Source organism: Arachis hypogaea, chromosome 4, assembly GCF_003086295.3.
Source record: "Arachis hypogaea cultivar Tifrunner chromosome 4, arahy.Tifrunner.gnm2.J5K5, whole genome shotgun sequence".
In the NCBI taxonomy this organism is placed as follows: Eukaryota; Viridiplantae; Streptophyta; class Magnoliopsida; order Fabales; family Fabaceae; genus Arachis; species Arachis hypogaea.
This window is the reverse complement of record NC_092039.1, coordinates 103050661-103122749: the sequence shown is the minus strand read 5'-3', so window position 1 is coordinate 103122749 and position 72089 is coordinate 103050661. Positions and strand designations below refer to the sequence as shown.

The 72089-nt window shown below is 36.2% G+C and overlaps 5 protein-coding genes across 6 annotated transcripts; 1 reads left to right on the top strand and 4 right to left on the bottom strand.

Moving 5' to 3' along the window:
* Positions 1 to 13170: 13170 nt before the first annotated feature.
* Positions 13171 to 16741, top strand: LOC112797103 (uncharacterized). The gene is made up of 10 exons (XM_025839865.2): positions 13171 to 13374; positions 13547 to 13621; positions 13703 to 13756; positions 13912 to 13990; positions 14078 to 14205; positions 14419 to 14502; positions 14849 to 14932; positions 15188 to 15339; positions 15666 to 15816; positions 15922 to 16741. The coding sequence occupies exons 1-10, from the start codon at positions 13249 to 13251 to the stop codon at positions 16243 to 16245; spliced, it is 1257 nt and encodes a 418-aa protein (XP_025695650.2). The 5' UTR covers positions 13171 to 13248; the 3' UTR covers positions 16246 to 16741.
* An 11646-nt stretch (positions 16742 to 28387) lies between these two features.
* Positions 28388 to 32849, bottom strand: LOC112797101 (nucleolar GTP-binding protein 1). Of its 2 annotated transcripts, none has more exons than XM_025839864.3 (3): positions 32225 to 32849; positions 28954 to 31003; positions 28388 to 28660 (listed from the first exon to the last, which is right to left on the bottom strand). In XM_025839864.3, the coding sequence occupies exon 2, from the start codon at positions 30987 to 30989 to the stop codon at positions 28959 to 28961; it is 2031 nt and encodes a 676-aa protein (XP_025695649.1). In that variant the 5' UTR covers positions 30990 to 31003; positions 32225 to 32849; the 3' UTR covers positions 28388 to 28660; positions 28954 to 28958. The 2 variants fall into 2 exon arrangements, with proteins under 2 accessions (XP_025695649.1, XP_025695648.1); XM_025839863.3 differs by having other exon boundaries at positions 28388 to 28657.
* A 2642-nt stretch (positions 32850 to 35491) lies between these two features.
* LOC112795105 (uncharacterized) lies at positions 35492 to 46165 on the bottom strand. The gene is made up of 18 exons (XM_072235777.1): positions 46017 to 46165; positions 45843 to 45899; positions 45657 to 45759; positions 45482 to 45559; positions 45354 to 45401; positions 45198 to 45245; positions 43787 to 43840; positions 43619 to 43702; positions 42379 to 42467; positions 39892 to 42194; positions 39498 to 39809; positions 39308 to 39413; positions 38521 to 39224; positions 38173 to 38254; positions 37170 to 37262; positions 36932 to 37033; positions 36477 to 36827; positions 35492 to 35785 (listed from the first exon to the last, which is right to left on the bottom strand). The coding sequence occupies exons 10-13, from the start codon at positions 41331 to 41333 to the stop codon at positions 38544 to 38546; spliced, it is 2541 nt and encodes an 846-aa protein (XP_072091878.1). The 5' UTR covers positions 41334 to 42194; positions 42379 to 42467; positions 43619 to 43702; positions 43787 to 43840; positions 45198 to 45245; positions 45354 to 45401; positions 45482 to 45559; positions 45657 to 45759; positions 45843 to 45899; positions 46017 to 46165; the 3' UTR covers positions 35492 to 35785; positions 36477 to 36827; positions 36932 to 37033; positions 37170 to 37262; positions 38173 to 38254; positions 38521 to 38543.
* Positions 46166 to 46918: 753 nt separating this feature from the next.
* Positions 46919 to 50927, bottom strand: LOC112794365 (mitochondrial pyruvate carrier 1-like). The gene is made up of 4 exons (XM_025836410.2): positions 50805 to 50927; positions 49713 to 49767; positions 49446 to 49581; positions 46919 to 47146 (listed from the first exon to the last, which is right to left on the bottom strand). The coding sequence occupies exons 1-4, from the start codon at positions 50898 to 50900 to the stop codon at positions 47107 to 47109; spliced, it is 327 nt and encodes a 108-aa protein (XP_025692195.1). The 5' UTR covers positions 50901 to 50927; the 3' UTR covers positions 46919 to 47106.
* A 3301-nt stretch (positions 50928 to 54228) lies between these two features.
* LOC112794363 (PRA1 family protein B3-like) lies at positions 54229 to 55241 on the bottom strand. Its single transcript, XM_025836409.3, has one exon. It carries the CDS (start codon positions 55203 to 55205, stop codon positions 54531 to 54533), a length of 675 nt encoding a protein of 224 aa, XP_025692194.1. The 5' UTR covers positions 55206 to 55241; the 3' UTR covers positions 54229 to 54530.
* Between the last annotated feature and the right edge of the window lie 16848 nt (positions 55242 to 72089).

The window sequence follows — 72089 nt, the reverse complement described above, 5'->3', positions numbered from 1 at the left end:
AATTCTCAAACCAGATGTTTCCAAACCCACTTTTCCCCACACTTAATTCATGAGCACTCTCACTAGTCTAAGCTAACCAAGGATTCAAATTAAGGACATCATTGTCTTCCGCATAGAGTTAATGATGTGCTAAAGTAAAGAATAAAAGGGGTAAAATAGGCTCAAATTGGTTTGCAAGGGATAATGAAGGGTTAAGGCCATATGGGTATGTAAGCTCAGCGAAACAAAGGTCTCAATCATATAAGTGTATGCATACATTAAATAATGGAAATATAGAATCAAGCAAGACAAATATCACAATTTTAGAGAGAAAAACACACACCAAAATTAAAATATTGGTTGATAAAATGCAACCAATCAAATAGGCTCAAAATCTCACTGGTTTTTGTGTGTTCAAGTTTTAAACCATGTTCCAAAATAAATTTTCTTCATACAAGTTATTCAAAAAGTTTTTAATTTAAATTAGTGAAATACTATAAAAAGTTTCTTAAAAAAGAAAATATTACTTCAACCAAGTGGTAAAATATGCAAAAATCAAATAAACATGCAAATGCAACAACTAATCTACAAAGAAAATTTAAACATTGGTGTTGAGACAAGAAAGTACTAACCCATGGAGATCGGTATCGACCTCCCCACACTTAAATATTGCACCGTCCTCGGTGCATACTGAGATGTGCAGGTGGAGGGGTTGTTCCAACTAATGCCTTTCTTCAAGGATTGTGCAGATGGACTTGTTTGTCTCCCCATGTAAACATCTTCCGGTTCTCCTCCGGGTGGCCATCCTGAAAGAAAAAGGGGAGAAAAGTAACCCAGAAATAAAGAGAAGAAAAATAAATAAAGTATGGGTAGGCTAATGCCAAATGATAAGGTTCTCTTTTACATGGAAGCTTCAACATGTACGTGAGAAAATAATAGAAGCCATGGCATACCAGTGGTATAAAATTTGTAACATAGGGGAGGAGAGTGAGTAATGGAAGTATCAATACAAGTTCATGCCAATGCAAATGGAGTGCAAGTATCATGAAAGATTGGCATTGGCAGATAATTAATATCATCCCACAGTGTAAAACAAGTTACCAAAATAATTTCAAGAAAAGATGCAACAGTAGAATAAATTTTTTTTTACACCAATGGAAAAATAAAAAATTCAGAAAAGAAAATAAAAACAATATGCACAAAATTAAGATGCGATGAATGAGATATGCAAATAAATTAAGTAAAATAAAATAAAAGATAAGAAGAATGAGAAGGGAAAGAAGTAAAGTAAGAAAGAAAGAAGAAAGAAGAAAAGATAGAAGAAATTAGGATTGGGGAAGAAAAGATAAGATATTTGGCAAATTAGGATAAGCTGTGCAGCGCAAGCGACGCGGACGCGTACGGCACGCGGTCGCACGACTTGCGCTGTAAGTTAATCGATGCGGTCGCGTCGGTCACGCGGTTGCGTGACTCAATTTATGCTACTGGCGCGAGGGCAGCTTCGCGCTCGCACAACTCTCTGTTCAAAATCTTATTTTGCCAAATTTTGGGTGACGCGATTGCGTGGGTGACGCGATCGCGCGAGTGGGCTTTAGAAGAACGTGACGCAGCCGCGTAAAGCACGTGGTCGCGTGAGATGGACTGCGCGTCCTGCGCCACTCCAGCACAACTTTCGGCTGTGCACCATTATTACGTCGAAATCCAGGGCACGCGGTCGCGTGGGAGGCCATTTTTCCCATATGACGCGGTCGCGTGGGACGATTTGTGACATTGGCACGCCTCCAGCCACGTTCTCGCGTGACTCTCTGTTCATTTTTTTTATTTTCTCCCCTCTCCTCGCGACGCGGATGCGTCGCTAATGCGGTCGCGTCGCGTGGCCCCTTTTTTTTATATATATATGCAAGTATGCAGTATGCAATGCTAATATGAATGCTATGAAAAATTCCAGGTTCAATACAATAAAATAAAATAAAACTTGAAAACAAATAAAACTGAATAAAAATAAAAAAGGAATGATCATACCATGGTGGGTTGTCTCCCGCCTAGCACTTTTAGTTAAAGTCCTTAAGTTGGACATTTGATGAGCTTCCTGTCATGGTGGCTTATGTTTGTACTGATCCAGGAATCCTCACCAATGTTTGTATCTCCAGTAACCTCCGGGGTCCCAGACTAAGCACGTAAAGCCCTTACGAAGCTTCAAACAGATTCTTAGGCTCCCGGGGTGACAAATGTCAGAACAGATTCCAGGATCCCAAACCTTACCTTTACACCCGTTTTTGCCTTGATCTGCATTTTTCCAGCCGGGTGAAAGGTGATCTGAATTCTCACTGCAGCGATCGAACAGCTTCCTAGACCCATTCAGTTGAGCTCTATACCAACCTTTGCGTTTAAACTTAAAGCTTCCAACCATAATGAACCTTGCAGGATAATTCTTACCACTGGCCATCTTCTGCTTACTCTTAATGTCACAAAGAGCTCTAAGTTAACCATCCGTCTCCAGTAGCCCATATTCAAGTGAAATTAGAAAGCTAAGGGATATGAATTTTACCCACTTGAATGTTGTGAAGGATGATGGCGACTTAGGGGGAGGTATTTTTAATGAGATTGCAAGCTCCACTCCCTTGTGCTCTTTTTGGATAACTACCACCTCTTTGCAAGCTTTTTCAATTTCAACCTATTCCTCTTGGTAGCTCTCTTCCAATTCAATCTTCTCTTCATTGCTTTCCAAGGGCATGGGAGGTTGTGCTTCTTCTTCTTGAATCTCCATCACTTGATCAACCTCTTCTAAGTCTTCAACTGTGATATACCTTGGAGGTTGTACACCCTCCTCAACATCAAATGCAACTGTCTTGGACGGAGGCTCTATGTGTTGATTTTCCCATGGAGGTTCAGCATCTCCTAAGTCTTCAACCACTTCTTCCTCTGCAACTATTATGGCTTCCTCTACTTGTTCCAATACAAAGCCATGTTCCTCGTTGTCCTCTGGAGTTTCTAGTATCTCCTTCATACTACGTTCTTCATTAGATTGCCCACATGAAGCCATGGGGGTTCCTTGAGTATCCAAACGTCGGGAAGCTAATTGCTTTAACTTCTCCATCATTGCTTGTTCCAGTTGATGAAGGATTGCAGTACATTATTTCATTGATTTTTCGAGGCTAACCTGTGATTCTGACTTTGATGGATATGGGTAATGTGTATGGAGGAGTGGTGGTTTATGGAGTAATTGGATTGGTATTGGGGTGGTTCTATATATGGTTCATATGGCTCATAAGGTGGTTGGTATGGTGGTTGAGGGTTAGGGTCATATGGAGGTGAATGGCGGAAAGGGGCTTGTGAGTATAGTGGTTCAAAATTATATTGAGGAGGAGGGGGTTCATAAGCATATGGTGGGTCTTGCTGGTAACTACAAGGGGGTCCACCATATCTATCATCTTGGTATGCATTGTAGAATGGTTGTTGATAGTCCATTGGAGGTGGTTGTTGCCACGATGGTTGTTCAAATCCTTGTGGCTCCTCCCATCTTTGATTCTTCCAACCATGGTGCATGTTGTCATTATAATCTCCTCTTCCTGCAACATAATTATAACCAGACTCATAGCCAAAGGGGTGAGAGTTCATGGTAGTAAGAGAAAATAAAAACAAAAATTAATAAAAAGAAAATATTTTGAAAAAGATATAATATTTGAAAAAGATAATAAGAAATTTTTAAAAAAAAAATTTTTGAAAAATATTTACAATAACCAATAATAAGGCACACGTTTGCAATTCCCCGGCAACGGCGCCATTTTGACGTTGGGATTTTTGCTAGTAAAGAATTTATAAAAATAGTCACGTTGTAGATATAGATTCTAAACCAACAGAAATCCCTTCATGCAAACGTTTTGGTTGTCACAAGTAACAAACCCCTAAATAAATTGATAACCGACTATTTAAACCTCGGGTCGTCTTCTCAAGGAATTGCAGGGAGGTATGTTCTTATTACTGGTTATGAAAAAGTGTGTTTGGGGTTTTTGGATTAAGGTAAAAGGTTAGTTGGACAATGGGCACAGTTATATTTTCAAAGTAATAAAAGTAAATGAATGACTGTAAGTTAAGTGATCCTTATCAATTGTGATGAGAATTGGATTTTTCTCCCACTTTGTTAACCTCTAACTATGAAGGTAAGTTAAGTGGATAAATTAATTCTGATTCCTCAAGTCCTAGTCTTTCCTTGGGAAAGGCCAGAGTTATTGGAATATGAATTAATGAAATGAAGAAATCCAATTTTCAATCAACAATGAGTTTGATAACTCTAGAGTCACCAATTATTCAACCAAAGCCAAAAGGGAAACAGGAAAATCCAAATTATTTATATAAATAAAAGATAGCAATCATCAATCTGAAATATCTCAAATAACATTAATTAAGGAGATCAATCTAAACATGGAACATTGAAAAATAAATAAATACAAAGAACCTGGGATTGAGAGTCACTCCTAAAACTAAGAGAAGTCATAAATCCTAATCCTAAGAGAGAGAGGAGAGAACCTCTCTCACTAAAAACTACATCTAAAAATATGAAAAGTGAATTATGAGAGCATTCTGAAGTCTCTCCTCATTCCTTCACTTTGCAGCCTTTAATCTGTATTTTCTGGGCTTGAAATTGGGCCGGAAATAGCCCAGGATTCGCTGTTTGCGAAATCTGCCACGCTGATTTTCGCAGATGCGACGCGTCCGCGTGGATGACATGTTTGCGTCACTTATCTGTACGGTCACTATGGTAAATTATATATCAAATCGAAGCCCCGAAAGTTAGCTTTCCAACGCAAGTGAAACCGCGTCATTTGGACCTCTGTAGCTAAAGTTATAGCCATTTGAGTGTGAAGAGGTCAGGCTAGATAGCTTAGCAGTTTCTCCAACTTCTTGTATTCCTTCCACTTTTGCATGCTTCCTTTCCATCCTCTGAGTCATTCCTGCCTTGTAATCTCTGAAATCACTTAACACACATATCAAGGCATCTAATGGTAATAAGAGAGGATTAAACATAGGGAACTTAAGGCCAAAGAAGCATGTTTTCAATCAAAGCACATAATTAGGAAGGCAAATGTAAAACCATGCAAATAGTATGAATAAGTGGGTAAAGAGTTGATAAAAACCACTCAATCGAGCACAAGATAAATCATGAAATATGGGTTTATCAGTGACACCAAACTTAAATTCATAAATTGAGAAAAAAAACAATTGAGCAAAAATTCAAGAATTAAAGCTAAAATTTAAATAAAACTAATAAAATAGAAAATTAAAAATAAACGAAATTAAAGAAGGAAAACGAAAATGAAATAAAAACAAAATAACGAAAGACAATTTAAACAAATTCAAAGTTGAAGTTAAAGGGATAAAATGAAAAGAAGACAGGGGGAGCAGGAACGAAACGAAATAAAAAAAAAAGAAAAAGAAAAAAAAGATGAAATTAAAATTTATTAATAAAAAAATTAATTGAAAAAAATTATCTGATCTAGACAATCAAATAACTGGTGGTTGTCAATTACAGTCAATCTTCGGCAACGGCACCAAAAATTTGGTGCAGAATTTATGACCTACAAACTAACCGGTAAGTACACCGGGTCGTACCAAGTAATACCTCAGGTGAGTGAGGGTCAATCCCACGAGGATTGATGGACTAAGCGACAATGATTAAGTGATTTACTTAGTTAGACAAGTATAAAAGAGTGTTTAGGTCTCAATTGCATTAAATAGTAGATTCAGAAAATTAGAAAGCAATGAGTAAACGGGATGTGAAATATATGAGTAAAACAGTTAAGGTTTCAGAGATGTTTATTTTCCGGATTTCTATTTCTTACCAACTATTTTAATCATGCAAGATTCAATTCATGGCAAACTATATATGACTAAACCCTAATTCCTTAGACCTTTTTAGTCTCCTCTAACTTTCAACAACTGCCAATTCCTTGGTCACTTAATTCCGATTAGAGGGTTAAGTTCAAAACTAGTTTATGTGCCACAAAAATCCTAATTATCCAAATATAAGAGGATTATATATTAAGTCCAGATAATTAGTGATTTAGGAGAATTTGTTTTCAAGCTGTTGTTCAGGTAAATTGCTTTTCCAAGTTTGCAAGAACTCAATTAGAATAAGGGTGATACTTCCATTCCACACAGATTCATAAGATGAAGAACGAAAACAAATTCTTGAAATTGAAATCAATACATGAATTAAAATAAAATAGTAATAGTATCAATCCATTCAATAGACAAAGCTCCTAACCTTAACAGTAGATGTTTAGTTGCTCATGGTTCAGAGAGAAAACAAGAATTTTGAAAAACTGTAAATTGCGGAATGAGGTCCGTCAAACAGAAGAGTGAGCCCGAAGGGCTGAATCATTTCCTTTTATATCTAATCCTAATTAATATAAAATATATTTCATAAAACTAAATAATATATTTTCTTATTTGTAATTAAAATAAAAATTTTAATCAAAATCTAAAATAATCTTCGAATACTTCTTATCTTGCGTGGGGACCATGGTTTCTATTTGAACTGGCACCTAACTTCAGGAAAATAAAGTTAGGTGCTGCCTTGGCCTAATGGGACTCTCAGCTTCTTCTTTCATATGGTGCTTAACTTGGGAAATTCCAAGTTCGGTGCCGCCTTAGCAGCATGCATTGTGGAAGGCTTTGTGATCCTGGCGTCTAATTTGGAAAATTCCAAGTTAGGCACCATATTGACCGTACAGAATGGAGAGAAAGGGCATACTATTATATATTGTTGGAAAGCTCTAGAAGTTAGCTTTCCAATACCATTAGAAATGCGTCAATTGGACCTCCATAGTTCAATTTATGTTCGTTAGAGTGCAAGAAGGTCAGGGTTGACAGCATCATCCACTTTCTTTCTCTTCTTCTATAAAACTCCGTCAAATCCATCCGAATGCTACCTGAAATAAATAGAATTGCACACAATTCAAAGTTACATTCATAGTGGCTAAAAAGTATTTAAATCTTGATTAAACTTAACAATCAAATGCAAATTCACTAGAAAAAGATAGGAAAGATGCTCATGCATCACCTGCTTAAAGCCCTTGCTAACTTAAGCATCGGAATCTCCTGTAGGTACCACCCACTACCTCATCACGAGGAACTCGGACGGCGGCACCTAGGCACAAGAACAAGTCAAACGCTGCCTCGTCAGGAGTCTAGACCTCACGTCCAGGCCAAAATCATCGTTTCAGGTAACCCTCGGGAGACAATCTATATATATGCAGAAATCTATAATTGATTTTCTATCATCTAAGTCTCCATGCCAATCAGCATCTGAAAATGCAATCAATATAAAGTCAGTGAATTTCAAAAAAAAATATTCTATAGTTCATTGTCCCTTTAAGATATCTTAAGATCCCATTTACATTCTTCCAATGATGTAGACTTGGTCTATGCACGAATTGAGAGACTTTATTTGTAACACCTTACCACACAGAACTTTACGTTTAAGTTCGAAAATCAGAGGTAGTGAAGTATTACGACCTCTAAAAGTAAAATACATACATAGGCATATAGGAAAAGAAATTTAACTAGGAGCCTTGAAGGAAAGTTGGATAAAACAAGGTTCGAAAGACGTATCACACTCAAAATGGATAAGCATTAAGTGATAGATAACAACACACAGAAAGGAAAGTATACATATGATATAGAGTGCCAAAGATTCAAATAGCGAGCTCCAGACTAAATCTGTAAAGCGAAGGCTGGGTATAGTATACAAGTGGAGAACAAAATAAGTCCTGTTTTCCCAAGTCAACCTTTAGGAATGACAAAATATAATATATATACAAGGAAAACACAGAAATCTCTCAGAAGCAAGCACAGGCAAAACAGACAAAAAAAACACAGGAGTAGATAGCAGTTATAGCAAATAAATCAGATAGCAAGTAATAACAGTTAAGCAACTAGGCAAACCAAACAATTGCAAACTCAATCAAAACATACAAATGCCTATGATGTATGCCTGCCCTATGGCCGATGAGTCTTATCTATCGGTTATATAGTCAACCCGACATGTCCGATAGTGAACACTAGACATGACACCATAACACGGAGCAAGTAGGACAAAACCGCAACCATTGCATCTTACCCGCGTAACCCAGAGCAAGTGGGACAATCTCACCCCTTGCCTCTTACCTAGGCGGTGTTACAATTCTAAATACGGAGCAAGAATGACAAAACTCAACCCTTGCATCTTACCCGGCGTCTCGAATCTTTATCCGGAGTAAGTGGACAACACTACTGCCTCTTACCTAGTGTCTCAACTTTTATCCAGAGCAACTGGACAACGCCACTACATCTTACCCGGTCACATATATCTTAATCAGATTCAATTTTATTTTCAAGTCCATCATCCACCTTACTCCACTTCCTTCATAGTCAATAACATCATTAATCATCATCACCTCTTAATATCATAATCATCCTCAATGCACCTCAATCATAATTAATCATCATCTCAATTTATCATCACTCATCATTATTCCTCTTATTACATTTAATACATCTCACCTCAATATCAAACTAACTTCCTTACTGGGTGTGCTCTTCTTCTACAACCTAACACTAGCTATCAAACCTTAAATAGGAGTTACGGATGTTCACAAACTTGCCAGAAAGGTCAAATAGTTAAAATCAGGGTTTTAGTGTAAAAATAAGACATCGTGCATACGCATCATACTGTGCGTACGCACACACCAAACAACTTTCCCAGCATGTGCATACGCATCATAATGTGTGTACGCACAACTTGTAAAACTTCCAGGGTGTGCGTGCATAAGCACGAGTCTCAAGACATGCTCTGGTATGTGTGTACGCACAATAGTGTGCGTGGGCACACATACCAGAATTTCTGGTTTTTCAACAACTTCTGAGAAATTCTATTTTTAAACCTAAATTTCAAACGCACATAGCTTTTTCATTAAAAATTATTTTTCGTCTGTTCTTCGAGCGTTGTAAACTTTTCAGACCCAACTTTCATGTAAAATAAGTTTCACAAGTTTTAGAAGTACGGAAGCCAAGTTATGGCCCGTCGAAGTTGGCCAAAAATTCAATTTTTGCCAAGGATTCAAAACCTCAAGTTTTCCAAAATTCCAAATACAATACCAACCAAAACATAACCAATTCGACACCAAATATTCTTGCACACTATCACATACCCATTTATCCAATTCACAATTTTTATAAAACATAATTCCATAAATTCTTTCAAACCATTTTCACACACAATTCCGCCAACTTTACCGATCAATATCAATATCACATTTCTACATATTTAATTCAATATATCATAATTCAGAGCATTTAAGCCTATCCTATGATAACTAGCCTAAGTTTTTACATAACATTACAGATTAGCGATAGAAAATCAAAACCATACCTTACCGATTTTCTCCCAAGCCACAAAACATCACAAAACCTTGTTTTCAAAAATTTTCAAGCCTCCAAAATCCACTTGACCAGCTTCCAAGGTTCCAAATCAATTCAACAAGCTCCAATCACCACAACTTTGTTCCAATTCACCAATTTGACATCAATTTCACATATATTCAACCTAATTTCACTAAGGGTTCACTAATTCACTAATTAACAAAGGTTTAGTGGTTTCTTATCTTACCCACTTGAAAATTAGGGTGAAACTCACTTATAATCCATGTTAGAGTATCCCGACACAATTAAAATCACAATAATTCAACATCCCAAAAACCAAAAATGCGAATTTACAGGGAATGGAGATTTGGACACGAATTTCAAGATTCCTTACCAAATTAATCAGATAGAATTGAAGAGGACTCCAAGATGATGCTTCTCCCCTCTCTTCAACGTGAATTTTAGAAATGAATGGGGAAAATGATGAATTTCATCTTATATATGTTGGGCATTGGTCCCAGTATGGGCCTGATTCAACCAGTTCGATTTATTAGTTCAATTTTAGGCCAAATTTTTTTAAATTAGTATTTTAATTAGTATTTTAATTCGTATTTTAAATGTTTTTACTTCTTCAAACTATAAAATTTAATTTTCATCATTTCTTTGACTCATAATTAATTGTCTTAGTTGCAGTGTTGGACAAACTTAAGTCGGTACTACCGATTAAATTACCGGTACGTGTCTTTACGCATTTTTTGAAATAAATTACATTTCCTCGGTCAGAAAAATCTGTCAGTCCAAATATCACCATTAATTTTTCAAATTATAAAACCTAAATTTTTCAATCCTTTTAATCTATATTTAATTAATTACTTATTTAATTACCGTTTAACCGGATTTTATACTATTCCCTGCAAAAGTTAGACCAGGTCGAGTTAGTGTTAAATATTGTAGATCACCAACAATAGATCTATAGAGTTTGGGATCTATAAATAGTTCTCAGTCATCTACAAACAATTTAGTGCTAGACATTATTAGTGTACGCATAGGTTTTGATGTGTCCATAACTGATCTTTTTAATAATTCAATAGTATACTTGGATTGTGTAATGAGCAAATTGCCCTGAGGCATATATGTTGCCTCAAGTCCAAGAAAATAGCTAAACTGCCCCATATCCTTCAAAGAAAAAACTTTTTATTGAGTTGTTGAATAAGAATTTCAATATCTATCAAATTACTATCTGTGACAATTGTCATCAACATACACTATTAAATAGATCACATTAGCATCGTAGAACTTGACAAAGGGAGATATATCATATTTAGTTTCTTGAAAACTAAATTTTGTTAAAGTTTCTGTCAAAGTTTGATACCATGCTCTAGGTGCTTGTTTACGGCCATAAATGGCTTTATTAAGCTTACACACTAGAGTTTCATCACCTTGAACATAGCCTTGGAACTAGGACATGTATATAGTCTCATTGAGTTGGCCATTTAAAAGGCATTATCAAAATCAAACTGTCTTAATGTCCAACCTAATGAGAATGCAATGTTTAAGATTACCCTCATAGTAATTGGCCTTACCACAGGGCTATAGATTTGATCATAATCTACACCTTCAATTTGATGAAATCCTTGTCCAACCAACCTTATTTTATATATCAAAATTTCACCTCTTTGATTTCTTTTTATTTCAAAAGTCCACTACCTTCTTATATATGACAATTGCATTTAATGTAGGTTCTGCTAAGGTTCAAGTGTTACACTTCTCTAAAGCTTGTTATTCCTTATCCATAACCTCTCTCCAGTGATTAGATTGCAAGGCTTCTTTCACATTTCTTGGTACACTATGAACCAGATCATAAGTCTGTGCAATTAAAATATTTGGTTTAGCAGCACCAGACTTTGATCTGGTGGTCGTTGGGTGATCATTGGTTTTAGGTAGTGGTGGTAAACAAATCTCAATACCACTGATAGGTATTGGTTCATTCTGTGTCATTTGTGGAGAAGGGTGATTGCTTTCTAGTTGTGAGGACACAGATGATTCTAAAATAGAGGAGGAAGCAATGATAGGATATTGTTAAGTGTCTCTAGATGAAGTTAAGTTTGGTACAGGACTATAAGTATTTATTGGTAATGGAGGTGTTGTGTTGGTGAGCTATCTATGTCTAATTGAGTAGTGGGGTTAGGAATGTGAATCTGGAACGTTTAGTACCAGCATCTTCCAAAGGTGGATTTGTACTAATAGCTTCTAATTCAAACAGTTTCTGATATAGAAAAGTATTTTCATGAAAAATCACATGTCTAGCTGAATATATTTTGTTATTTTTTACCATATATTTGTACCTTTTATAGTTGGAGTTATATTCTAAAAATAAGCATGGTTTTGACTTATAATTGAGCTTAGTTTTACTATAAGGTCTCAGAAAAAGAAAACACATGCATCCAAAGATTTTAAAAACTGATAATCTAATAAATGATAAAATAGAACCTGAAAAGGACATTTATTGTCCAAAATTGGTGTTGGCAAATGATTTATAATATAGACTTCACTTGTGAAGGCATCCTCCCAAAAACTCATTGGTAAAGATGTTGTGGCCAAAAACGAGAGGCTCATTTCAGTAATTTTCTTGTGTATTCTTTCTATACTACCTTATTGGTGATGAGTATAGATACAAAACCTTCTATATTGTATTCCTTCATAGGCAAGAAAGTTAGTAAAAGCCCTGGACATAAATTCCATTTCTTGGTCTGGCCGTAAAGTCTTAATGCAGTGACTAGTTTATTTTTCCATGAAAGATTTATAATTTTGAAAGGCAATTAAAGCTTGAGATTTGTTAGCAAGTAAGTATAAACACATGTTAGAATATGCATCAACAAGGAAAATGTAATATGTAAATTCATTTTTGGAAACCATAGGGGCAAGACCCCATATATCAACAAAAACAAGTTGTAACGGTTGAGTATATTCAGTTTTATTTATTGAAAGTGTCTATGCATCTTGACTAAGGAACAAATTTCACATACATTCTTTAATGTAGAAACAGAACCAATATATTTATTGAACATTTCTTCAGAATTTCAGTTACAGCTTTCGTAGAACTATAACCTAATCTTTTATGCCATAGTTTCACTGTAGGATTAGGATTACATCTAGAATCATCATGATTAACTAAACTACTGGCAACATTAAGAGATTTATAAGAACTACTTTTAGAACTAGGTATATTATTTAGAAAAATAATGGCTATTTTAAACAACATGAACAACTACCAATAAAATAAAAACATACTACACTTCTAAATTACCTATCTAAATTTTAATATTAAAATAACCATTCGTACACCTAGTGAAATGAACATCCGATATATCTATTGTTCACATTATTTAATATTTTCACTGTCGAACTATACTTTTCCTTTAGATTATCGAAAGAATCAGTAAAATTGAAAAATAATATAGGGACTCTAAGATTATCAAAAGAATATATCCACTTCCTAGGTACACCTTGGGGAAGAAGCAATCTGAAATTGAAATTTTCTTCTCTCTTTTTTATTTTTTGCCCTTTTACTGCTTAGGATGCTTCTTACGAATATTTTCTGTTTTCGAGCTGCAAGAGCGAAGAAAGTGAAGGAGTTAGGAGGGTATGATGCTGAGAGTGGCGGTGCGATGGAGCTGCTGGAACCCAATGACATCTCTTCCTCTCCCAACAATTCGATTCCCTCGCCGCCCACGTCTCCTCCGCTTCCCCGCCTCTAACCTCCTCTCTCCTCTGTCCGCCTCCGCGGCACTTGCTCCAAGTGACTCTTTCTCCTCCTCCTCTTCCTCCTCCTTCCATGTTGATCTCCAACCTTATCTCCGTTGCTCCATGCCTCACAAGCGCCTCCGAGTCGCAGTACTTCTCAGCGGCGGTGTCGACAGCAGCGTCGCCCTCCGGCTCCTCCACGCCGCCGGCCATTCCTGCACCGCCTTCTACCTCAAGATTTGGTTCCAAGTACTGCTCCCTTCGAACTCTAATCCCTCGTTAAATTCTCACAATTGAGTGTTCATAACATGATTGACCTAGTGTATGCTTGCATGTAGTTAGTTAACAAAACTGCACCTTAATCGAACCATTCCCAACACACTTGTTTAGATTGGTTCTGACGCGTGGCTTTTATCTGTAGGAAGATTTTGAGAACTTTTGGTCAGAGTGCCCCTGGGAAGAGGATTTGAAGTATGCCAACGCTGTTTGTAATCAGGTTAATTTCTTTCCTTGTTCACTACTCAAAAGAAAGAGCTCATTGTTGCTTATGTATAATGCAAACTGAGTTTTATTACAGGTTGAGGTGCCATTAGAAGTTGTGCATTTGACCGATGAATACTGGAACAATGTGGTATGATGAAATGAACTCCTCTCTTGAACTTGTTTGTCTATTCTTTACTCAGTTTCACCCAAGTTGTCAAACATCAAATTATAGCACATTCGTGTAATTAGACTATTAAAATAATTGAGTAATTCTAATTAAGATGCACACATGCTTCATATCAGGTTTCTTACATCATTGAAGAGTATCGTTGTGGCCGAACTCCTAATCCGGATGTTCTCTGTAACACAAGAATAAAATTTGGTGCGCATTGAATTACATGTGATGAACGAATCCACTGCCATGGTTTATTCTGTGTACTCTTTCGTTAATCAAACTTTAGTTTTTCAGGTGCATTTTTGGATGCAATAAGTGGTATGGGATTTGACTATGTTGCCTCCGGACATTATGCAAATGTTATCCACCCATGTGCAGATCAAATGGAGGAACCTTCTGTTCTAGAGCTGTCACAAGACATGGTACCCATATGAGATGTATATACTATTATCATTAACTGATCTTGTTTGCATTTCAGGTTTAAAGGTGATATACATAGTCAACTTTCTGTGAAGAATTTAGACAGATTAACTTAAATTTTTTTTAGAAGTCCTATTAAGTGTTTGCTTTCTCGTTTATTACTCAGATAAATATTTTTTTAGCAGTTGGTTTCTTATGTGGTTTTAAAATTTTAGGTGAAAGATCAAACGTATTTCCTTTCACACCTCCCACAGTCCCAACTGAAGCAGCTTCTTTTTCCTCTTGGGCGTATTTCCAAGGTTTGTTGTGACTGACTTGTACCAGTTACAATGCTTTATTTTTGTGTGTTATGTTGTCACTTTTATGATGGTCTAGCATGACTAATCGGCTGTATGCATTCAGAAAATACTTGTTATTTTTGTAGTGCCCTGAATTGTAATTTGAGTTTGAAAATTATATGCTGTTTTGCACTAACCACTTATGAAAGGCCTAAGAAGTTATTTTGTCCTGTTTAGTTAACATTTTTTATCATTTTGGGCATGCTAATATTTTTTGTAAATGAAAACATTAAAAACAATTATAGCACTGCATTGTGAAAAATAAAATTTGAAGTCTAACTTTTGTCTCCTGCCACAAATTTTGTAGGACGAAGTCCGCAGACTGGCAACAGAATTTGATCTTCCAAATAAGGATAGAAAGGATTCACAAGGTATATGCTTTTTGGGCAAGGTATGCAAAGTAAACAGCTCCATTACACTATATCTATGTCAAAGTTTTGAGAAATAGATTCTTCTACATATCACCAATGATTCTTTTGAATTTATTTGAATGTGGACGATGTTGATTCTGAAATTTTATTCATGTTAATTTACATTTTGAATAATTTACTTTTATGTTGTCAGTTAGTTCACATTTTAGTATTTTGAAACAAATCTCAAAATAGTTTTCTTATTCAAAATCATGTCCTTACCTTCTGGGTAACAGATAAGGTTCAGTGAATTTGTTGCAAGACATATTGGGGAGAGGGAAGGTATCATACTAGAAGCTGAGACAGGAGATTTCCTTGGCAAACATCGGGGATTCTGGTTTTATACTATTGGCCAGCGCCAGGGTTTACGTCTACCTGGGGGCCCATGGTTTGTTCCCTCTATGTTTCTTTTTGGCATCAACTGTATTATCTATCTAATGAAGTTTAAACCATATAATTATAGATTCCATTTTATCCTGAAGATAGATCCCACATATTGTAGGTGAAGTATGAAAGTCTGAACTATATAGTTCACACTGGGAGGTTTTTAAACTTTTGATAATTTTCTTGAAGGGGATCAAGCTTTTGCTCTTCAACAAGTTTCTCCACCTAGATTCATTTTAAAATGTGCTTTCATTGTATATTTATCCTAGTCTAAAGTATTAATTTTGGCCTCCTTCTAAAGTTTCTTATCCCATTTTTCTTCTCGCACAGGTATGTTGTTGAAAAGGATATTAAAAACAATGTAGTCTTTGTGTCAAGAAATTACTTTTCCTTTGACAAAACTAGGCGCCTATTTCGTGTAAGCTCTTTAAAATGGTTGAGTGGGCTGCCTGCAACCCAGATAAGTAAGCTTCAATGCAAGGTGAGAAGTTCTCGAATTTCAGTTTTTCTTCCCTGTTGGAATATACTGGAAACATTTTCGTTCTGTGTATAGTACTGTAAGTTCTGTTATCTTGAACCATTTCAGGTGAGACACGGTCCGGGATTTTATGATTGTAGTTTCGAAATGGAAGTAGGAAAGGATGGTCAAGAAAGCGTTGCTGTTGTCCGGTTATCTGAAGATGATCAAGGCCTAGCAGCTGGGCAATTTGCGGCCTTCTATGAGGGAAGGAAATGCATAGGTTCCGGTGTGATTTTGGAGTCATGGGATGATCAAAGTTTTCCTGTATGTGCAAAAGCTTTAGAAATTGCAAGAATGGAAGATAAATCAAAGCTAGGAAATCCAGTCAAGATAAAAGTTAAATCAGAAGAGGTATTTGTTTCCACAGAGGTAGCAAGCAAAGCATGTTAAGAGAATAAGAAATTCTTGAGTTGCTGCCACTAAAACAATAAGCAGAGGGCTTTATATATTCCCTTCCAATTGGCAATCAAAATAATCCATAGAAATGGACATAATGTAAGGAAGAGGGATGACTATTTTATGTTGTAATGCAAAGATAGTAGAAAAGTAAGAGCACCCATTGTTTGGTAGTTTGTAGTTTTTTTTTTTTTTGGTGGGGGGTTGGTGGTAGCACCAATGTTCTGTAGTCTGTACATAAGTACATTATTGACAATATATAACTTAAAAATGCTTCACATGTAACAGAGAAATTTAATTATTATATCATGGGGAAAAAGATCAATGAAATATGGGTAGAAAGACATTTATGATGCGGACAATGCAAACTTATTTATCATCAAATGAAATATGTTAGTCTAGGTCTAGCCGACCGATCCCAATGTTTTTTTGCAGCGTTGTGAGCACAAATGTTCATAATCAGTCATTAACTAAATCAGTTGTAATACTAAAAAATGGTGGGAACAATTGGTATAACTATGAGAAGCAAAATAAAAAATGCAAACTGCTTTACAAAAATGATGTTACTAACTACATATTATTACATTAAATGGGAAAATGATAATGTCAACTTTCTTTTTCATAATATTTTACACAAACACTTTGTATTATATATTTGCATAAATTTGTAGAGAAAATAAGTGACATTAAAATTAACTATGTTAGGTATATATCAAAATTAATTATTAAAATCAGATATTAGTATAAAATATATATTAAAATATAAAATATATTAAAAATAAATTAAATAACATATTTATACACAAGTATATAATAACTGATTTTAGTATATAATTATCATTTTTTTATTAAAATATGTATATCTATTTTTCATTAAATTAAATTTTGTTAGTGATTGTTCTCAGATATATATACATTAACAAATAAAAAGAAATTTTACATAAAAAAAGAGAAAGGGGGATAAACCCGCCAAATGTCGAGTAATCTAGCACTTAGCTTCATTGTTATCAAACCCGACTCGAATTAATCGGTTCGATTAAAAATCTGGTCATCTGATCGAACTGAGTCATCTTCGAGATGCCCAAACATTAGACCCGTTAAAATCCGGGTTGGCCAGCTTGAATTTTTTGGGGGGGGGGGGAAATTGACCCGGTCGATTTATATAACCGCACTTTTTTCTTTTGTAACGCAAAAACGGCGTCCTAATCTGATCTCAAGCCCTCAACGTCTCTCTTCTCTCAAGGCTCTTTCTCCTCACTGTCTTATCCAAACTCAAGCTCTCTCACCTCTCTCGTGATTGGTGTTGTCATCGCACTTACTCACGTCTCCGGTCTCAAGCTCTCTCACCGCCGTCTCGCTCTCAATCGCCGCCTTACTTGCGCCCGTCTTCGTCGCCGGCAGAAGAAGACGGAACCAGTATCTGGTCCCTCAGCTAGTAGTGGTCATTGTCTTCCTCTTAATTTGCTTGCTTTGTTACCTTCCGTGGGGTCGTCGTCTTTTGGTTTAAGGTCCTCGCCGTCGCCAATCGCCATGGACCATTGGTGAGTTCCTGCATCATCGCTTTCCTTGTCTTTTTCACATTTCCCTTCTCCCTGTATTTTGAGATGTTGAGTTTCTAACCAAATAATTTGTCTTGTTGATGATCTAAATGACTAAATGTTGCTGTAAATAATGACTGAATTAGGATTTGTTGAATTTGTTGCTGTAAGTTGAATTTGCTGCTAAAAATACTACTGAGCTAATTTTTTGGTTAATGAAAATTATCACAGCTGCATTTGTTGCTGATTATCATCATTTAATCTTGATTTTTTTTTGTTGTCTTGCTGAAATAATCAGTTAGATAAATCTTTTGTTGTTGTAAATCATCTTTAGAGTTAAATTTTTTATTGCTGAAAAAATTATTATAGTTGAATTTGTTGTTAAAAATTACCAATGAGTTAAATTTGTTATTGTAAAAGATTTGATTTTTAGTATTGATTGATTTGATTTATTGACAGTATTGGTTAAGTCCCAAATTTGTTCGATGAAAATATAGATGCCAACTTTAAGATCACTCTTTAGACTTAATTTACTTATTATTTATTATTAATCCTAAACCCCTACTCCTAAATCTCATATACTAAAACTTAAAACAATATGCCATAAACCACGTATCCTAATCTAAATAATTGTAAACCTAAAATACTAAACTCAAAATCCTAATTCATACATTAATAGTAAATTTAAAACCCCAATGCCTAAACTCTAAAACTTAAATACAAAATCCTAATAAAAAAATACTAAACTCTAATTCCTATACACAAACTCTAGTTCCTAATTCAAAAACCATAAATTCTAAACCCCTAATTCTTAAACTCTGAATGCTAAACTCTAATTTATAAGCCTCATACCTTAATTTAAAAAACTCTATATTCTAAATCCTAAACATTGACCATAAACCTTAAATTCTAATGTCAAAATTTTAAATTCTAAATTCTAAATCCTAATTTAAAAACATTAAATCTTAATTCCTAATCCTTAACACTAATTATAATCCTTAAATCTTAAAACCTAATCTAAAAAGGCTAAAGTTTAAACACTAAATCCTAAATCGCTAATTCTTAAATCCTAATCCATAAATCACATATCCTAATTCAAAAATTCTTAACCTAAAATTTAATAATAAACCCAAACCACTAACTTTTAAATATAAACCATAAATTGTAATCCAAAAAACACTAAATCCCGATCTCTATGCACCAATCATATTTTTCAACCATAAATCGTAATTCAAAAATCTTAAATCTTGAACCTATAATTGCTAAACTCTAAATTATAAATCCTAATTCATAAACCACATATCCTAAACTAAAAAACTCCTAAGACGTAACTCTTAAACCCTAAACCATATATCAAATCCTAATGCATAAACACTAAATCATGAACAATAAATCACTGAACTTAAGATCCTAATCCAAAAAATCTCAAATCTTTACACTTAATTCTTATATCCTAAATCCTAAACTATAATACTAAATTCTAATCCAAAAACCTTAAACTCTCAATCTTCCGCGTGTTGCACGATAGTAATCATAATAAATAACTGCAGACAATACCTCAACTAGAGATACTAAGAAAATTTACTTAATTCCTTTTTATTAAATTCTTTTTCAATTGAGAAATAAAAATTTAATGTAGCCTTTTTATTAATATATCATCATGCAAATTCTTTTTAAAATAAAATTAATTTTGGCAAAATCTAAATTGATTAAGACCTTTATTAAGTTCAAATGCGGTTAGTGTTATTAAGTGTTAATATTTATATCGTATAAAATAATCCATATAAGAAGACAAATTATTAAATAGCTTTTTTAACTTCGCTTTTGACCTAATTCCCTTCTTTTCAATAACTTTATCTATAAGTATGTGAACTTTTTCTAAAAAAAATATATACGTATGTAATTTATATCATTATAATTATTTCTAAACACTAACTTTTTCATTATAAATAACAATCTCTATAAATTGACTCTCGTTCTTATTACCTTTTCAGAAAATGTTTACAGTCACAACTCAAATCTTTATACTAAAAAAAATCGCACATCTCTACTGTGAATTAAAAAATTTGATTATTTTACTAAAAAGAACTCTCAACCTATTGATATATATATATATATATATATATATATATATATATATATATATATATAATTTTTTATCCAAAAAATACTAGATCATTTGAAATTTAAGGACAAATTTAAAATTTAATATTACTATAATAAATAATTATAAATATTTTTTTTGTTTCCTAATTTGCTTACACGATTTTCTTGGTTTTTCTACATCAATATTAGGTAACAGCTTTATGCAATGATAATTTAGTTGATAATTTATACAGAAAACTAATTAAATATCTCAACAACATAGTTTGTAATAACTATACATAACATTAGCAATGATTTAGCATATGATATTTTGACATTTGGATAACTTATATTTTTAGATGGTTTCTAAACATTTAATATTATTTAAAAATATTATTTAATGACTGAATACATAATATAGATTTATAATTATTAAATAAGTCAATTACATGAATTATAAATAGCGTAAATTAAAGTAAATAAATAATAAAGTACACATAAATTTATGAATATTACAATTTAAAAATTTTAAATCCTAAATTCTAAATTCTAAACTTTAAGAACATTATAATCCAGAAATTCTGAACCTTAAACCCTAAAACTTAAACTCTAAATCCTAAAACTTAATCTGACAAACTATATCTTTAAATTCCATAACCTAATTTAAATAACCCTAAACCCTAAACTTATACATTAACAGTATTCATGCATCGGTTCGAGTTATAATGGACCGGATTGGCCGACCTCTTGGAAGGTTGGCCCATGACTGACCTCTTCTCAAAGAGGTCGGCCAAATTGCCATAAGAGGCCCAAAGAAGGCCCAAACTAAAGGAACCCAGCCAAAATCTAAAGGTAGCCTAAGCCTAGAAAGATAAAGGCAGTTCCCCTTAAAGATAAGATGACTTCACTCAAAGATAAGATAAGATAAGATAACTATCTTATCTCCAGAAAGGTCACTCCACACTATTATAAATATACTGGAGCACCCAGATATAACTCATACTCCGATTTTACTAAAAACCTGCTTAAAGCACGTGCTAACTTAAGCATCGGAGTCTCTTACAGGTACCACCACTCTCCGGTGACGAAGGATCAGCAGCACTGCCAAGTCCAACAAGTCGGACGCGATAGCTCCGACCACCACCACAGATCTCATCCGAGATCGACCTACAGTTTCAGGTAACCCTCGGAACATTGGCGCCGTTGCCGGAGAACCTGGAAGTCATCATTCCATCATCATGGCGGACAACCTTGACAACGACCATGACTCTGATCTAGAGAACAGGACGCCGCATAAGAACGCGGACAGCACACCAAAAGATGCATCTCAACCAAATAAAGACAAAAATTCACCAAGTACAGAAATCATGGAGGCACTACAAGCTCAACAAGACCGTCTCAAACAACTCGAAAAAGAGGTTGAGCATCAAAGGGAAGCCGGGAAGGACCTTCGAAGGGAAACTAGGCGAGCCGAGAGTTAGAGGACAAGCTCCTAAAACTTGAAGCCGACCTAAAAACCAAAACCCTTCAAACCGGACACGATGACAGCCCCCATAAGGATCAAGATCCCTTCACCAAAGAGATCATAAAAGCTAAGGTTCCAAAGGATTTTAAAGCTCCCGACATGACCCCATATGACGGTACCTCCGATCCAAGCCATCATCTCAGCAACTTCAGAAGCAGGATGTATCTCATCGATGCCTCGGACGCCATTCATTGCAAAGCCTTCCCAACTACTCTAACAAATATGGCAATTAAGTGGTTCGACAGTTTGCCTCCTAGATCCACAAGCTTTGATGACTTAGCCAAGAAATTCCTCGCCAGATTCTCTATCCAGAGAGACAAAGTCAAACACGCCCCGAGCTTATTAGGGATCAAGCAAGGAGATCGAGAGAGCCTTCGCAACTACATGGAAAGATTCAACAAAGAATGTCTGAAAATACAAAGCCTACCCACAGAAGCAGTCATCATGGGCCTCATCAATGGCCTTCGAGAAGGACCTTTCAGCCACTCCATATCAAAGAAGCACCCAACATTTTTAAATAAAGTGCAAGAACGGGCAGAGAAGTATATCAACATGGAAGAAAAATCTCGGCTAGGAGACACCTCAAAACCTGGATTCTCCTACTCCTCCCGGGATAAAGATAAAGAGTCCAAGAAAAAAGAAGATCAACATGGAGAGAAGCCTAAAAAATACTACAATTACACGCCTCTTCGGGTGTCTCTCGTGGAGGTTTACCGAGAAGTATGCCATACTGAGAAGATTCCACCACCTCGTCCAATCAAAAGAAAAAAAGGAGGAAAAAATCAGGCAGAATATTGTGAATACCACCGAATCTATGGACATCCTACCAATGAGTGCATCGACTTGAAGAATGTCATAGAAAAATTGGTAAGAGAACGGAGATTAGATCGGTACTTAGCCAACAAGACGGATGAACACAGAAAAAGAAGAAGGCACGAAGAGGTCGGACGAGCTGACCGACCACATCACACCCCGGAGAGGCACGTTCACATGATAAATGGAGGGTACGCAGGAGGAGGAAACTCCAAATCATCTCGCAAAAGGCACCTTAAAGAAATATATCATGTCGAAGAAGGAGGAGAAGGACCACCCGACCTCCTTACTATTACTTTCACCCAAGAAGACGCGGCAGGCATCGTCTCGGGACATGATGATCCCATGGTCATTACTATCATATTGGCCAATGCTAATCTCCACCGCACATTGGTGGACCAAGGAAGCTCCGCAGATATCTTGTTTAAATCCGCCTTCGACAAACTCAGCCTACAAGAAAAAGAGCTCAGAGCATATTCGAACAGCTTGTTTGGACTAGGAGACACTCCGATCCAATCCCTTGGATATATCTCACTACACACAACCTTCGGAAGGGGAACCCGGTCAAGAACACTCAACATAGACTACATTGTAGTCGACGTGAGCTCAGCCTACAATGTCTTGATAGGTCGGACAACACTGAATCAGCTTACCGCAGTAGTTTCAACTCCACATCTATGCATGAAATTCCCAACTCCAGAAGGGATAGCAACGATAAAAGGAGACCAGAAAATTACACGACGCTGCTACAACGAAAGTCTGAATCTTGGAGGCAAAGGAGAAAAAAATCAACACTATTGAACTCAGGGGAGTTCGAGGCCAGGAAGAACTTCACCCACAACCTGAGGGCGAGATAAAAAAGTCCAGATCGGAGATGCCCTAGACAAAACAACAAATATTGGGGCAACCCTAAGGAAAGATGTAAAGGAGCCCCTGATACAGTTCTTAAGGGATAATGTTGACCTCTTCGCATGGAAGGCTGTAGACATGCCGGGCATAGACCCCAAACTAATGTGCCATAAACTGGCAGTATACCCAGGATCTCGGCCAGTACAGCAGAAGCGCAGAAAGCTCAGACCGGAAAGATCCCAAGCTGTGGAAGAACAAGTACAAGCTCTACTAGAGGCAGGATTCCTAAGAGAAGTCAAGTAACCACTATGGCTGGCAAACGTTGTCTTGGTAAAAAGGTCAAATGGGAAATAGCGGATGTGCACTGATTACACCGACCTCAATAAAGCCTGCCCAAAGGATCCCTATCCACTCCCAAGCATAGACACTCTAGTGGATGCCTCCTCTGGATACAGATACCTCTCTTTCATAGATGCTTATTCGGAATATAATCAAATCCCAATGCATCCACCTGATCAAGAAAAGACCTCATTCCTAACCCCGAAAGCAAACTACTGTTGCGTGGTCATGCCCTTCAGACTCAAAAACACAGGAGCTACTTACCAAAGATTAATGAACAAGGTCTTCGCAGACCATATTGGGAAACTCATGGAGGTATATGTGGACGACATGTTGGTAAAAACACAAAACGAGGAGTCATTACTGTCTGACCTTGCCCAAGTGTTTGATACCATAAGAAAGGATGGCATGCGACTCAACCCTGCTAAATGCACTTTTGCAGTAGAAGCCGACAAATTCCTGGGTTTCATGTTAACACAATGAGAAATTGAGGCGAATCCGGATAAATGTCGGGCCGTACTCGACATGAAAAGTCCAACCTGTGTCAAAGAGGTACAACAACTCAACGAAAGACTGGTAGCCCTATCCAGATTCTTAGCTGGGTCAGTCATAAGATCTCTTCCTTTTCATGCCCGTTAAGGAAGGGAAAGAGGTTTGAATGGACGACGGAGTGCGAGCAAGCTTTCCAAGATTTCAAAAGGTTCCTGGGACAACCGCCCATTCTTACCCGGCCACGGGAAGGAGAAGCACTCATATTATACCTCGCAGTTGGAAATCGGGCAATAGCTTCGGCACTAGTTAGAGAAGAGGAAGGCGGGCAACAACCCATCTACTTCATCAGCAAAACCCTACAAGGAGCCGAACTGAACTATCAAAAGATAGAAAAATTCGCCTATGCCCTTATACTTACCTCTCGTAGGCTTCGCCCATATTTCCAAGCTCACACCATTAGAGTTCGGACCAACCAGCCTATAAAAGGCATTCTATAGAAAATAGACTTAGCTGGAAGAATTTTACAGTGGGCAATCGAGTTATCTGAGTTCGATCTTCAATACGAAGCTCGGACAACCATCAAGTCGCAGTATTTGGCCGATTTCATTGCTGAGTACACTGACACCCTGGGAACACCTACAAAATAGAATCTCTACGTAGATGGCTCTTCAAACAAAACTGGGAGTGGCGCAGGTGTGATAATAGAAAGCGATCAGGAAACTCAAATCGAACTCTCCTTAAAATTCAAATTCCATGCTTCGAACAATCAGGCTGAATACGAGGCATTACTAGCCGGTTTGAGGCTGGCTAAGAAGGTTGGAGTTCAAAAGCTTATCATCTTTAGTGATTCACAAGTAGTCACTTCACAAATAACGGGGAGCTACCAAGCTAAAGGATCCTACCATGAAAAAGTACCTGGACAAAACCAAGGAACAGCTCGGATAACTCGGGTAATATGAGGTCCGCCATATACCTCGGGAACAGAAAGCTCGAGCTGATGCACTCTCAAAATTAGTCAGTACCAAACCGGGGGAAATAATAGAAGCCTCGTTCAGGAAATACTGCATAGCCCATCAATTTCGGAGGAAGAAAAAGTCCTAGCCATATCAGGCCAATTCACATCCGTAAAACACCCCCAGGCTAATAGACAAGCAGAAGCTGCCAACAAAGTTATATTAGCCGGGTTAAAGCGAAGACTACAGGACGCAAAGGGAGCTTGGGCTGAAGAGCTCCCATAAGTCCTATGGGCATATCGAACAACTCCACACTCCACAACGAGGGAATCACCTTTTCGATTGGCTTATGGAATTGAGGCAATGATTCCAGTAGAAATCGAAGAAGGATCCCCCAGAATGATCCACTACAACGAAGAGGTCAACTCCCAAAACCAAAGAGAAGAGCTCGACCTACTTCCAGAAATTCGAGAGAGAACTCGGATCAGGGAGGAAGCGTTAAAACGTCGAATGGCCTCAAGATACAATCAGAAAGTAGTTCGGCAAAGTTTCACCAACAACGATCTCATCCTAATCCGAAATGACATCGGAACAGGTCGACCAGGAGAAGGAAAGCTAGCAGCTAATTGGAAAGAACCCTACCAAGTTACAGAGGTACTAGGAAAAGGATACTACAGGGTGTCCGAACTCGAGGGGCGAGAGCTACCAAGGTTATGGCACGCTTGCAACCTAAGAAGGTATTATAGTTAGGGGGTAATAAAAGATCTTAGGACAAGGTGCACTCTTTTTCCTAGAAAGGTTTTTTAACGAGGTACCAAGCCAAGATCTGCAAAATTACCCAACTTATAAGGGTAAACACCCACATGTATATATTTTTGCCTGTATGTCTATTTTTTCTATTTGAATAAAACTTTCTAGATTCTCTACCAAGACGCATTAAATCTGAAAGCAAAAATTCATCGTCCGATTACAAAGCTACAGGTCGGCAAGGTGAAAACAAATTCACCGCCCGACCATGATGAAAATCGAATTCATCGTCCGAATTTCTACAAAGATCGGCAAGATGAAAAAACAATAAAAACAGATTAATGCAAGAAGTTATAAAAAGTAATCCATAGAAAAAGGCCTAACGAGGTCTGAGAAAAAATGGATTACTAAAAATAACTTAGAACGAACTGACATGAAAAAATCGTACCGATCGACATGAAAGCTACAAAAAGTTATAAAAAGTAATCCATAGAAAGACGCCTGACGAGGTCTGAGAAAAAATGGATTACGAAAAATAACTTAGAACGGACCGACATGAAGAAGTCGGACCAGACTAATCAAAGCGACAAAGTTATAAAAAGTAATCCATAGAAAGAGGCCTGGCCAGCCCTGATTAAAAATGGATTACAAAAAATAACTCGAGAAGGATCAACAAGAGAAGTCAGACCAACGAAGGGCGTGCGCTAAAAGGGACACAACTTTGCTCAAAAAGCCACGACTCCACGACAAGACTATCAAAATTGTTCAGACTGACTAAAAGGTGTTCTACGAGAACACTAAAAAGTCGTCGAACAAGTTAGCCCCAAGGACCACCTCGACCAAGCAGAAAGTGGACAAAACCAGAAATGATCAAAAGAGGTCGGATAACAAAGTATCAACACCCTACAAAGATCCACAAAAGGGACAAAGACAACTCGCAAACGGCCAGAGGAAGGTCAGGAATGCTTTACTGAAAGGTACGAAGTCTTAAAAAAGACACTACTTAAAAGGCAAAATCACAAATCAAAACGGCGCTAAAAAGTCATCCAAACAAACTATAAAAAGGTTCCCCATCGGAACACTACCTAAAAAAGTTGTTGGATTATGACTAAAAAGCCCGAGCAGTGAAGACAAACAAGTCGGAAGAAGGCTGAAAAGTCCTCTCAACAAACTAAAAAGGGCAATACCAGACTCGCACAAGGAGAAACTACTCAAAGTCAGGATGCTTGAGCACGACTTCCCCAAAGAGATCGAAGCTCTGAAAGCACGATCTCACGAAAAGGTCTGAACTCAAGCAGGGGCACTGTTCATGCATCGGTTCGAGTATGGACCGGGTTGGCCGACCTCTTAGAAGGTTGGCCCATGACCGACCTCTTAGAAGGTTGGCCCATGACCGACCTCTTCTCAAAGAGGTCGGCCAAATTACCATAAGAGGCCTAAAGAAGGCCCAAACTAAAGGAACCCAGCCCAAATCTAAAGGCAGCCAAAGCCTAGAAAGATAAAGGCGGTTCCCCTTAAAGATAAGATGACTTCACTCAAAGATAAGATAAGATAACTATCTTATCCCAGAAAAGTCATTCCACACTATTATAAATACACTAGAGCACCCAGGTATAACTCATACTCTGATTCTACTAAAAACCTGCCTAAAGCACGTGCTAACTTAAGCATCGGAGTCACTTGCAGGTACCACCACCCTCCGATGACGAAGGATCAGCAGCACTGCCAAATCCAACAAGCCGGACGCGACAGCTCCGACCACCACCACAGATCTCATCCGAGATCGACCTACAGTTTCAGGTAACCCTCAAAATAAATAGTAAATACAAAATCCTAATCCAAAATTACTAAACTCTAAATCCTAATTCCTAAACACTAACCCTTATTTCTAATCCAAAAAACATAAATTTTAAATTCTAAATTTTAATAATAAATTTTAAATTTCAAACTATGTACTGATTTAGGGTAATAATTATAAGTCTTAATTTATTTTCTTTATTATACACCAAAAAAAATTATTATAAGTGTTAATTTATTTTTTTAATTTAAAATTTTGCTCATTTTTAATGTTACTTATATGTATATGGAAAACAAACATAATTTATCAATTTATTTTATCTATTTTTCACTAATTGTGATCTTGTTTTAATATCATGTGTTTATAATTTTTTAAAAGTTATATTTAAATTAATTAATAAAAAATATTTTTTAGGATAAAGTAAAAATAAAATAAATAATAATATAATTCTAGATTTAATAAAAAAATAGCAAAAATTAACAACGTAAAAATGGCACAAGTATCAGATTAAACCCAAAATTCTAATTATTTGTTCTATTTTTTTTTATCTGATTATTTGTTCTTGGTTCTGTTATGATCTTTTATTCTGATTTTTTGTTATAATTATTAGTTCTTAGTTCTAATTTTTTATTTTGGATTTTGGTTCTGTTTTGATTTTTGTTCTGAACCCATTCCTTATTCTGATTTTTGGTTATGAGGATTTTTTTTTTTTGTTCTGATTCTAAAAATGTTCTTGGCATCTGACAATAATGTTCAACACAAAGGTTCAGAACATTATTATTAGCATGTTAGACTACCTATATTATACTCTAAGTATGGCCTTTTTTCCGATCCTGCAATAATGCGAAATACCTGTGATAAATTACCCTTTTATCAGGGCATTAAACTTATAATGCTAAACTTCCAATAACTACACAAAAGCTTGGAACAAGTTCAGACCAAAAGATGCAGAATGCTGAAATAATACTTATTTACTTTCGAGTTACGTGACAAAACATTTAAAAAAGCTCAACCATCTTCATTCATTCAAATAACTATATTATAGGGTCCCCAAAATTTGACAAAACATACAACTATGAATAGTGCAAACTGTGCAACAGACAGTGAAAATTCTAAAATAAAATTGAAGCAGAGGTATATAATAAAATTTTGGCAACATTACCATACTTAAATCTAACACAGTATCACTAATATAGAGAAACAAAACTTTTGGCAGCCTCAAGCAATGCCGAGAAACTTCTCCAACAACAGCATAAAACAATTTCCCCTGCTAAGAAAAAATGAAGAACCAACTTATAGGATCAGAATAAATGTATGTACAAGGGAAAAAAAAACTAGTGATGAAATTTTGGCATGTCAGCATTCAACAGCCACAAGAGCATGCATGTAATGAAATCTAATGTATGCATAAAATAAACTTAACTACAGAAGTAACTTTGGCATGACAGCAGTCAACAACTACAGAAGCATGCAATCAAATCTAAGGTTTGTGGAGACTTAGTATTAGTAGACTTAGTAAAGCAAGATGCATAGAGAATAAGACGTAGAGGCCAAAAACATTACCTTTTTCAGCGCCTATCGGTTTTTCCAGTGGAGCGCTTTCCAGAAAACAAGTGCTTCGGCTTAAGAGTTGGTATGACTCTATCAGCTTCTCCGCGGCGAGCTTGCTTGTTTCTCTTCATGACAGATTTCTTTGCAAGTTTAATCGCCTTGATCTTTTGTGCAGAGTTCTTTAAGCCCTCTCCAGGCACAACTTCATGTGGTGGGCGAGATACAGACCTGGATCGTGAACGTGACCTACTCAGGCGCTGCTTCTTGCCAGGTGTATCACCATCAACATCCATACTGTCTCCACCATCAGCACCTTCAGGTGACCTGTCCCTCTTCCGACCTCTCCTAGAGACAGACCTACTTCGCATTCTCTGGATTGCCAGACTGGGATCAAGCCCCAGAGAAGACAACTGCCTTCCCATTCTTTCAGATGTGAATTTCTTGTCTTTGTCAAATTTCCTAGGAACAGTTGGCCGGCTCTCCGCATTGCTCTTCTTAATCCTATGCTGTTGGATGAGCAAGCTTTTCTTTTTTCTAATCTCAGCTAAAGCTGCTTGCTGTTCTGGAGTCAACTCAGCTCCATCAATCTCAAACTCGCCGTTTTCCTCTTCTGCCTGTCTTATGCCCTCTTCTCTTTCCAACTCTTCAACCCTTTGGAGAATATCAGGATCAATGAAGTCATACACATTGTGACCATCCAAAATTTCTGGCAGTATATCTTCTTTCCATTCATCATTAGCCAAAATGTAATGCTTCCTCAAGTTCATTGAGTATACACCTGCTCCACCATTCGCATTCTCCAGATCCTTCTCGGTTTTTCTCTTTTCCTTTTCAGCTGCTTCTTTTGCTTTAGCTTCCAAAACAGCCTGAGGAATGCATGGTGGCCTTTCCTTCTGGTCACGTTGTTTTGGTATCGCAACATGAAACCTATTCAAGCAGTCATTAATTTTCTTTGACTTCAGCTTCACCTCCACCCTCTGATTCAGTAGCCTCTCACATGCTGCATTTTTCACAGAAATCACCCCTTCTTCAGTCAAAGTGCTCATGGTCAACAACACACTGTCATCACTTGTTGCCTCACCTCCTTGGCCAATTACAGTCTTCAAGGCTTCAGATTTCATCTCGATGACCAGCTTCATGTCTTCCTCAGATATCCCCTCCAGTGGTTGCAAGTCGGTCTTGTTGCACACTATGATCAGCGGCTTGTTCATAAACAAAGACTTAATGCTGTGAAATAGAGCTGCCTGCTGAGCAATACTATAACCGCAAGACCCTGATATATCCAAGAAAAACAGTATTGCAGCTCTCAGATGAGCTAAAGCAGTAATACTGCACATCTCAATAATATTTCGATCCTCAAAAGGCCTGTCCAAAATACCCGGTGTATCAATTACTTGGTACCTAAGGTATTTGTAGTCTGTGTGGCCAACGAACAGCGACTTTGTGGTGAAAGCATAAGGCTGCACATCCACATCAGCTCTTGTAATTTTGTTAATGAATGAACTCTTGCCAACATTAGGGTAGCCACAAATCAAAATAGTCCTGGTGTTTGGATCTATCGACGGAAGCCTAGCCATATGTTGCCTAACCTGTTCAAGGTAAGCCAAACTCGGGCCAATCCTCTTGATGACAGTGCACATGCGACCAAGAGCAGCAACCTTCAGACACTTGCACCGGTACAGCGAGTCACCATACTTCAACAGCTTCACATAGTCTTTTGCAATCTTACCAATAAGATTCCTGGCAGTGTTGATCTGTCCAAGTGCAAGCTTGTAATGGTCTTTGTTGTAGAGCACGTGGAGGAGATCTCCGTAGAATGGGTGAATATCATCGAGGCGAGGAAACTCATCAATGATGGTAGAGAGCTTGTCATGGAAATTTTGTTGAGTGTACTTCACTTTTCGCATATAAAACTGACGGAGACGGGAAATTGCATATCCTTTGTGCACGACGGTTGGTGTCTGGCGCTGGGTACGGGAGAGGATGATGTCAACAAAGTCCTTCCCGTTCGGCACTACCGTAATCTTCTTGAAGTTATACTGCACCATTGTGTCGAACCAACCTATCCCAGACACAGATTAAAATGAAATGCACAAAAAAAGTGGAGGCACTGCAAGAATCGAAGTTTAAAACATGTTCCCACACTAATTGATCAATAATACTAGTTTTAAGCTGAGAATGAGGAGATTTAGGCTTTCTTAGCTAAGGAAACTAGCGAATCGAATTGCATGAAGCAAGGTTCTAAAAACCAAACCGGTCATCAAACCGCTCGAGCTACTGGTTCATCAGTTTAGAGGTTCAACAGATTCAATCATGATTCATCCGAAATAACCAAATTATAATAAAATAACTTATCAAATTATAAATAAATATACAAAAATATAAATATACTCTGATATGAATCTTAAATATATATAAATTAAAAGTATAATTCCAATTAAATCTCATAACACATTTAAATACAACACGAGTCAAATATAAAAAAACAAGTATCAAAGGTCAAAATTTATATACGTATAAAATTTATAATATTATATGAAATTTAAGATGGTCACAAGAAACAAAAAAAAATTATTAAATTAACCAAACCAATAATAAATATTCGAACATCTACTTATCTAGTTAATTGAGTTAATTCAGTTAATCTATTTCTTCGTTAAAAACAAAGATGACAAAATTATTTCTTCTCTAACAAAAGACTGATCATAATGAACAAATAGAAACTCTGAACAACTTTTAACAAAATTTCAGCACAATTTTAATAAAGATTAACAAGATTTTCAGCTGATCACAACTTTAGCAAAATTTCAGCACAATTTTGACAAAGATTAATCATCTTTTTCCAAAAATTAACCAAAAAAAACCCAGCAGTGCACTAAGTATTCAATGATTCAATCAACACCACGAATACAGAATATAGAGTACAGAATAGCATAGCTAATCATTCAATGATTCAAGTTATGAAAGGGAAAGCTCTAAGATGGTTCAATCGTCGCTAACAACCAGATATGCGTTCAATCTTGCCAGAATCAAGCAACAATTCAGCAATCATCAACCACAATTTCAGATCTAAAATCAGTAACAATAGAAATTATATATGATTGCAAAATAGTAATTACAATGAAGCAGCAACACAAATTCGGCAACAACAGAACCAACTGCAATAACTAAAAAACTTCATGCCAACAATAACTTCAGAATCCAATTTCAGAACATAAACTGAGCTCACAATCTTAAAAATTAACTAGAAAATAAAGATGAAGCTGAAGAAGAAGTGGCCTACTGATGAAACGCCGATGGAGGAACGGCGGTGACAGAGTGAGCTCGCAGAGGGTGTGAGCTCGGAGGAACACGGCGCTGGCAGTGACCTCGTAGAGATAGAGAGGGAGCTTGAAGAGAGAGACGCCGGGAACAGAGCTCGTTACGGCGAAGAGACGTCAGCCGAGCAGGAGCAGTTCACGATGGCAACGAGAAGAGCTCCGAGCAGAGATTCCACGGCGAGGAGAAGATGGTGAGTGGCAGAGACGTTCGGTGACGGTGAGCTCTGGCCGAGGAGAGGAGTTCGGCGATGGTGGGAGCTGCTGCCTGCTGCAGCTAGTGGTGGGTGGCTGATGAGTGTTGATGATGAGTTAATGAATCGCGGGACTGGGGAGGCTAACTGGTTAAGAGAGGGTGAGTGAGTGAGTGAGTGGAGGCTAGGGTTGGGTTGCCGTTTGAGCCTTTGGAGTTTGAAGGCTAGGGTTGCTTTCTGATTTAGGAAGGGGGCTGGAAGGAGGAGTGAGTGAGGAAGGGTGCTGCAGTTTGGTTAGGGTTTCTTTGGAGTTTGAAACAAAACAGCGCTGTTTGGGGAAATTTTTGAAAACCGGTCAGATTCCGGTTCAATTCGATAAACCAGTTCTCAGTCAGTTGGATGATTTAATAACGATTTTTAAAATTGACTATTATAGTTTTTAACCAAACTACAAATCTCATTAGTTCACAATTCAATCGATTTGACCAAACGGTTCGAACCGATTTTCAAAAACTTAGCAGAAAGTGAAATTGAGTTGACCAAACGGTTCGAACCGATTTTCAAAAACTTGGCAGAAAGTGAAATTGAGTGAAACGTGAATGAATAGAGGCAAAAAAATTAAAAGTAGGACTCACCTTAAATCGTGTTAGTTCAAAACGTATGCTGAGAAATGAAAAAATGGTTCTAGAGAGGGTTTGGTTGGAGGCGGCAGCTCGCTTCTAATACCAACACCTTTTTGCTGAGGAAGCATATATAGTTGTCAAAAATCGAATTAGTAATCGAACCAGTCAAATTACTAGGTCATTATGTTATTGGTTTAATCGATAGATTCCAGGTTAAATCGATTAAACTGGTTCCACCTAAATAAAAATATAAAATAGTCAACATAAAACAACATATATACAACAATATTTATACAACAGCAACAACATAGAACAACAATGAACAATATCTTACACTATAAAACAATATATTACACTATAAAACAAAAAATTGAATAGTCTGCCAGGAATTAACACATTATAATCAACCAAATATAATCAATAATAGGTTTAGAATTCAACTCAACTATAACACAAATTCAACTCTAAATTCCACTATATTTCCATCACATGAAATTACTATATATTTCTCCTATATGCAATGAATTCAACTACTCAAGATGCATTATATGACATGAGTGGAGACTTCAGCTAAGAAAAAATTATGGTTATGCTCAACCCACTCCTGAGCAAGTTAATTATATAAAATTTTTTCAAAAAATTCAATAATAATCCCTATTTAAATACATTCAATCAGGAATAGAAGAATCACCCTAAAATTGGATGGAGAGAACAACCCCAAAAGCCTCAATCGAACTTTAACAACAACTCTCATGGCGGTTTGAATCAAAACAAGTTCAACAATTTCAATAGCCACCAATCTCAAGCTTCTCAACAACAGCAGGCGTCCACCCAACCTCAGAATACTCCTGACTTGGTCACTCTAGTTGCAGAGCTTTTCAAGAGCACCCATAACTTTATGCAAGAGACTATCTAGAGCTTTCATTCGGAATTTAGAAGTACAAGTGGGTCAACTGAGCAAAAGAATACCTGAGAGACCCTCCAACACTCTTCCTGGTGACATAGAGATAAACTGAAGAAAAGAGTGTAAGGCCCTCACAACGGATAATGAATCCATACTGAAGAAGGAGGCGCAAGTTGCTAAGGGGTCAGAGGAGAAAGAAACTCCAGAAAAGGCTGAAGCTGCATTGTTACACGCCCCACCTAGAGCGCATATTCAAGAGCCTGAAGCACCACAATCTCAGAAGCCCCAAGAGGAGACTAAGACAAGCAGTTCTCTCAATTCTTGGAAATCTTTAAAAAGCTACAAATAAATATTCCTTTTGTCGATGTTTTGGAGAAAATGCCTCCCTATATGGCACTAATAAAAGGTCTACTCTCTGAGAAGAAAGCCTTAAAGGGAGATGAAACAGTGGTACCAACCAAGGAGTGTAGTGCACTCAGTCAGAGCAAGCTGCCTAAGAAGATGGCAGATCCAGGGAGCTTTCAGATTCCATGCACTATTGGGATTTGGGACTATCACCTTTGACAAAGCTCTTTGTAATCTTGGCTCAAGTATTAACCTGATGCCTTTGTCCGCAATGAAGAAGCTGCAAATTCAAGAGGCACGGCCTATAAGGATAGCATTAGAGATGGCTGACAAATCTCTGAGGCAGGCGCATGGGCTAGTGAAAAATGTCTTGGTCTAGATTGGAGAGATATTCCTCCCTGCAGATTTTGTGATATTAGATATGGGAAAGGATGCAAAGGACTCCATCATCCTAGGAAGACCATTTCTGACTACTGGGAGAGTTCTGATAGATGTTGAGAGAGGTGAATTGGTTTTAAGGCTTCATGAAGACTACTTGGTATTCAAGGTTTATAAACCTTTACCACTCTCTGGAGAAGGAGCACTACAAAAAAAGGGGGTTAAAACGGCGGTTATTTTGGGGAATTACGGCGGTTAGAACCGCCATTATTACCGAAAATGGCGCCCCCAAGAAACGCCGTTATTCTGGGCGCCATTCTGGTTATTACGGCGGTTTTTAGAAAACCGCCACAATTACCTTAGCATAATACGGCGGTTCTCTGAGGGTTAAAATGGCGGTTTGTAACCGCCATTATTTCCGTATAAAATGGCGGTTTTTAAACAACCGCCGTTTTTACCAGGATGTTGTGACATCTCTTCCGTTTAAAATGGCGGTTGGAAACCGCCGTTTTTTCCATGATAACCGCCATTTTTACCATGTTATAATGGCATCTTGTGTGTTTAAAATGGCAGTTTCTAACCGCCGTTTTTTCCAAAATATAATGGCATCATTTTCATTTAAAATGGCAGTTTTTAACCGCCGTTTCTACCAGCGTATAATGACATCGTTTTCATTTAAAACGGGGGTTTCTATCCGCCGTTTGTACCTAATTATGATGGCAATTTTATACTTTTTAAAATAAGATTGAAACCACTAATTTAAAGTGATATTTTCAAAACTCAAAAATCTCATAATAACCAAAAGTTATAGCCATAAATCAAACATCATAAGATGATTTTTAATTCATACATGATCTAAAAGTCATAATCCAAGTTATAATTGAAATGTCATAATCCAAAAAACAAATTATCAAAATAATCCTTAACAAGCATTGACTAATTCTGACTTATAATTGTCTTAACATATAATCCTTAATATACGTCTTAACATATCAAGCAAGGTCATGCTTCCTTGTTGCTTGCTCCAGAAGACCTACTTCCTAACTCTTTTGGTGATGGAATCTCACTCTCCTGATCCAATCCCTACAACAAAAATATATTTATTATGAGCACAAGAAATACAAGAAAAAGGCATATATTAATAATAAGTGGATAATTATGAATTCGAATTCATCTAAAAAATACATATAAAATGTTACTAATAATACTACTAGTGCTAGTTGTTAATTAGCTTTCCCATGTGCTTGTTAACCATAGCAGCGACAAAGAATGAAGCCTTAAGATCTTTCTATTCACTGATGTATAGAATCATTTTCAAACAAAGCAATAACAGCAATAACAACCCTTAGTCAACAACCAGCAATAACACATGCTCATGCTCACCTATTACCATTAGCTGCTTCCTACTTGTGCCTATATACCACAAAAATTGATAAATCTTTTTTTTCACTTTTTGTTAATCAATTATAATTTAGAAGAAAATCAGAACGGGAAGTCAAAATCTGTATTCATGAACAGTTTACAATTATTTCACTCAAAAGTACATTCAAATATGTTCCAAGAAGACAATCCGATCTATAAATAACTTGCATTTTTGCGACAAAGAACTGCACTCATTCATTTCATGCTCAAAGATTATCTCATAAAAAATACATCCAATCAAGAAGGAACCCCAACCTCCAGTTTCACTTTAATTACTATAGTTCCTTAGAAGCAAAAAGCACTACTACTAATTATATTAATAATAGGAATCATAGGCAGAATATGAATGTACCTGTGAAACTTGTTGAGTAGGGAACATTCCAGCCAATTGTATTGGAATTTGACCTCCTTCCTTAGAAGCAATATAGGATACTAGCGCTTGCAATTGCGCTTTAACAGTATCCAACTCCTCTTGCACATTTGGACCACAAGTAGATGATGTGCCAACATGATTTGAAGAACCTAAATGCATTTGACTAATCCTTGTGGTGTTGTTCTTGAAAGCAATTGTTGGAACAGCTCCCATACCTAAACTTCGAACACGGCCAGGGTGCTCTCTCCCAAAAACTACTCCAAGAGCATCAAGAGGAGAATTAACAGTTAATTCCATCGGTTGTTGGCTGCTATGTGCTTCAATCTTCTCCTACATATATAAAAAGAAAGAGAAAGAATAAAAAAATAGTATTATCTTATAAAAAAGAAAGAAAAAGAAATACAAACAAGTTACTTATTGGACTTTAGTCTTACCGCTATTTCTTTAGCCTTTTCATTAACATAACTTCCATCTATTTTCTTGTGAGTGATGTCCCACATTTGAACTCTATTAACTTCTTTTCCTGTCTCTTCCGTCTAAAATTTAAGAAAAGTAGAAAGACTTGATAAACAAATGGCAGCCTAATAACTTAGATTAGATATGCAGAAAATTAAGAGATGATGCATGCATTATATTTGAGATAGATTAGATATGCATGCATTAATTGATTACCAATTCAGCCCTTCTTCTTGCAATTGATTTAGCACCTGAAGTATGAGGAATTATTTGTTTTTGCCGAATTTCTTGATTCCTCTTACAAAGTTTCTGCAACAAAAGCAACAAAAGCAGAAAAACAAAATCTTCTTCAAGAAATTCCCATTAACAAAAAGTATATTAAAAAAAAGCAATGGTTTTAAAAGATATATAACTTTGGTTGTACAAATAAGATTTCAGTTCATATAGTTAGATTGTGGTTAAATTAAACCTAAATAAGTCCTTTCATTCAGTTTTATCATAACTCCTCAAACACTGATTTAGAATCAACCAAAATCCTCAAACAACTAACTAACCGAATAAGATTAGGTGTGAAAAAAAAATAGCAAATACCCAAAGAATAACAAAATAAATAAATGAAGAGAAAAAATAAACAAAATCTAATCTAAAAAGGTGCTATATATATCAATGTCATTTAAAAAGGCTTAATTCAAAGCTCAGAGAATCTCAGATATCATAACAAGGTGAACGGTTTAGCCTTGAAAAAATAAATCTAGTAATAAAACTAAAAACTCAAGAGAAACAAAAATCTGAATGAACAAATTAAACAAAACCCGAAAACAATTCCACAATGATATAATATTATATCAAATTTCCAGAATCTGAAGAGTAGGAGAAGAGTTTAACATAGATAACAATAAGAATTAAACATGCATAATGAAAACATATCATAGTCCATAGATTTGTTAAATAAATTTACCTGCTAGCTAATGATTTGAGTGAGATGTATATGTATGGTGATGTTGTGTTCTGAATGTGGTGTGTTTTGGATGCAAATTGATAAAGTCAATTTAACCACTAATTTTAATATACACCAAGCATTTCTGTACATGCATACCAGTACTAGGTCCCCAAGTTTTAAATCAATATAAAATTATTTTATACAAAATAGTACTTCCTAATGGAGAAATTTTATACAAAATTACTAAAAAATCTAACTTTAATGGAGAAATAGTACTACCTAATAAACAATCTTCCTTCAACTTCTTCAAACGTAAAGATTCTGAATCCACTTGTGAAGGGTATCTTCTTCCCTTGCCACTCTGCACAGAAATGCATGGGGGAAATATTCTTTAACCACATATGACTTTTGTTTTTCTCAAATATTATTTTATCGAGTTTTATACTCTATTCCTATGACAAATTAATGGATAGTGGACCATCTTAATATAGCAGGAGAAAATAACACTAAGAGTCCCTATACATAAATATTTTTTTTAGATAAATAATAGTTGGAAATAAAATAATTAATAAGTATGGATAAAATGTGAATTATAACTAAATGAAAACTTAAATATAAATTTCATACCATAAATTAATTTAACCTACTAACTATTCCGACATGTGTTCGTCTTCTCCAATGTCATCATCTAGTAGTTCATCATCTACCTCATCTCTTAACAATGATAGATTATCACCATTTTCAAATAAAGAATCCAAGTTTTGCTCTAACCATGGCTCATTCTCGCATGCTTCATCATCTTCATTTCCCCCCATATCATATGAGTCTCTTGGCTTCAAATGCACGACAACACTCCAATCTTTATTCACTTCATCATTGACAAAATACACCATTCGAGCTTGTGAGGCTTCAATATATGGATCATCCTCCTCTCGGTCACCACTATGTATTACTCGTGAAAAATTAATAGAAGTAAAACCCCAACTATCCTTTCTACAGCCCCATTCTCTAGTGGTGTCAGCCCATTTACATTTGAATAAAGTAACCTGAAATCGGCCATTGTAGTTTAGTTCTATAATATCTTCTAATTTGCCATAATATGACAAATCAGCATTCCTAACATTAGCATCACTAGCGCTAGCAACACAAGGAGTTGAAGACATTAAGAAAACTCCACTATTCTGGGTCTTTAACCCATTGTCTCGATTGGTAGTTCGAAAGGAGAACCCATTGATACTAAATGTAGAAAACCTCTTGGCATATCGTGATGGACCCCTTGCTAAGTATCTCAAATCCTCATGCACAGTATTCATAACGTCTGGGTTCATAAGCTATTATGATAGAACAACATATTAGTTATTATATCCACAAATACTGCTCAATATTAGCAAAAAATGATCACTTTTCTATTTACCTGCATAGGAAACCAAGTAACAAAATCTTTATTGACTCTTTTTTCTATCTCTACATTTGATGGCCTTCTACCCTTAGATCTTCTTCGTATAAAATCTTTGAAGTCACTGTCAGATATGAAAGTTTAACTCTAACTAAACAACTATTTTCAAGTAAATAAAAAACATGTACGCAAATCCTTAAGTACTTACTCAATGAACGGTTTGACATATGGACAATTTAGAACCACATAGCGATGTGCTTGTTTTTTTTCCATAGGTGACAACTCAAATACTGTGAAAGCTCCCTTAGAGTTACCCATTTGTGGAAAAAGCGAATCAACATGTTTATTGTAATTACCATCCGGACGGTCATCAACACGTGGTGGCCTATTAAATCTTGTCTCAATCCCTTCTAAGTATCGAGAGCAAAATGTAAGAGCTTCTTCAGCCACATATCCTTCAGCTATAGAACCTTCTGATTTAGCTTTGTTTCGTACATAGGACTTCAAATGTCCTAAATACCTAGTTTGTATAATTGGCTTTAGTAAGCAAGATATAACTAAGTGACAGGTTAAATGAACAATGATTGAAAAGAGATATTTACCTCTCAATAGGATACATCCACCTATAGTGTACTGGTCCTCCAAGTTTTGCTTCATCAACTAGATGACAGGTTAAATGAACCATGATTGTAAAGAAAGAAGGAGGGAACAACATTTCTAAATGACAAAGGGTAAGGATTATTCGAGGTTGGAGCTTCTCAAGTTCTGTAAGACTTAAGCTTTTAGAGCACAACTGTTGAAAGAATGAAGACAACTCTATTAGCACTGCAGTAACTTTATCTGGTAGCACATTACGTATGGCAATGGGTAATAGTTGCTGCATAAGGACGTGGCAATCATGGCTCTTCAATCCAGAAAGCTTTCTTTGCTTCAGGTCAACACAACGTGAAATATTACTCGAGAGACCATCTGGTACTCTAATATTCTTTATAGTACGCAAGAATACATCTTTCATGGAATTTGACATTGTGAACAAAGATGGATGATATCTCCCATTTTCATCTGGCCATAAATCTTTCCTTATACCCATTTCTTTGAGATCCTTACGAGCTTTGAGATTATCCTTTGACCTTCCAGTCTCATTGAGCAAAGTGTATAACACATTGTCGCAAACATTCTTTTCAATGTGCATGACATCTAGATTATGGCGCAATAAGTTAGACTCCCAATAAGGTAGATCAAAAAATATGCTTTTCTTCCTCCACATCCCTGATTCATCATCTTCTTCAACAACTTTTCGTCGAGTCCTCTTACCTTTACTTGCCTGTAGTTCCTTCCCAAATGAAACATTGATGCCTTCAAGTTGTTCCAATATTTCTGACCCTGTTAGTACTGCTGGGGGATCCCTCAACTCAATTTTTCCATTAAATTTTGCACGACTTAGCCTAAACTTATGACCCCTTTCTAAGAAACGGCGATGCCCCAAAAAACACCATTTTCCACCATGCTTTAATCTATATGAATCAGTGTTGAAGTTACATGTGGGACAAGCATATTTACTGTGTACGTTCCACCCAGATAAGTTACCAAGGCCTGGAAAATCACTAATTGTCCACATTAATGCTGCTCGCAATGTAAACATTTCATTCTTGAACCTATCTAATGTTTGAACACCATCATGCCACAACTCTTTTAACTCTTTGATAAGAGGTTGTAAATATACGTCTATGTTGTTCCCCGGCATTTTCTCTCCGGGAATAATCATTGACAAGATTAGTGATGTTGGCTTCATGCACTCCCATGGAGGTCGATTGTATGGAATAAGCACCACTGGCCAAACGCTATAGTTTGTACGCATAGCTCCAAAGGGGTTGAATCCATCAGCTGCAAGACCAAGACGTACATTTCGAGGATCTTCGGCAAACCTATCATGAAGTAAATCAAATGTCTTCCAAGCTTCAGAATCCCGCGGATGCCTCATCTTCGAATCTTTCTTTTCTGCCGAAGCATGCCATCGCATTGATTGAGCAGTCTTAGAACACATGAATAATCATTGAAGTCTCGGTTTTAGTGGAAAGTATCGCAAGATCTTTGCCGGTTTCTTCTTTTTAGCATCGCTCCATTTAGATGTCTTGCATCTTTTGCATTCTTGCAAATCTTCATCCTCCCCCCAATATAACATGCAGTCATTAGGACAAGCAGGTATCTTGGTATAATTAAGCCCTAGTTTGTTTATGGTTTTCTTGGCCTCATAGAATGTATTTGAAATCTTCGCATTTCCAAAAGCATCTTTTATTAACTTGAGAATTTCGGTCATGGCTTTGTCGCTTATTCTGTATAAGCACTTTATGTGATACAGACTAATCAAGAAAGACAGTTTTGAATACTTTGTGCACCCTTCATACAATTGTTCACTACCATCTTCCAACAACTTGTAAAATTCTACATTTTCTGCATTGTCTCCATCTCCATCTTCTATGTTGTCTTCATCTTCATCTCCATCTTCTATGTTGTCTTCATCTCCATATCCATCTTCATTCAAGTCAGGTCCAGTAACTCCAAACGCGTCATTGAGCATTGTAACCATTGGATGTTGAGATGTCAAATCATCTTGTACAATATGTGTTTGATGAGCTTGTGACCCAACTCCAACTGCTTCTTCACCATGCCAATACCAAACTTTGTAGTTTTCTGGAAATGGCTTGACTATTAAATGTTCAAAAACTTTCTCTCTTGTTTGCCACTTGCCAAAACCACACACTGGACAAGGGCATTTAATCTGACGACCCCCGAGAGATCGATGCTCAAAAGCGAAATCCAAAAACTTGTTTAGACCATCTTTATACTCATGTGTGTTTCGTGGTTTTCCAATCCATGACTTATCGATTGACATGACTAAGAGGGACTACAAATAGAAATTTTAAAAAATCTATTCATTAAAAATCTCTCTCTCTCATATTAACTAGGCAACTAACTAGTATATATCAGCAGGCACTACTATAAAAAGAAATTCTTGTATGTACAAATTAGATATCAAACAAATACTTAAATAGTATTTTAAAAGAAATTATAAAAAAAATTGTAATTACCTTTTTCAAATGATAATTTTGTGGCTGTAACAATGGCTTTGTGAACTTTTCCTTCTCAAGCAGTGGTATATATGCAAATTAATTTTTTTCTACAAGATAGAAAGAGACAAAAAAATTATAATTTATAAAAAAATTAAGGACATGTATTAAATATTAAGGACTGTATTAAATAATAATACTAAGGACTGTATTAAAAAATTAAGGACATGTATTAAATATTAAGGACATGTATTAAGGACTGATAAAAATAATAATAATAAAAAAAAAGAGAAAGAGAATTAAATAGAAAAGAGAAAGAAAGAAAATTAAAGACTGTATTAAATATTCTTTCTTTTTTTGCGCCAACTGTATTATAAAAAGAGAAAGAAAGAAAATTAAGGAGAGAGAGAAATTAAATATTAAATAATAAAATTTAGTAGAAGTCTAGAAAATAATTGAACACCATTTCTGACACACTTGCAGACTGCATGTGAATGCATCATAAGGTTATAATAAAATGCATTAAAAAGGAAACTGGCAAAAGAAATCTTCACTCCAATAACAAAAAAAAAAGGTTTTTAATGTTAGGTACTACATACTAAAAACTAAGGATGAGCAGTATGAGTTAGAACGCTATGTAATTAGTTTCTTGTCAAAATAAACAGGAATTACATGCAGTTTGGTTCTTGAAATCTCATAAGAAAAAGTTTATATTATTAAGTTGTTGATTAGTTGATTAATGATTATGAATGATGTACACGGAACACTGGACTGTCTGTGAACTGTGATAAACGCCACATACGTGTGTTCACATTAATTTTCACATAAAGACATCTTCATTTCAAAAACATTAATTTTAATTTGAAGTTGGTAGCTCAAACAAATTTAAAGAGTATGGTTGATTACTTGTTAAATTTTTTTTAGTTCAAGGTAAACTAAGCTTTTTATAGTTTCAATTAGCAGGTATTCAAGTTAATTTGCATATTACATTAAGAAAGAAAAGCAAGGGACAAAAATGCAAAAACTTATCTATTTGTAAGTTAACTAACAAAGATAAACCTCAGGGTGGGAGGAGAAGGGGACTTGTATTGATTATTGGCTGTCAATAATAAACAAAAGTAAATAGTATTGGCCTTGATTGACCCTTTTCTGCGCTCATCTAATAACAACTAACAAATTAACAAGAGCATCAAAAGTGCGCAAAACAGTGCCAATATAATCACAGGAGGATGAAATAATCTAACTTTTTAAGCAGTATTACCTTAATTGGTGATATGTCATAAAAGAAGAACACTCCAGGGACTGCACCTTGCTCTGAACTCTTGAAATGCTCAGTCACAGAATACTGTGCAATAACATTTATTATGCAACTTAGGCATTATCCAAGGAACAATGCAAATGATGGTAAGTTTCTCATATTTGACAATACCTGATTTGAATAGGTAACATGGCCTCTAATGTCTTTGTATATTGTAGGGACCACCTGCAGTATGCACACATCAATTATCAAACAAGCATCAAGTGCGTCAACAGTTTATTTGGTTTGATCATGTCCCAAGAAGACTAGCGAATGTTCCACTAAGAAAAGTAGATTAAATGGAACATAATACAATAATTTAGAGGTAAACGGAGACAAAGAGATGAAATCGATAAGAAACAAAAAGGACTTAAAAGATGAATTCATTCAAGGCAGGATGCAAGCAAGCACAGAAGTTATGTTTGTGAAAATAAAATAAAACAGAATAAGAAATAATCTTAGAATAATATCATACCAGGTTTATACTCAAAATAGAATAAGCAAAGTTTGGAAGCTAGTTGCAAGTTTCATTACTAGACTCATATCAGAGCCCAATTTCTTAAATTTCCACCATCACCAACACCAGCAAGTAAAACACATCACAAAAAGAAAAGATATTTGATTACCCTTTAAGGTCAAGAGTCAAGACAGAGAAGCATACTCAAAATAATTCAGCAGAGAAAAAATAAAGTTACCTAATAATGAAGAATATATGAACCTTGAGTGCAGAATTCTACAAAATTGAGTTAAATATAGTTGGATAACACAAACTGTAACATACTACACAAACTGCAACATAATCACTCATATTTCAATAACTCATGACAAAATTGAGTAGCAAAACATATCAACTTCAGAAGAAAAAACACACACAATTTGAATAACACCTTTACACTACTTGAGTTGCTTCCTTTTGCTTGAGAAATAAAGAGAACTAAATAGAAGTAAGCAAAACAAAGCAAACATAGTTCAGTTATTGCCTCATAAACTAGTTCCCAAACTGCAAAACAAAAATGGTTCCAAGTGCCTAAGAAGCAAGTCCAAACTCAAAGAAACAGCTCAACCAGTGTCCAATATACACATCAAAATAACAAAAATTGGTTATGTCAAAATCACACAGACAGATAGGACACATGAAGAGAAATCAAGAATTCATTATCGTTGTTTATGCTGTACACATTCCATGGACCACAGTCCACAGATTACTACGCCAAAGGTGAGTAAATTTGTAATCTGAGGGATGTGGGGCATTATACTCATAATAGGATTGGTTTTAATGAGAAGAAAGTACAAACCTAAATATAGTTGAAACCAAGCCACATATATAATAATAATAATAATAATGGAACTAAAAGAAGCCATGGCATGTGCGTTAATTGTTTTGTTTAAAATATAACGAAGCTTCTTCATTTTTAGTATATAGTTTTGGGGCTTTTGCAAGATGGGACATGTATAGTTAGATCACCGACGGAAACAAGGGTTACAAACAGGAAAAAAAAAAGCCGTAGAAATTGACATAATATTTAAAAAAAAAAATACTCACAATCTGCAGCTTGATGGTCTTCCCTTCCAGCTCCACAGTTCTGATTTTCTGAAAATAAATAAATAAATAATAGAGTGAAATTATAATTATAATGAGTATTGAGAAAGGCCTAAACAGTGAAGCAAAGTAACAAATGGAAAATATTAGGTTACATACGAAATCAACTCCAATGGTGCTGATGTAGCTGTCGATATAAGAATCATCCTGAAGAAATTAATCAAAGACAGAGAACGGGTGAACAATTAGAAGAAGAGGAAAAAAGAGTGTGAAAAAGAGGGTTTTACAGCGAATCTGAGGAGGAGGCAAGATTTTCCGACGGACGAGTCACCGATTAGTAGAAGACTTTTTCTGAGATCTGAGATCTGAGATCGGAGATCAAAGAAACTCCTTAATAGAAATAAGCAATAGAAGATCTGAGTTCAGAGAGAGCGAGGGAGAGAGAGAGAGAGAGAGAAACACCTTAATAGAAGTAAACGAAAGAAGACCTGAGATCGTCGTCAATCACCCCCGCACCAACGTCAATCCAATGCTTCAACGGAAGACCCAAAAATCTCTAACAGAGCTGCAGAGAAACAAAAACCCCAAAAATCAGCATCAAAAGCAATTTTGAAATCCTAACCCAAACAAAAACAAAGAAATCGGTGCCTTCTGGAATCGAAATGCTGAGGTCACCAGAGCCTTGCCTCTCGCCGGAATCTTCGTCTCCACAGCACAAAAGAAAAAACAAAATAAAACAGCATCAGTTTCGATTTCGGCTTCTCTATGTACGAAAACAGCATTTCGGTTTCGGTTTCAGTTTAACTTGAGAGGGAGAGGTACCTGAAGAGATCGTAACCGGTGGAGAGAGGAGAAGCCCTAGAAGGAAGAAGGCGTTGTCGGAGAGCTTCTTTACACTGAGGAAATGAGAGTGTTGTATGTTCAGAGAGGATAGAAGCCCTAGCTAGAAGGAAGAACGGCGTTGAATGAGCTAGGGATTGCAACTTTTTTCTTTTTATATGCGTGTGAAAACGGCGGTTCAAAACCGCCATAATCACCAGAACCGCCAAAATATATAAAGCCAATTACGGCAGCAGAAAAAATTGCCATAATGATTCGATAATATGGCGGTTCTTTAAAACCGCCCTAATCTCCATGCCATTTTAACCCTTTTTTTTTGTAGTGGAGGTGCATGCACATGCAGAGCTCATTACTCAAGTCTCCCTCTTTGTTGGAAATCCATACAGTTTTCTTCGGCATCAAACATGAGTTTGGTGTTAGGCATTCACCACCCTCTAAGGAGGGAAGAGGTCCAAAAAGAAAGTACCCAGAGACTAGAGGAACAATAAGAAGATTCCTATTGAAAATTTTTCACCTGACATGAAGATGGTATTCACTAAAAACAGTCATACCTCACACAGTAAACAAAATTCTGTCTTTTTAGCATGTTCTTTCAAACAATAACATTTATATTTTTTAGATATTTAAGACTTCTCTACCTTCCTATATATACTATAACATAGGTGAAAAATAGCGATAAAAACTTAGCGTACGTTTCTAAAATCGTCGCAAATTAATAAGAGAGCAACGGTTTAGATCAACACTTATGAATGTATATCAAAATTTGATAGGTTAATGGCAGTTTTATGAAGAATTGTTGCTAAGTCAAACACTTTATAATACATATATAATATAATTAACATCATGTTCTTTTCTCAATATCAGAAACTCTCACGAAAGATGAGTGGAAGGAAAAAAGAATTGCTATACAAAATTGGTCAATAAACAAATAGAACACAAAATTTTACATTGATTGTAAACAACACAAAATATAATCAAAACTATGTACTCATGTATATGAAGAATCATATCTATGCACACTGTTTCATATCTCTCTTCCCTAGAAGAGAAGTAAATTAAATTGAGGATGAAGTTACTTGGATGAAGCTTCACCCTTCTTCTCCGAGAGGTACCTAATAATCATATCAAAATGTCTATTAATGTAAGCTCAAATATATAAGATGTAATTATTTGTAGAGGTACTCCATACTAATAAAACTTGCAAAACTATAATAAGCACGCAGAGATTATATAAGAGACAGCAATACTATAAGAAGAGACAGCAATATCCAGTAACGGATCTAAAAAATTTTGTTAGTGGAGATAAAAATAATATGATATAATAATTATTTTTATAATTATATTTTATTATTATAAACTATAATTAATTTTTAAATTAACTAACTAATAAATTAAAAATAATCATTTAAATAATAACAGATAAAAAAGATACACAAGAATATAATTACAAAATAAATGCATAACAATTGAATAAATTAAAAAGGTACAACAAAATAAAGATCAACCTTTAATAAATTAAAAAGAAAATTGAAAAATTCTAAACTCTGACAATGTTGCAACTTGCAAAATACCAAACACTAAAGTACCAACAATACTCTATTAACAATCTAACGTCACAAAATCAAAATCAAATTCATTAATCAAATACAATTTCAAAATCAATATATAAAACAAAATAAGAAGTTGTTGATAAAAGTAACAGTGAAATCATAGTCCATACACACACTACTAAAAAACTACTACTTTGGCTATAATTTCTTCTTATTTCAAGTAAAGTTAACCACGCGAATAAAAAAAATGCAATAAGACATAAGAGTTTAATTTCCTCTACCTACATATAAACTAACTTTCACTTTATAAGAGTTTAATTATTTTTTATTAAATAATTAATATAATATTTTATAATATGGTGGGATCTTTTAATTTTCTTTTCATTTATGTAGGGACACTGTGACCAAGAAAATAAATTGTGAGTAGGGTCAAATTCATGTATATACTATGGGGGCAAATAAATTTTTTTACTTTGCACTAAATGAAAGTTTTTGAAAAGTCAGTGCCCCCACAATAATGCACTACTTAATCCGGCCCTGGCAATATATGATATGGTTCATTACAATGGGTATGAGATTAAGATGAATAATAAAAGGAAAAGTACGTGGAACCAAAAGGTTATCAACCAAAAACTAAACAAAACCACATTAATTTATGGTTCATTACTTAAAATTGATTAAGTAAACCTAATTAAAACCTATAAAAACGTTTCTCTTCTCTCTCATATTAACCTACCCACTTCCAACAATCACACATATAGATCTCTCTCACCGTCAGACCCTCTCCACTTCCCCACCGCGACGCACTCCTCTTCTATCACCGATATCTAGCTCGTCGGATTCGCCACCGTCGACAAGAACAATGGCCAACGACTCTTCCCGGAGAAGGCTCATTTGCCTCGCAATGAACGCCTCTATGGTTTGCCGGAACTCCTCGTTGCAGCTTATCATGCTGCGGATACGAACTTTCAACCGCCTTCGCCGTCTCCGTCTCCGTCTCCGATCGCCGCAGTTTCTTTCTCTCCGTCGTCCTTCCCTCATCCTCCTCCAACTTCTCCGATCGAATCTGCTGGAAAACTCTCTGGGATCTGAAATTGGAACCTAAATCCGTCGCGGCACATGAACCATTGTCCGTACACGTATCCGTTACAGCTCGATCCGTTATTAGTTGATTGTGCCGGTGCTCTGCTCGAGGTTCGGAGTGGGAGGTGCGGTGATCGGAGGCGGAGAGTCGGGCAGATTGGGCGAGGAGGGCGGCAATGATAGCGTTGAAGAGAGCAAAGACAAAGAGAGGGCTGCGGCGCATGAGGATCCATGAGAGTAGAAAGAGAGCACTATGCATGCCTAATTGATCTTCTTGGAAAGAAATGTAAAAAAAAAACATTCATTTAATATGAAAAAAAAAACATCCTAATACTTAACAAAAGAAATATTCGGTTATATTTTAATAAAAATAATTAAATATCTATAACATTTAAAAAAATATATAAAATTCTTAAAAAAATATAGACATTCAGATTTATAATACAAAAAATTCAAAAAATATATAAAAGAACATCCATTTAGTATGAAAAAGAAACATTCTGATACTTAGTAGAAAAAACATCCATATATATTAACTCGTAAAAATTTTAAATTCACCCCCAAAAGTATTTGGCTGATTTTTGGCTAATACCCTTTTGGTTCCCTAGTATTGCTCATAATAAAAAGTTTAAAATAACAAAAAGATGAAATGAAGTTATTTTAATACTACTAGGAAAATATTGTAGACATATATTTGACACCGAGATATAAATCCTAAATCTTCTAAACCATATATATATATATATATATATAGGATGGTAAGTAATTAGGTTAATACCCATTGCCTTTTGCCCAGCGGGAGAGCTGGCATAGTTGTACAGCCTCATTGGATGCATGGCAAGCAAGAAGCAGATAGTTTCTTGGTTTTACCATCCATGCAAATCTCATGAATAATGCTGAGTACACACACATCACTGCACTATCAAACATTATAATTAAAATCAAGAAATTAAAGACGCAAACTAATGTTAGTTTCAACATGTCATATAAGAACATTATATTATTTCAAGTTAGCAAAAATAATAACCAGATTATAATTTTCAACCTGCTGTCATGTTGCCAGAGATCATTTCTGGAGGTTTTTTCATGTCCGCCAATCCCTTTAAACCAAACATATAGATGAAAAGATTTAGTCTTAATGTTGATCATTTTAGATGAGACCTTTTGATAGTGGTTATTAGAATAATAGGGTATCATATGAAAATGAGATGCTTAAAGATAAGGGCAAATTATATACTGATTTTTCCGTCCTTAAGGCTTTGTAAAATTCATATGACATGATGATCTACTCCCCTAATTATTAGCCTTCTTTGGGGTAAGTTAATGTAAAGTTTGAATGGATATTCAAATATGGAAAATATTATTTGTATATTATAATGAGAAAAATTTAAAAATTAATTAACAATTTTAATTTATATTAGTCAATATTTTTAATTAATAACTTCATATTTTTAGTTTAACATTATATTTTTAATCAATACTTTTAAATATTATTAGTTAATTGCTGATTATAAACAATAAATTATGATAATCGATTCTATAGTATTGCTCTATTTAGAATTGGTGTACAAGTTTTTAGACACACACTTTATAACTATTGATTCAATTGTATAATTCACGTTTTTTATTTTCATCTGTTCTATTCTTAAATTTAATAGCCGGTTCAAATAACATACACTGAAATAAGTATATAAATAGGAGTCTATGGTATCTATGAGTACAGTAACTAAATAACGTTAACAATTATTAAAAAGTATTGCTAAAATTAAAAATATATTTTTTCTAACATTTTTTATTTTTATTTTCAAATTGAAAATACTGTTAAATTATAAAAAATAATATTATTTTAATTTTAACAATATTTTTTAAGTATTACTAAAATTATATAGTTATTATAACTACTATAATGATAAACATAATAGCAACGTATATGCACCATATAAATATCTTTTTCCAGTATTTACTATCATGTTTAAAAAAAATGCAAAAGTATCAAGTATATTATTATTTAAATTTTAAGAGAGTCAAATTGAATTGGATCAAATTGTAAGGAAAATTAAATCAGTAGTGTAATTTGTTCTCTTGAAAAAAATTCACTATAAGTATAAATAGAGAGAATGAAAGTAGTGTGACATACAGCAGCCACAAAGCCCCAATTAGCAACAGGTCCCCAGAAGTGTGTTGTTTTGGGACCAACTGGACTATTTAAAAATGCTCGAAAAGAGGAACTCATGATCTGATCTTTAATCCTGGTCGATGCTTGAACAATTCTGATATATATTGTCAATGAACATAAGTTAGGCAATTAAATAATATGATAAACAAAAATCAGCTACTAAATTAGTTATAATGTATTTGTGTATAAATATATGTGTTATTTAATTTATTTTTAATGTATATTTTATATGAGTGATTGATTTAATAGATAATTTTATATGTATGCATAATAATATGCTTGTAGTTGTATAATAAATAATGTATCATATCAATAATATAAATATATAATATTATGAAAGAATTTTCTTTTCCTTTTTCTTTTCTTGTTTAATTGAGTTTAGGAGAAAGAAAAATGTTATTGCTCAGTTACTTGTTAGAATAAGGTCAGATTTGATCAATTATTATTGTAGTTCTTTACAAGAACATCAACTTATGAAACTTTTAAAACAAATGTAATAGCATAAATAACACCTAATAAACAATGGTTATGATCGGTTAGGCCAATGATCAAGCAATCAAGCATGGGCTGAGGTAACAAAGAAACAATACAACTTCACCTTATATATATAAATATAACAAAAGATTTCCTCAAGTAGAAGACAATCACATCTACCATGTTGATTTAGAACAGTAACATGATGGCTAATAAGAAAGATAATGAGTTCACCTGATGGTTAATTAAGCCTCTTGGAGCAAGAATGTTACGAAAAATTAAATGAGAAAGTACATAGACAAAAGGGAAGAAAAGCTAAGCCAAAAAAAGAGTAGTTGAATTGAATTTCTTAGACATTAATCAAGAACTCGTCAAATAAGTATTTTTATGTTGGATGGTAAGGAAAAGGAATAGGGGTAGTAAGGTGTGGAGGACCATAGGACCAAACTAGATTCGCCATCCACCATTAACCAACTTTAACGACAAGGTGGCTATATTAATTAACTTTTATTAATATGGGCTTCAAAGTTAGAAGGCCATGTTCATTAACTTGTTGGATCGGAGTTCAATGTGAATTTCGCATTAAGCCTAAAGATTATGACCTAAGAGGTGTTCAGTGTCCAGTGTCTAATGTTAAATTATAAAAAGTTAAAAATAGGAATATGAAGGATAGTGATAGCTTAGACTCAAAGAAATCGGAATAACAAGACTTGAATTATGTTATAACTACTCCACTTATAACAGATTTCTATTATTAATTCTAGATAGTTATTCTGTTTATTCTAACTACTATAAATAGCATTAGTGTATCACAATTTCTAAGGATATCATTCATTCATGTACATTCACTAAATACAAGAGTTCTATTCAGTATCACTCTAATTCTTTATAATTCTCTTACCTTCAAATCTTGGAACCCATTGCTAGTTTTTCTTCAGTTATTTAATTCTGCAGCAATCTTGACATGGTATCCAAAACCACATAGTTGCAACTATGGCAATGATCTTAGCTAGTCCTTCCAATTCAAAGTATCTTCTATCAATGATCTCAGACAAGCTCAACGAAAACAATTTTCTAACATGGAAACAAGCTGCAATCATCATAGTTGAAAGTCAGAATCTTAAAGGCTACTTTTAAGAAAAACATCCTTGAACAAATGATTGATTCAGGAGATCCAGCAAAGTCATCAATGCAAAGACAAAATTAAAAACTTACAAGGAATGGAGGCTCCAAGATAAGTCACTAATGACATGACTACTTCTTGCATCTTTACATACAAGCTTTAAGAACAAGGCAGTTCATTGCAAATACTTCTATGAAATGTGGGAAACGATTATTGAGTATTTCACATCATCATCAAGAGTAAGCACTACAAGAAAAATATTAAATATCGTCAGATTTACCGTCGGATGTTAGCGATGGATTTACTGTCGGATTTAGTTTTTCAACGGTATATTTGCCGGTAATAATTGGATAAAAAACAATAATAAAAATTGTCGTCGAGATTACTATAGGATTTAGTGTTGAATTTATCCGTAATTCCTAATTAGTGCAATGGTGCATTTTGGTCACTTTCAAAGCGTTACCTTTTGGTCACTTTCAAAGTGTTACCGTCAGATTTTTTCATCGATAAATCTGATAGTAATCTTGTCCTAAATTCGAACTGCGAACCCTCTCCTCCTCATTTTCGAACATATCTATCTCTTTCTCACACACATAAATCATCTCTAGCAGACCCTCCACCAGTGTGATCTTCTTGCATCGCATTGGGCACTAATTTTTATCTTCACCGACAACATTTTTTGAATTTGGCATTATATATTGCTGTCTCTTATATAATTTCTACGGGTTTATTATAGTTTTGCAAGTTTTATTAGTATGGAGTACCTCCACTAATAATTCCATTTTATATATTTGATCTTACATTGATAGATATTTTGATATGATTATTTGGTACCTCTCGGAGAAGAAGGGTAAAGCTTCATCCAAGTAACTTCATCCTCAATTTAATTTGCTTCTCTTCTAGGGAGAAGAGATATGAGACCTGTGCATGCATATATATGAATCTTCATATACATGAATACATAGTTTTGATTATATTCTATCTTGTTTACAACCAATGTAAAATATTGTGTTCCATTTGTTTATTGACCATTTTTGTATAGGAATTTTTTTTCCTTACACTCTTCTTTCGTGCGAGTTTCTGATAATAAAAAAATAACATGATGTTAATTATATTATATATGTATTATAAAGTGTTTGACTTAGCAATATTTCTCCACAAAACTATGGTTAACCTATCAAATTTTGATGCACATTTATAAGTGCTGATTTAAACCGTTGCTATCTTATTAATTTGCGACGATTTTAGAAACGGATCCTAAGATTTTGCCACTATTTTCTACCTGTGTTATAGTATATATAGAAATGTAGAAAAGTCTTAAATATCTAAAAAATATAAATGTGATTTATATTTACAATCAAATTTTGTAAACAATATTAAAATTTTACTAACTTGTTTCTAGCTTTGCTGATTTGTATTTCAAAAGAAAAATAAAGGAGAAACAAGTGATATTATTTTTTGGTGACTAGAGACAAGAGATATTGTATACATAATTACATATTGTCTGCTATTAACTTAATTAATAAATGAAATTATATCTATTTGAGTAGCTAGAAAAAGATAACAATGATTGAGATACAATAAAAAAAATTAACAAAAAAATGAAAATTACTTTATTTATTATTTATTAGTTAGCGTTAGAATAATTATAAAATTTTGGATATAATAAATATATAATTATAAATATTATATATATAAATTTATAGATATTAAATTACATAAGATTATTTAGTTTATTTTTTCTTTTTATAATTTTATTCTGAAAGCTAGACCTTGCTGCTCTTTCCCTGGTTCATTACCAGTATCATAACCACAAAAATAGATGAGAATAATACATTTTCGTCCATGAAATAAAGATTTAAAATAATATACTAATAACATTCTGAAATTTTATTTTAGATGTGTGCTGTATTGTCTTCTAAATTTTAGATATAAAACTCAAAAGTAAAAGAATAGATCCCATCTTCTTCTACGCATCAAACAATCCTTCTTTGTTTTATTCTTTATAGTGGCTGATGTGTTTATATAAAGACGATATATGTATAGTCACCTCCTTTAGAGTTCTTCAAATGAATTGGAAGAGAGAACCGTCAACCACGAGCAGCAACTGTGTTGGGCGCCGCAGCGGCAGACACTGCAGCATTGATAGCGGCACCGCGGAGGAACGAAAACAAACCAACTGGCTGAGATTGGGAGCCCTCTTTCTGCTCAAGAAACAGATCCTCCGGAACCCTAAGCGCTGCATGTGCGACGACGACGGAGACACCAACGAGCATGGCGGAGAAGACAACGGTTCCAACGGAAGTGAGGAACACAACGAAGACGGTTAAAACGGTTAGGAGTGAGAGCGTCTCGAAGTCGGAGAAGGTGCGTCCAAGAAGGACCAAAGGTATGTCGGAGGGACGGAGGAGGTAGAGAGAGAGCCATGCGGAGAGGAGGAGAAGGAGGATTACGAGGGAGGAAGGGTTGGAGAGGAGACATACGGCGACGGTGAGCGAAACGACGGCGTAGTAGTTGATGCGGAAGTATGGGAGGTTCTTGCGGAGACGAAGGGTGCCATCGGAGAAGGACTGCGGCGTCGAGAACGAGGAGCGGTCGAGGAGCTCGGACCAGGGGCGACGGCGGCTAAGGGCGTGGCGGACGGAGTCGGAGGAGTTTGCAAGGATTCCTCGGAGGGCCACCTGGGCGGTGGCGGTGGATGGAGGGTTTGAGGTGGTGGTGGAGGAAATGGGGAGGAGGGTTTGAGAGAGAGTTGATGATGCCATTGGTGGTTAGAGACAGAGTACAGAGAGGGAATGAGAGGGTTGCAAGAGATTGAAAAATATATTTGAGTTTTATCAAACGTTTTTTTTTTTTAATTTGTACCTCTAAGAGGTTTCACTCTCAGTTTTATGTAATCAAAATCAAGGACATAAAAGGGAGGAAGAGGTTTGAATATTTGATGGAGATAGAAATACATATACTGAGTTTTATGTAATCAAAATCAAGGACATAACAGGGGGAAAGAGGTTTGAATATGTGATAGAGATAGAAATACATGTTATGCAAAAGATAATAAATTGTGATAGGTGAAAATTGACGTGTAGTGTAATTGATAATTAAAAATTATTAAATAATATAATATATTTAATTAAATTATTATTTCCTCAAAGCAAAATTTTCTTTTGTTGTTGATATATACTTTTGATTTTTTTTTGTTTATTCTTTTTTAAATTTTTTATTGTTTAGTAACTTCTTAGTAATTTGAGTTTAAAAAGTTGAAAACTTTTCGTAATAAAAAGGCAAAAAGTAGGGGATTAAAATCCAAAAACATATATTGTTTGTGGATGAGTTGTGCATATATACAGCAATACACAAAAAACTTTATTCATTTAATTAATTGTTGAATTATATCACATTATATAGATAATTAAGCTTACCAAATTTTAAAATATTTTTATGTTAATAGATGTACTAAAAGTTTTTAATACGGGTAGTGATATGGATCAGAAATTTGCAAGTCAGGGTGGTTGTCGGATCATCTGATTAGAGCGGCGGAAGTGGTACCTGCAAAGACACTCTGACGCTTAAATCAGAATGAATCTATGAGGTGTATGTGACTAGAATGAGCAGCGTACTTATTATCATGTCTTATCTTGTTAGCTAAGATAAAAAGGAGTATTTGAATTTCGAATACTGGTTTAGGCTGTTATGCTTCCCGAGCCGGGTTGGGCCATGACAATGGCTTGGGCCTGGGTATGATGACTTGGGGGAAGGGGACCTGAGAACCGGGTCCATAACAATTGCCCCAAGCGAGAGAGCGGGTGGGATCGGTCTTGCTGCTTGGGAGTGCCTGGTTATACAAATCTTGAGGCGGGGTGTTCGTGAGTGCGCGAAGAGTCCTCCCCGCATGTCCTAGACTGGATTTGTGCGCATGAGCCTCTGTTTACCAAGTTTGTGGGTTTGGCTGCCCTTCTCTGATTTTTAGATGGATCTCCTGAATTAGATTTTGACCGCGCCGTCCCAACTGCATCCAAATAGCTGGACGGCTATTTGGACATTTGAGTTGGTTTGTAATTTTCTAGAGTTGTCGACTCGGATCGACGTTTTCCTCTTTTTCTTCTTTTAAAAGATAATTAATACTTGGGTAGAAAACTCAGAGTTTGGATTTATTAACTTGCATATACTTTTATTTTTAATCATGTCTTTGGTTTTGATTTGAATTTTGATAATGTCTCTAGTGTTTATGCAACAAAATCGTAACTCTTGCTTTTAGATGTACATTCGAATGTTCATGCATATATAGTTGCTTATTGTAATTTTTCAAGTTCTATATGTTTTATATATTTGAAAATTGAGAAGCTCACTAAGAGGTATTTTATTTTATTTTATTTGAATACCAATTTATTATTATTTCATATTGAGGCTGTTTATTCAGAAAAGTATAATTGACTAAGCTATTGAAAAGGCATGTTGCTCCATGCAAAAAAATTTAAGCCTATTGTTATTTCTTTTTTCAAATATAAGTTGAGATATTTTTGTTTAACGTTTCAAATTATTTGCTGATACTTAATGCTGGTGAATTTTTGTTTTTTTTAATATTTTGATAAGAATATTAGTAATATCCTTGGTAGTACTTAGTTTATTAAGATGCTCAGAATAGGTCGTTACACGAAGAAATAAAAGTTAGACTTAGCATGTTAGCAACCTAAAACAGGATCTGCTGCAGCTTCATCCGTGCATAAAGTGCATTGCCTAATTCCTCCTCCAGTGGTGCTGGTACTCCCGCAACCTCATCTTTACGCCTCATTCAACCGCCCCGTATTGAACCACTGTCTGCTCCACAGACTTGCACGAATGATGCTCAAAACTCGAAGTCAGGCGATGAAAACTTAGACCCAGAGGCCGATGAGATAGATTCTTTTGAGCAACACGTTGACAACTTATTTGCTGCATCGGAGGCTCCAAGTGCAAGGGACGCAAGACCACCAAATTTTGCAATGCAGGAGAGTTTGGTTATGTGCAGTTTCTGTGATTTTCAATACCTAATGTTGTAGTTCAAGGAATGCTGGTGTTTCTTTGCACAATCTCAAGGACCTTATGAATATGGATAAATGACCTTTATTACAGTGCAGTGGACATGTCTGAATCTTAAACAAGTATGGATACAGTAGTCTCCAAGTCTTAATTATATACAAGTATGGATAAACGGATTTGTGCCGTATGTCTAATTGATTCACATTGCATGCACTTTCAAGATAACATATTAGAGTGTTACTTGATGGATTATTTGTAAATTGTAACCCATAAATGTAAGAGAGGCATCTGGTTTTGAAAAAGCTCGACATAGTTTTATATATAATTACTATAATGATATTACTTTTGTGTACTCAGTTTAATAGCAGTGGATTAAATGCTTCTCTTAATTACAATATAGATTAAATGTTAGAGCTAGGTATAGATAAAATTTTTATTTGTTTAATGACTTAATCTTAATGCAAAATTCCCTTATATTAGCATTCTATCAGGTATTTCCATATCCAATTACAATGTTTTTTTAGATAGTTAGTATGACAGTTAACACTTCTTATTTACATGACAAAACCTAATTAAAGTCAATATAAAAGGGTTTTCCACGGGTTGTGCATACATGCTAGCAATTGTTCTTGTTATTTTTGGCTGGGTGGAATATACCATCAACTCATCACGTTTGACATGATTGTATTTGAATGTTCATGTAGAAACAACAGCAAAAACAACTTGATTTGATTCTTGCAATTGGGAAGACTACTAAGCTGTGGGAAATCAAACGGGAAACTAGTAAAAAACATAAAACTACATCAGAAACACCTAACTTGGCTGATGGCGAGGTAAAGCAGAAGGAAGTTCACTAAATTTGAGGTTTAAATTTAGCTAAGGAGAGGGAAATCCTGGATCCTAGAAGTGACAATTGGAAAATAGTGAAGATTTGAAGTCACATATCTTTGTACAACATTGTTACATTGTTGTTGTGTATAGCAATGATCAATCATCACACATATCTCCTACTTATCCTGCAGCCACCAGGATTCTCAGATGAAGGATATTTCTGTTGATCTCGATGACTCAAATGAAGACTATTTAGACGAGTATGAGTAATGTTATTTACTTTGCTTTGAATATTTTGTATTATTAGTGGATAACAATTTAGAAGAATATAAATTTGAGTTTAGTTATTTATGTTGTCTTGAATATTTATGTTAAAAGATTATTTATTATTTTGATAAGTTTATAAATTCATTGTCTAATATTTAGCATAAATTTTATTTTTATATCTAAAAGTTTAGTTACCTCATTATTAATATTTAGTATAAATTTTAATTTTATATTTAAAAGTTTATTTGCATTAAATGTCTACTATATTTCAAATGAAAAAAATAGGGCTATTAAAATCGACGACACTCTTATCGCTTTTTAAATCTAAAATAGACAAAAGAAAATAAAAAATCGACGACATGTTTGTCGGTATCTTAATAATTAAATCGCCGACTACTTTATCAATTTTAATGTATCAAATATTGACAGACGCCTTGTCAATTTTATATAATATTATCGACGGCAAATTTTTGTCGATTTTATTGAATATGTAAAAAATTTAAACTCATATTATCGACGAAAATGATGTCGTTTTTATTGAAAACTTATCGACGGGCCAGCAAACCGTCGATTTTATTAGAATTTTAAAAAATTGACACGGTAAAAAGCGACAACTTATGCCGTTGATTTTGCGTCAATTTTTAACATTATCGACGGCAAAACCATCGATTTGGCCGTCGATTTTAACGGTATTTCTTGTAATGAGTGTATACAGTTAATTATGATACCGATACACATTTTTCAAAAAATAATTGGACTTTCATACAACAAATAATTTTGTTGAGTTCAAATCTTATCTGGAGTCTCCAAATTGAGAACGTCAAATTTTTAATCCTAATCAAACAGTTTAAACCCTCTTAACTCAAATTTAAATAAGATAATGAGTTAATAAATTTCTCAGAGTGCAGTTTATTGTATAATTAGATTACCAACACTAACTTTGCAAAATCAGACTCCATATGAAAAAAATGTTTCATCAATAACTTGATTATAAATTTTTGAAAGAATTTGGATGCACTTGTTATCCTCTACTAAGATTATATAATAAGTTCAAGTATGATTATAAGTCACATCTTTGTCTATTTTTGAGTTATGATTTTAACTATAAAGGCTACAAATATTTGTCTCCATATGGTAAGCTTCATATATCTATGAATGTAGTATTTGATGAACTCAAAATTCCTTACTCTACAATATTTTCTAAAGCTCACACTAATCAATTTTCTGATTCTTCTAAAGAAACTTATTCTACTCATCAATTCGTAGTTGTCCCTACTCTAAAATCATCAAAACAGATTTTACCACAACAAACTACTTCTCAATCATTACCACATATCTTAAACTTACCTTCTAATACTTCAACTATTACAGTATCAACAACTCCAACAACTCAGCATACTTATTCTTTTTGTCTTGACCAAATACCAATCTCAAGCATTGAAATTAAACTACCTCAAGTCACTGCAGCCTCACCACCACCACCACCAACCCAAAAATTTAACTCTCATTCTATGACAACAAGGTCTAAATCTGGACAACACAAACCCTCATCTCACTTGTCACAACTAACAACCTCAAATAAAGATCCAACTTTTTCTTAATCTTCTTAAAATAGCACATCAAACTCTCAAACATCCACATTGGAGAAAGACAATGGAGACAAAATATAATACTCTTTCAAGGCTTTGTCTTAGGTGGCGAAAGGTATATTAAGAATCTTAGTGGTCCAAATAAAAAATTTAAAAAATAACATGGTAAATTACTTAAGTACCATCATCTTCTTACTCTTGTTTTTCTTCATAATAATAACCACCATCAAGCCACTTGCTCTATCTTTGTCTTTCTTTCTAACAATAGCAATCACCACATACTTACAAGTTACAACCAACATTATTAACAATATTATTAATAATTATTGTTTTTTCCTTTTTATGTTGTTAGGACAAGGTTCTTTGGCTCCAATCTAAGGCTCCACAATTATAGATTTCATAAACTGGTTTGGGATAAAACAGTGGTAAAAAATAATAATTAATTTTTATACCATTTTTAACACCAAACTGAACTAATCCTTGATGACTGGGTTGTATGCCTTGTTAAATGGTAACTAATATACAACTTCAATGTCTTGCCGCCAGTTGCACTTCACAGATTCAATATGTTGTGTTTTAGACTAAACCTCAATAAACGACGAGTTCACTTGGTCAAAAATGTTATGGATGCTTCATACTCATGATAGGTAGGTGATGCGTGTTGTTTTTTATAGGAGCTTTTATTTTTACTTCAAAGATCACATTAATTGGAGAAAAATAATAATCAAATATCATTTTCTATGAAAAGAGAAAGATAGTAAAGTAGATGATAGGACAAAGAGGGAATAAGTTGAGAAAAAAAGAATAAAAAAGTAAAATAAAAAATTTACAAATGTTGAATAATTAATTTATATTATTATAATTTTTAATATATAATAATTATTTAATCTAAACCATTCATCACTATTTTTTAATGGTTAAGATGAAAGATTCTATTTAGACCACTAAGATCTAAATATACTTTCACCACCATAGAAACAGCCCTCTTTCAAGATGTAAGACTTTGGAACTAGTAGTACTTCCTCCCAATGTTATTATCAATGGTAGTAAATGGGTTTTTTCTCTCAAGAAAAACCAAGAATGGCACATAGGTCAATATAAGGCTAGGCTTGTAGCCAAAGGTTTTTACCAAAGGAAGGAGTTGATTTTGATCAAACTTTCTCCCATGTGGTGAAGCCACAAACAATTCAAATTCTTATTCCTTTAGTATTGGTAAATGATTGGTAAATGTGACAATTTGATTTTGACAATGTATTTTTAAATGGAGAACTGATGCACGAAATTGTGATCATCAACAATGGTGCCAAAAATTTGGTAGCGCTCTTAAACGTGAATCACACTTTGTCACAACTCCGCACAACTAACCAGCAAGTGCACTGGGTCGTCCAAGTAATACCTTACATGAGTAAGGGTCGATCCCACGGAGATTGTTAGTATGAAGCAAGCTATGGTCATCTTGTAAATCTCAGTTAGGCGGATAATAAATGGTTATGGAGTTTTTGAAATTAATAATAAATAAAGCATAAAATAAAGATAGAGATACTTATGTAATTCAATGGTGGGAATTTCAGATAAGTACATAGAGATGCTAGTTCCTGTTGAATCTCTGTTTTCCTACTACTTTCATCCAATTCTTCATACTCCTTTCCATGGCAAGCTATATGTAGGGCATCACCGTTGTCAATGGCTACTTCCCATCCTCTCAGTGAAAAAGGTCCAAATGCTCTTGTCACAGCACAGCTAATCATCTGTCGGTTCTCGATCATGTCAGAATAGAATCCATTGATTCTTTTGCGTCTGTCACCACGCCCAACAATCGCGAGTTTGAAACTCGTCACAGTCATTCAATCCCTGAATCCTACTCGGAATACCACAGACAAGGTTTAGACTTTCCGGATTCTCAAGAATGGCCGCCAAAGGGTTCTAGCTTATACCACGAAGATTCTGATTAAGGAATCCAAGAGATACTCGCTCGTTCTAAGGTAGAACGGAAGTGGTTGTCAGTCATGCGTTCATAGGTGAGAATGATGATGAGTGTCACGGATCATCACATTCATCATGTTGAAGTGCAACGAATATCTTAGAACAAGAATAAGCTGAATTGAATAGAAAATAGTAGTAATTGCATTAATTCTCGAGGTACAGCAGAGCTCCACATGTAACACCCTACCATACAGAGTCTTATGCTTAAGTCATAATTCAAAGATGGCAAGGTATTACGATCTCAAATGTAAAAATTTAGTACATATAGTAGTATGAATGATTGATTATAACTAGGAGCCTTTGTAGAAAAAGGGGTAAACAGAAAAAAAACCGCAACTCGAAAGTGCAACACTCCGATCGATAACGTAACGAACAAGGATAACCAACACGTGATTATATATATACAAAGGAGTGTCAAAAACAGGAATATCAAGACTCAAGATCCGGCTGTGAAGATAACCGGTCCGAGCATAACAATATATACATATGATAAAAATAAGAAAAACCCCAAGGAAACCCAAAGGGACACAAATATATAAAACCTATTCTCCAAAATCTCCCATAAGAGGAGTCATCACAGTTTGTTTTATTTAATGGAGATAAAAGTATCTAAGCAAACATATAAACCAAAACGTAGCCCCGAGAACAAAGGATCTTCGCAAGTATAGAAGTCTCCAGCATGCATCAGCGGGAAACCGTACGTCCTGCATCTGAAAACCACAAAATCCGCATGGGTGAGAACCAGAGGTCCCCAGCATGGTAACAGCTTCCACATATATAATACATAATAATAGAGGAAAGCCGAAGGCAATCCTAGAACTTCCTCCAAAATAATATCAAGCTTATAATCAAGCTAAACCATAAAGGGCATCTAACTAAAGATACTTCAGTCTAACTAATACTTCCCTTTCCAATTCCTTCAGACCTCCCAACCACCAGCAGGAGTATAAAGTAGCAAACACAGTTATATCAAGCAAGAAATATACAATTAGGAACAAGTAAGGCATTTAGACAATTAGCAAGTAATATGCAGTCAAATAGGCAATCTCAAACAATTCACATAATATGCATATGATGAATGCCTGTCCCTAGTGGCTGATGATATCATCTGTCGGTTATAGAGCCAACCCGACAAGTCCTGGTAGCTAACCATTGGACTGTCCCTCTGTCATGCATCCCCAACTCGAGTTATACTCATCATAAACTTGATCATAATCATGATCTATATCCATCACCTTCACTGGTGAATATTTACGGGGGCGAGCTCATCCGGGTCTTTCACAGTGCCCGGCCACACTTATGACATAGGGTCAAAAGAGTATCAAGTCTCAACCTGGAGCACGTGGTGGCTAGCCACTGCTACTACCCAGGGAAACTCGTATCTCCGATAGTGGAAGTGCAAATTACAATTATCAATAATTCAGCATAAACATGCATGAATTCTCATCCATGGATCAACATCCATATCAGCCATTTCGGCTCACGGTTAAATCCATAACCAGCCAATATTCATAGCATACACAGCTATTCCGGCTCACGGTTCAATCCAGAACCAGCCAATATTCATAGCATACACAGCTATTCCGGCTCACGGTTCAATCCAGAACCAGCCAATTCATAAACAATTACGGCTCTTCGGCCAATGGCATACAAGCACTTCCACCACCATCCTCCGCATCTGACATAATCATGCTTGATCCTTAATGATCATTCATTTTTCCCTTGCTTCACTCGCAAGTTACCTCATTCACTAGCCCCTTTTTAATAGCTAGGCATGTCATAATGATTTAAGATATAAGTGGTGAGATCGGAGGCTTAGAAGTATGAAATTTGGCTTTTAAAACTCAAAAATCAACTTTGGGATGAAAACAGGGCCACGCGTACGCGCACTCCACGCGCACGCGTGAATGGCCTCAAAACTTCATCGACGCGCAAGCGTCATGCACGCTAACGCGTGGATTAAACATTTGCCAATCGACGCGTAAGCGTCAACCACGCGTACGCGCGGGTGTTCTCGTGCCCCAGGCACAACACTGGCACAGTTCTGGCATAACTCTCTGGAAAATGGCTGGGCATTGGGTGCAGCACCATCGGCGCGCCCGCGCACATCACGCGTACGCGTGTATGGCATTTTCGGGAAAGAAGGCGCGCACGCGCCAAGTGCGCCCACGCGCAAGGGGTCATTCTGCTAAAAATTTTCTAAGTTAAAAGCTGCAGAATTTACCAATTTGAACCTCAATCTTCCAACGGACATAACTTTCTCATTTTAAATCGTTTTTCACCCGTTCTTCGAACGGCATGGACATCCCGGATCCAATTTCATTTCTAAATAGATTTGGCGCAAAACAGAGATCCATAGTCCAAGTTATGTCCCACCAAAGTATGCCCAAAAACCATATTTTTCATAAAAACCACAAAGTGCCATTTTCAAAACAAGCCATTTCCAACCCTTTTCAAAATCAATCAAAACATGCCCTTTTTCATCCCTTTTCTTTGAAATCAATCAATATATGTCAAATTCAACATCAAGCCTCCTCAACTCACACATTGAGACTTTACCACATTTTACAAAATCACTATCTCATCATTCTAACCCACTTCACCCAAGTGGCTCAAATTCAAACATATTGACATATCATATGCTATTCCTCATGACAATTCTCAACAACACAATCCCAATAAATCATCATTATACACAATCAACGTCATACTCACCATCAACATGGTTCAACCCACAATTCAACCATAACCAATCATAAAGCATATATCACAACATGCATATTTCTCATACATCATACCACCAAGGCATCATTAATCATCATCACATATATGACCACATCATATATATCAACAATTCAACAACACCAACCATTCAATGCCTATCTTAGGGCCTCTAGCCTAAGTATTTCCTACCACATTACATATTAGATACGGGAAACCGAAACCATACCTTAGCCGATTTTCCTAAGCTCCACCGGAGCACTTCCAAACCACTTATCCACAAGCTCTCAAGGCCTCAACACCTCTAAGAACAGATTTTTCACCACCAAACCCTTTCCAAGCTTTTCAAAATCACCAAATCAAGCTCCAATATTCACATATACACAACCTAAGCCACAATCATCATACCCATACACAACATCTCAAAACCCAAACATCATAAAACAACAAAATACACTAGGGTTGAGAATCTTACCACACCCAAGGTCCAAGGAGACAAGATTAACCTTCTCCTTCAAGAGAGTTGGGTCCTATAACATCAAAGAACCCAAAATCTCAACATTTCACCCATAAAACTCGAAAATAGGGGCTGAGATTTCGAACAGAAAAACGTGGCTTACCTCAAGATTGGTTGTATGGGTTTTGTAGAGCTCTCCGCGGTGAACGCGTGGCCGCAAACGGAGCGGCAATCGGAGCTCTAGATCAAAAGTTATGGTGGTTTGAAGATCAAGTGAGAGATAGAGGTTTGAGAGAGTGTTCTTCCCCCATTTCCTCTCTTTTCAGCGTGTTTGGTGTTGTGTGAGGAGAGAGAGTGCTGAAAACTAGGGTTTTGGTTAAGTTATGTTGGGCCAAGGGCCCACTTTGGGTCCAATTGGCCCGGTTTGGCCCGTTCGGTCCAATCTTGGTCCGAATTCTATAAAATTGGTGCCAAAATTCTCGTCTCAATCTCCTCTATCACATTTAGCCACAAAAATCACATTTTGGGCTTTCTAGAATAAATTCTCATTTATGGGTTAATTAGCCGTTAATTAACCGGGTTTTACATTCTACCCACCTAATTGGGAATTTTGCCCACAAAATTCAAATGCAATTACCTGAGAATAAATGCGGATAATCCGTTCGCATCTCCGACTCAAGTTCCCAAGTGTGTTCCTCAATACCGCCTCGACTCCAAGCCACTTTGACTAATGAAACCTCTTTTCCATGCAACCGTTTGATACTAGTATCATCAATTCTGACCGGAGCCACTGGAAGCGTCAAATCTTCCCTCAACTGAACCGACTCAAGTTCCAACACATGGCTAGCATCAGGAGTGTACTTCCGAAGCTGCGACACGTGAAACACATCGTGCAGATTCGAAAGATGAGGTGGTAGAGCCATCCGATACGCCACCGGCCCAATCCTCTCCAGGATCTGAAATGGACCAATGTATCGAGGATTCAACTTCTTTGCCTTAATCGCCCTACCTACTCCCGTAGTCGGAGTAACCTTAAGGAAAACATGATCTCCTTCCTCAAACTCTAAGGGCTTTCGCCTCTGATCGGCGTAACTCTTTTGACGACTCTGCGCCGTAAGCATCCTATCACGGATTTTCTTGACTTGTTCAGTAGTCTCAGCTATCATTTCCGGACCTAATAAGCTTTTCTCTCCAACTTCATACCAACATAGCGGAGATTGACATTTCCTCCCATACAAGGCCTCGTACGGAGCCATTCCAATGCTCGCATGATAACTATTATTGTATGCAAACTCCACCAATGGCATATACCGATCCCAACTCGCCGGTTGGTCCAAAACACAAGCTCTCAACATATCCTCTAATGTTTGGATTGTCCTCTCAGATTGACCATCTGTTTGAGGATGGTAAGCCGTGCTCAAGCTTAATTGGGTTCCAAAAGCTTTCTGAAATGCACCCCAAAACCTTGAAGTGAAACGAGGATCTCTATCAGAGATTATAGTAGCAGGTACACCATGAAGCCTCACAATCTCCTTTATGTATAACCGTGCTAGCTCCTCAAGGGTGTAAGTCATCCGAATGGGCAAAAAGTGAGCTGACTTCGTTAGTCGGTCCACAATCACCCAAATAGCATCAAAACCAGCCCTAGTCCTTGGCAATCCCGACACAAAGTCCATTGCAATACTTTCCCACTTCCATTGTGGAATCTCTAAAGGTTGCAACATCCCGGAAGGTCTTTGATGTTCAATCTTTACCTTTTGACAAGTTAAGCACTTTGAAACATATTCCGCCACATCATTCTTCATACCCGGCCACCAAAACATCGCCTTTAAATCATGGTACATCTTAGTACTTCCCGGGTGAATGGAGAATCCGCTTTTGTGTGCCTCCTTTAAAATATCTTGTCTCAAAGTGCCAACATCCGGCACAATGATCCTACCCTTGAATCTCCATAACCCATCTTTTTCTTCCGACACTCTCCATTGTTTTCCTTGCTCAATAGCCGGTAACACCTTCCATAACGCTTCATCATTTTGATGAGCCTTTAGGAGTTCGGACTTAAAATCACTTGAGATCTCTAATCGGCTCAACACAAAGTTCCGGATACTTTTCGCGCACCGATTTTTAGACTCTCAAATCCCTTGAGCAACTTCTCCTCTTGAAGCATCATCCAAGCCGCATATAATGACTTCCGGCTTAACACATCCGCCACTACGTTCGCCTTTCCCGGATGGTAATGCAACTCAAAGTCGTAGTCCTTCAACAATTCCATCCACCTTCTCTGCCTCATATTAAGCTCTTTCTGATCAAAGAGGTACTTCAAGCTCTTATGATCAGAGAAAACTTGGAACTTAACCCCATAGAGGTAATGCCTCCACACCTTTAAGGCAAACACAACCGCAGCGAGTTCCAAATCGTGCGTAGGGTAACTAACTTCATGAGGTCTCAACTGTCGTGAGGCATACGCCACCACGTTATGATGCTGCATCAACACGCACCCTAAACCCTTCAATGAGGCATCACAATACACCTCAAATGGCTCATTGGCTCGGGTAACACTAACACAGGTGCAGTGGTCAACTTTTTCTTCAATGTCTGAAAGCTATCCTCGCACTCAGGAGTCCAAACAAACGGAGTGTCTTTGCGGGTTAACTTTGTCATTGGTAAGGCTATCTGTGAAAAGCCTTTGATAAACCTTCGGTAATAGCCAGCTAGACCCAGAAAACTCCTTACCTCTGTTACGGTGGTTGGTTGCTTCCAATCCATCACAGCCTCCACCTTAGTTGGATCTACGGCTATTCCCTTCTTACTCACCACATGGCCCAAAAACTTCACCTCACTCTTCCAAAACTCACACTTCGATAGTTTTGCATAGAGTTTCTTCTCCTTTAGAATCTGCAATACGGTCCTCAAGTGTTCCGCATGCTCTTCTTCAGTTTTGGAATAAATCAGTATGTCATCAATGAAGACAACAACAAATTTATCCAGAAACGGACGGAAAACTCTATTCATGTAATCCATGAACACTGCAGGAGCGTTCGTCAACCCAAAAGACATTACAGTGTACTCGTAATAACCATAACGAGTCCTGAAAGCGGTCTTAGGGATATCCTCACCCCTCACCCTTATCTGGTGATAACCGGATCGCAAATCGATCTTGGAGAAAACTCCAGCTCCTTGTAACTGATCCATGAGATCATCAATTCTCGGCAATGGGTACTTATTCTTTATTGTAACCTTGTTCAGCTGCCTGTAATCCACACAAAGCCGCATACTCCCATCCTTCTTCTTTACCAATAATACTGGGGCACCCCACGGAGAGACACTTGGTCGTATAAAATTCTTTCCCAACAAATCCTCTAACTGAGACTTTAGCTTGTTCATCTCTAACGGTGACATCCTATAAGGAGCACTTGAGATTGGTCCCGTCCCGGGCACCAACTCAATAGCAAACTCAACCTCTCGGTTAGGTGGAAACTCATCAATATCATCGGAAAACACTTCCGAAAACTCACACACAACCGGAATCTGTTCCAACCTTTGATCATCACCCGAAACGCCCGCGGTTAACAACATGATACCCTGACATTCGGCTCCGGAACAGTTCACCATCATCGAATTCAAGTAATAATTATTCACCACGACCGGCCCTTCAGTATCTTCCGGCATAAAGTACACCGACTTTGTAGAACAATCAAGCAGAACATGGTTCTTAGATAACCAGTCCAATCCCAAGATAAGATCAAGACCGATCATTTGTAAGCAGACTAAATTATGAACAAAATCACGCTGCTTGAACCTAAAGGAAACTTCCGGGCATCCTGGCCTAGTTACCATGGCTTCATGGGTAGCATTGTACACTCTTAGATCATATCCTAAGGTTACAATCTTTAATCCTAACTCATGGGCTTTCTCAAATGCAATGAATGAATGTGATGCTCCCGAATCAAATAAAGCATTTAAAGTTTGACCAGCCAGTTCACAGTTACCTCTAATGAGTGTCTCAGATCCCTCAACTCCTACAGCTGAAGTGGTGAACACCCGACCAGTCTGTTGTGTTTTCCCAGCACCTTGTTTCTGCTTCTCAGGACAATTTACAGCTTTATGCCCTGCCTTTCCACAAGTGTAGCACAAACCCCATCCGGCCTTGCATGGTGCTCCCGGATGGTGACTCCCACATCTAGTACAAGCTTGATCATTCTGAGGCTGCTTCCCAAACTTCCTCCCTTGGGAGTTGTTGTTGGGCCTCCTAAAAGAGCTTCCCCTCTTGAAAGACGGACCTCTAGGTGCAAAGCTCTTCCCTCGCTTCTGTGGGAATGATCCCCTTTGACTCCCTTTCTTAGCGGTTGCCCTCTTCACACACTCTTCAGCAACCCTACACTTGTTTACCAACTCGGAGAAAGTCCTAATCTCCATTGGTCCCACTGAACTGAAAATATCACTCCGGAGTCCTCCTTCATACTTAACACACTTCCATTCCTCATATTCCACCGGAGTCCCTTGGCACATACGAGAGAACCTGAACAGCTCCTCAAACTTGTCAGTATACTCTGATATGGACATAGTACCCTGCTTCAGCTATAATAATTCAAGTTCCTTAGCCGTCCTAGCAGAAGTCGGAAAGTACTTCTTATAGAACTCCTCTTGAAAAACATTCCAAGTGATATAGTCATCACCCTGCTGCAGAAGACGTCGGATACCTTGCCACCAATGCGACGCTTCACCTGTGAGCATATAGGTAGCAAACTCGACACGCTGTACTTCAGGTACCACTTGTGCTTGCAGTGCTCGCTCTATAGCCTGAAACCATGTATCAGCCTCAGTCGGACTAGTAGTCCCCTTGAACTTAGGCGGATTAACCTTCAAAAAGTTTGCCAGTGTCATCGGGCCCTGAACTCCACCTCCATCATTACCATGGTTGTTCATCTGTTGACCAAGAGCCTCAGCAGTGGCTTGCATAGCAGCAGCCATGTTCTCCAACGCAGTCATAAAGTTCACCGGGTCATTAGGGTTATTCTCCGGCGCACGAGCATTCGTACGACCTCTCGCACTACCTCTACCGCGTCCACGAGGCGCCATCTGGTTCCTATACACACCAAACAATCGATATTAAGTTGATCAGTCTCAATATCGGAAGTCTAGTGCTTCAAAGTCCCAAATGCATGCTCATGAACGTTTATGCCAATTATATCAAGCAGATATACTAATAGCACATAACACACACACAGAGAATGCACAGAAGCATAATCAGTCCATCCCTCAGGCTCTACAGGAACGAACTGCTCTGATACCATAATGTAACACCCTACCATACAGAGTCTTATGCTTAAGTCATAATTCAAAGATGGTAAGGTATTACGACCTCAAATGTAAAAATTTAGTACATATAGTAGTATGAATGATTGATTATAACTGGAGCCTTTGTAGAAAAAGGGGTAAACAGAAAAAAAACCGCAACTCGAAAGTGCAACACTCCGATCGATAACGTAACGAACAAGGATAACCAACACGTGATTATATATATACAAAGGAGTGTCAAAAATAGGAATATCAAGACTCAAGATCCGGCTGTGAAGATAACCGGTCCGAGCATAACAATATATACATATGATAAAATAAGAAAAACCCCAAGGAAACCCAAAGGGACACAAATATATAAAACCTATTCTCCAAAATCTCCCATAAGAGGAGTCATCACAGTTTGTTTTATTTAATGGAGATAAAAGTATCTAAGCAAACATATAAACCAAAACGTAGCCCCGAGAACAAAGGATCTTCGCAAGTATAGAAGTCTCCAGCATGCATCAGCGGGAAACCGTACGTCCTGCATCTGAAAACCACAAAATCTGCATGGGTGAGAACCAGAGGTCCCCAGCATGGTAACAGCTTCCACATATATAATACATAATAATAGAGGAAAGCCGAAGGCAATCCTAGAACTTCCTCCAAAATAATATCAAGCTTATAATCAAGCTAAACCATAAAGGGCATCTAACTAAAGATACTTCAGTCTAACTAATACTTCCCTTTCCAATTCCTTCAGACCTCCCAACCACCAGCAGGAGTATAAAGTAGCAAACACAGTTATATCAAGCAAGAAATATACAATTAGGAACAAGTAAGGCATTTAGACAATTAGCAAGTAATATGCAGTCAAATAGGCAATCTCAAACAATTCACATAATATGCATATGATGAATGCCTGTCCCTAGTGGCTGATGATATCATCTGTCGGTTATAGAGCCAACCTGACAAGTCCTGGTAGCTAACCATTGGACTGTCCCTCTGTCATGCATCCCCAACTCGAGTTATACTCATCATAAACTTGATCATAATCATGATCTATATCCATCACCTTCACTGGTGAATATTTACGGGGGCGAGCTCATCCGGGTCTTTCACAGTGCCCGGCCACACTTATGACATAGGGTCAAAAGAGTATCAAGTCTCAACCTGGAGCACGTGGTGGCTAGCCACTGCTACTACCCAGGGAAACTCGTATCTCCGATAGTGGAAGTGCAAATTACAATTATCAATAATTCAGCATAAACATGCATGAATTCTCATCCATGGATCAACATCCATATCAGCCATTTCGGCTCACGGTTAAATCCATAACCAGCCAATATTCATAGCATACACAGCTATTCCGGCTCACGGTTCAATCCAGAACCAGCCAATATTCATAGCATACACAGCTATTCCGGCTCACGGTTCAATCCAGAACCAGCCAATTCATAAACAATTACGGCTCTTCGGCCAATGGCATACAAGCACTTCCACCA

What these genes read in the sequence shown, in the direction of transcription:
- LOC112797103 (XM_025839865.2), top strand. Translation starts at nt 13,249, where the DNA reads ATGCCTCACAAGCGCCTCCGAGTCGCAGTACTTCTCAGCGGCGGTGTC. An exon ending in ACCTCAAGATTTGGTTCCAA is followed by an intron (nt 13,375 to 13,546) that starts GTACTGCTCCCT and finishes TTTTATCTGTAG; the next exon opens with GAAGATTTTGAGAACTTTTG. An exon ending in CGTCTACCTGGGGGCCCATG is followed by an intron (nt 15,340 to 15,665) that starts GTTTGTTCCCTC and finishes CTTCTCGCACAG; the next exon opens with GTATGTTGTTGAAAAGGATA.
- LOC112797101 (XM_025839864.3), bottom strand. Translation starts at nt 30,989, where the DNA reads ATGGTGCAGTATAACTTCAAGAAGATTACGGTAGTGCCGAACGGGAAG.
- LOC112795105 (XM_072235777.1), bottom strand. Translation starts at nt 41,333, where the DNA reads ATGTGTTCTAAGACTGCTCAATCAATGCGATGGCATGCTTCGGCAGAA. An exon ending in TATGTCAAACCGTTCATTGA is followed by an intron (nt 39,414 to 39,497) that starts GTAAGTACTTAA and finishes CATATCTGACAG; the next exon opens with TGACTTCAAAGATTTTATAC. An exon ending in TTACTTGGTTTCCTATGCAG is followed by an intron (nt 39,225 to 39,307) that starts GTAAATAGAAAA and finishes CTATCATAATAG; the next exon opens with CTTATGAACCCAGACGTTAT.
- LOC112794365 (XM_025836410.2), bottom strand. Translation starts at nt 50,900, where the DNA reads ATGAGTTCCTCTTTTCGAGCATTTTTAAATAGTCCAGTTGGTCCCAAA. An exon ending in ATTGGGGCTTTGTGGCTGCT is followed by an intron (nt 49,768 to 50,804) that starts GTATGTCACACT and finishes TTTGGTTTAAAG; the next exon opens with GGATTGGCGGACATGAAAAA. An exon ending in CTCTGGCAACATGACAGCAG is followed by an intron (nt 49,582 to 49,712) that starts GTTGAAAATTAT and finishes TTGATAGTGCAG; the next exon opens with TGATGTGTGTGTACTCAGCA.
- LOC112794363 (XM_025836409.3), bottom strand. Translation starts at nt 55,205, where the DNA reads ATGGCATCATCAACTCTCTCTCAAACCCTCCTCCCCATTTCCTCCACC.